Source organism: Pogoniulus pusillus, chromosome 15 (genome assembly GCF_015220805.1).
Source record: "Pogoniulus pusillus isolate bPogPus1 chromosome 15, bPogPus1.pri, whole genome shotgun sequence".
Classification (NCBI taxonomy): Eukaryota; Metazoa; Chordata; class Aves; order Piciformes; family Lybiidae; genus Pogoniulus; species Pogoniulus pusillus.
This window is the reverse complement of record NC_087278.1, coordinates 1909660-1978625: the sequence shown is the minus strand read 5'-3', so window position 1 is coordinate 1978625 and position 68966 is coordinate 1909660. Positions and strand designations below refer to the sequence as shown.

Genomic DNA, 68966 nt, shown 5'->3' with positions numbered 1-68966 from the left:
CCCCCCCCCGCAAGCGGCCAGACCCGCACCGCTGAGCCGCGGGGCTCGCTCCCCCGGCACCTCCAGCCCAAGGCAGAGGGACGAGGCAGCGACATCTCCCCCACGCACACCTCACAACCGCGGAGCAGACCCCTTCTCACCTTCCAGATAGAACACCTTGCAGCCCTCGTCTTTGAGGCGCTTGAGGAGCAGCCCCAGCACCGACTCCCCGCCCGTGTTCTCGTTCCAGTCGCGGCTGTGCTCATCGTACAGCACCACCGTGTCGGTGCCGCAGCGGCGGGCGAAGCGCTCCCGGTCCTCCTCGCTGCTGGAGACGAGGGAACGGAGGGGCAGGTTGCCCTTCTGCAGCCTCCGCAGCATGATGCCGGGGATGGCCACGTTGATGGCCGATTCGATGTGGGACGACTCGTACAACTCCTGGGGTCGACAGTCCATCAGCAGCAGCCTCTCGTTGCCCATCTCCAGCTGCTCGTTCAGCCACGCCACCGATTTACTAATCGCCATTTCCGACGCGAAAGGGACGGGTCTGAACGTATCTAGCATGAGGAAGGACGGGGGGAGCGCAGCCTGCTCTGGAAGCTCCCCTCTCTTCTTTCTTCTCTCTCTCTCTCTCACAGAGGCATTCGGCGGGTGGGCTTCACCCCTCCAACAGCAGCGCTCCGGCAGCAACTCCCCTCCAACAACTTCTTTCCCTCCGCCCTAAGAAAATGAATCACGAAGCCCACCTCCCCCCTTCCCCCCTCCCCTAACCCCGCACCGCCTTCCCCTGTACCGGGCAGCGGTGGAGCTACGGGGAGGGAGAAGCAGCCCCCTGGATATCTGTCTGTCTCCGTGTGCCTGCCTCCTCCTCCTCCTCCTCCTCCTCCTCCTCCTCCTCCTCCTCTTCTCTGGCGTTTTTTTTTCTCAATGAATCCCTGAATGAACCTTTCCTAATCGCCGCTGCAGCTCCAGCCCTTGGGGCTTTTCCTCCTCCTCCTCCTCCTCCCGCAGTGAATGAAATCCAATTAAGGAGCTGCCGCGCCGGGGCTACCCGTGCCTTTAAAGCGCGGAAACAACGCGCTGCAACCACCGGGAGCAGCCAGCCCCTTCGCGCAAAGCCTTCCTCTCCCACCCCCCGCTTCCTCCTGCCCGCCTCGGTGGTGCCGGTGGCGGCGGCGGTGATGGGTCGGTGGCGGCGGTGGCTCCTCAATGGGTACAACCGCGCCACGTCTCAATGGGGACATTCTGCGGTGCAGCCAATGGGGGAGCGCGGAAGGGGCTGTTGCCTGGGCGACGAGCCGGCTGGAACAGGTTTTGTGTTGATGAATCGTTAATGAGTTTGTCATTCACAAAAACGGAAAGGAATTTCCGCTCCGGATAAACCCAGGGCAAACAACGGGGGGGGGGGGGGGGGGGGGGGGGGGAGCGGCTGGGGGGCAGGTGAGGGGGGCGCGGCCCCGGGGCGGAACAAAAGGCAGCTTCTGCCCTCCCGGCAGATTGGGTTCTCCTTGCTTTTTAGAGGGAGGCGATGCTGTTCCATTCCCCCCCCCCCCGCCCCCCCCAGACATCTGCCCCGATTCTGCTGCTTTGGGGGCGGGGGATGGGGGTGGTTGTGTTCCCCCCTTCTTCATTCTGATGCTGAGGGAGACCCTTTCCCTAATTCTGATGTTAGGATGGGGGGGTGTATGTGGTTGTGTGTGTGTCCCCCCCCGGTTTAATTCCGATGCTTAGGGAGCCCCTCTCCCTAATTCTGATGCTAGGATGGGGGTGCTGTGTGTGGTTGTGTGTCCCCCCCCGTTTTAATTCCGATGCTCAGGGAGCCCTTCTCCCTAATTCTGATGCTAGGATGGGGGTGCTGTGTGTGGTTGTGTCTCCCCCCCCCCCCCTCCCCCCCGTTTTAATTCCGATGCTCAGGGAGCCCCTCTAATTCTAATGCTAGGATGGGGGTGCTGTGTGTGGTTGTGTTCGCCCCTTTTAATTCCGATGCTCAGGGAGCCCCTCTCCCTAATTCTGATGCCAGCCTGGGGGTGCTGTGTGTGGTTGTGTTCCCCCCTCCTTAATTCTGAAGCTTCGTGGGGATGATTTGTGTTCCCTGCTCAGTTCTGACGCTTAGGGAGCCCCTCTCCCTAGTTCTGACGGTTTGAGGGAGGATGGTCGTGTCCCCCCTCCCTAATCCCGATTGTTTTTGGGGGGGTGGTTGCGCTACCCCCTCCTTAATTCCGATGACTTGCAGGGGCGGTTGTGTTCCCCCTTCCCTAAATCTGATGGTTAAGGAGGTGGCTGTGTTCTGTGTGCGTCGTGCCCGTCCCCGTCCCACCCCCCAATAATTCGCCAGTGCGTTCGGGGAATGCCGTTTTCGGGGGGGGGGCAGCCCCCCTGTCCTCAACTGATCTCTGCTCGGGTGAAGAGCAAACCCCGAGTTAAACTCTTCCGACAGCCTGCGGGCACTGTTAAAAATGGGGGGGACGGACCCCAGGAAAAGTCATCTCCCAAATCCCCATGCCCAGGTGACGGAAGCGGCCCTCGCCCCCTGCCCCCGCTAAAGCCGGGGGCGACTCATCCCGAAACCCTCAGCAGAGAAGCCGCAGCCCCTCCGCCCCCCCTACCCCTGCCCCCAGGTCACGGCGTCGCGGTCGCCGCCAGCACGGAGCCCGCAGCCCTCCGCGGTGGCTCCGCTCTGCCCGGCTCAGCGGAACCCCTCAGCCCCGGGGAGCCTCCGCACCGGCTCCTCCTGCGGGTGGGGCTCTGCCGTCGGCGTCCAGCGCTTCCCCCCCGCCCTTCCCCCCCCCCCTTCCTCCAACCTCCGGCCCCGGAAGGACGGAAGGGGCCAGTGCGGGCTCCGCCGCACCGGGAGGGCTGCGCTGGGGCCCGGCGGCGCCGCTGCTGTTCCGGGGGTAGCTGGGGCGGGGAGGAATCGCTCCAAGGTGGGGGTCGTGCCAAGGTGGAGAGGTTAGCAGATGGCTGAGGGCCAATCGAGGAGTGAAAATGGATGGGGAGAAGCCCGAGCGAGATGTTAATCCCATCACCGACATCTGGTTGGGGGTAAAATCGTCCCGCGGAGGTTAATCTCGTTTAGGCTGCTGCGGTGCTTCAGGAAGGGTTATTTTTAACCCTCCTCTCCCCCGAGCTGAAGGAGGTTCCGCAGGCAGCCGGTGGCTGGAGAGCAGCGCTGGCACGGGGGGCAGGGGCCGTAGGTGATGCTGCTCTGCTGCGTTCCGCAGCGACAGTTCTCACCCTCGTCTAAATGATGGAGTTGCTCTTATCTACGTCTAGCTACGAGGAGCAGCTTCTTCAGTTCGAGGGTGGCAGAGCACTGGAGCAGGCTGCCCAGAGAGCTGGTGGAGGCTCCATCTCTGCAGACTTTCCAGCCCCTCCTGGATGTGTTCTTGTATGACCTGAGGATTCTACTGGTGACAGCAAGTGGCGATCCTGCCTTGGCAGGGGGGGTTGGAGTGGATGATCTCTAGAGGTCCCCTCCACCCCCTATCACGCTGTGGTTCTGTGACAGCTCACGGTGTGCATAGTGCTCTGTGTTCAGCACTTAAACCATCCCCGATGCTAATTCAAGCTGGCACCTCAGCCGCAGCAGTTCTGAGCAAGGCTGGCACCCAGATGGCATTAGTGAAACCCTCCCCAGCAGGGGGTTTGGGAAGATCCCTGCTTGCTGCCTTCTCCAAAGCCTCTGAGAGTGGAACTGAAGTGTTGGGCAAACCTTGCCCTAGCAGGCTTATGTGGGGCCCAGTGGACACACACCATAAACCTTGTGCCAATGGGCAGTGGAGCAAACTGTCCAACCCTCCTTGCCCAACATGGTCCTGGCTGGCTCAGGAAAGGCTCACAGAATGGCAGGGCTTGGAAGGTGCTCCTGGAGATCATCCAGTCCACCCCCCCTGCCAAAGCAGAATCATCTAGGGCAGGTCACACAGGAACACATCTGAACAGGAGCCAGCAGTGTGCCCAGGTGGCCAAGAGGGCCAATGGCATCCTGGGCTGGCCCAGGAACAGTGTGGCCAGCAGGACCAGGGCAGTCCTTCTGGCTCTCTATTCAGCACTGCTCAGGCCACACCTTGAGTGCTGTGTCCAGTTCTGGGCCCTTCCATTTAAGGAAAATATTGAAGTGATGGAAGGTGTTTGGAGAAGGGCAGCAAGGCTGGGGAGGGGCCTGGAGCACAGCCCTGAGAGGAGAGGCTGAGGGAGCTGGGGGTGTGCAGCCTGCAGAAGAGAAGGCTCAGGAAGTCCTCTCAAACTGAAGTCTTCTTAGACCAAACTACTGCCCACAAGTCACAGAATCACAGAACCAGGCAGGCTGGCAAAGCCCCTCAGGAGCACCAAGCCCAACCTAGAACCCTACTCTACGAGATTCACCTTAAACCATAGCCTTAAGCACCACATCCAAACCACCTTTAAAGACTCTCATCCCATGCTGCTGCCCACAAGTCCTTACAGCCCACAAGCTGCCACTGCCTTTGGTGGCAAAGTCTTTCATGGGAGAACACAGGCAGCCCTCCAGAGCATTCTGGTGGTCTGATGTAAAGCACAAACAATGAATGGAAGTGGATTTCACTGCTCATTCCATGTCCAATCCTTTGGATCTAGAACAATTCTGCCAGTTGGAGGAATAAAACCTCTGAATGACTCCATTTAGGAAATCCTTTTTGACTTGAAGTGCTTTCCTCCAAACACCAAACAGCTGGGTGACCTGGAGCACATATTTAATTATGCCTTGTAATGAAGTCATGTAATTAGCAATTACTTAGGAGTCACACTTTAAAATACTCGACAGCTCCTACAGGCATGCATTTAGTCGAGAGGTTTTGTGCTCTCTTGCAGCACAGGCTGAGGTCCCTCCCGAGCCTGAGCTCTCCAGATCATACAACTGAGCAGGATGGAAGAGAGCTCCAAACTCATCCAGCCCAACCTAGCACCCAGCCCTGCCCAACCAACCAGACCATGGCACTAAGTGCCCCAGCCAGGCTTGGCTTCAACACCTCCAGCCATGGGCACTGCACCACATCCCTGGGCAGCCCATTCCAATGCCAATCACTCTCTCTGACAACAACTTCCTCCCAACAGCCAGCCTCGACCTGCCCTGGCACAGCTTGAGGCTGTGTCCCCTTCTTCTGTCCCTGGCTGCCTGGCAGCAGAGCCCAACCCCACCTGGCTACAGCCTCCCTGCAGGCAGCTGCAGGCAGCAATGAGCTCTGCCCTGAGCCTCCTCTGCTGCAGGCTGCACCCCCCCAGCTCCCTCAGCCTCTCCTCACAGGGCTGTGCTCCAGGCCCCTCCCCAGCCTTGCTGCCCTTCTCCAAACACCTTCCAGCACCTCAGCATCTCTCTGCAATGGAGGAGTCCAGAGCTGGACACAGCACTGCAGGGGTGGCCTGAGCAGTGCTGAGCACAGGGGCACAAGAACCTCCCTTGTGCTGCTGCCCACACTGCTCCTGAGCCAGCCCAGGATGCCATTGGCTCTGCTGCCCACCTGGGCACTGCTGCCTCCTCTGCAGCTCCTCTCTGCCACCACCCCCAGCTCCCTCTCTGCCTGGCTGCTCTCAGCCACTCTGGCCCCAGCCTGCAGTGCTGCTTGGGGTTGTTGTGGCCAAAGTGCATGCAGAACCCTGCCCTTGGCCTTGCTCAATCTCATCCCATTGGCCTCTGCCCACCCATCCAAGCTTCCTCTAGGTCCCTTTCAGATAGGCCTAGAAAGGCCTCTATAAGGTCTGCTTTGGAGACTCCATTTGAATGGGCTGCCCAGGGAGGTGGTGGAGTTGCCATGGCTGGAGGTGTTGAAGCCAAGCCTGGCTGGGGCACTTAGTGCCATGGTCTGGTTGGTTGGGCAGGGCTGGGTGCTAGGTTGGGCTGGCTGAGCTTGGAGCTCTCTTCCAACCCGGACGTTTCTACGACTCCTCGAAGGCTTCTCCAGGCTGCAGCGCTCTAACTCTCGTAGAAGAAGAACACAGAGATGATCTTCTTTTTTTATCCTGCTTTCTTGAGTGAAGTGCAGCTTGATTGACTCAGGGGGAAGCACATCAGAACGAAGCACCCTGAGCTGGTTTGGTGCTGAGCTGGCGCGGAGGAGCGCTCCGTGAGTCAGCGCCGCAGCGTGCGCTGGAGCAGGTCTATTCCGGCGCGGGGGTGTACGCGGAACCCTTACGTAAGTGGCAGGGGTAGAGGAGGACTTTTGACATCTCTGGCAGCTTCAGATGAGTTCTTTTCAGGCAACCACCACCACAACAACAACAAAAAAGACACCCATTGTTGTGCTGTTGCATTAAACACTTGGCTGGGGCTTGGGGGGCAGCTGGGGTTTGGTTTACTTTCTTTTTAAGCATCAGTTGTCAAGGTGTTGTTGCTGAGAACAGAGATGTTTGTGGGTTTTTCTGGGGGGGGGGTTAGGGTTTGGTGGCTTTGTTTTGTTGTTGCTTTTTTCCCTCACAGTTGCAAGGAGATGAACATTTGTGGGGAACGTTTTGCAGCGCGTCAGGGGAGTGTGGAAGTTGTTCTGGCACACGTTTGGAACTCGCTCTGCTAAAAAGCTAATTACTGCCGTGGGATGCAAGGGCTGCTCAGCACTTCCATCAGCACACCCACCCCCCATGCCTTCTACCTTCCTTCCTTTCTAACTACCAACCTACCTGCCTATCCAGCTGTCTGTCTATCCATCCATCTATCCATCTGTCATCTACCTATGTGTCTACCTACCTACCTATCCATCTGTCCATTCATCTATCTATTTATCTATCTATCTATCTATCTATCTATCTATCTATCTATCTATCTATCTATCCATCTGTCCATTCATCTATCTACCCACCTACCCATCTGTCCATTCATCTATCTGTCTATCTATCTATCTATCTATCTATCTATCTATCTATCTATCTATCAATCTATCCATCTGTCCATTCATCCATCTATCTATCCATCTGTCCATTCATCTATCTATCTATCTATCTATCTATCTATCTATCTATCTATCTATCTATCTATCTATCTTTCTTTCTATTTATCTACCTATCCATCTGTCTGCCTATCCATCCATCCATCCATCTATCCATCTGTCATCTACCTATGTATCTGCCTACCTATCCATCTGTCCATTCATCTATCTATCTATCTATCTATCTATCTATCTATCTATCTATCTATCTATCTACCTACCTATCCATCTATCTATCTATCTACCTACCTACCTACCTATCCATCTATCTATCTATCTATCTACCTATCCATCTGTCTGTCTATCTATCTATCTATCTATCTATCTATCTATCTATCTATCTATCTATCTGTCTATCTGTCTATCTATCTGTCTATCTGTCTGTCTGTCTGTCTATCTATCTGTCTATCTATCTACCCATCCATCTGTCTATCCTTCTGTCATCTACCTATGTGTCTACCTACCTATCCATCTGTCCATCCATCCATCTATCTATCCATCTATCTATCTATCTACCTATCCATCTGTCTGTCTATCCATCCATCCATCCATCTGTCCATCTGTCATCTACCTATGTATCTACCTACCTATCCATCTGTCAATCCATCGGTATTGCTCCATCAATCATCTACCTACCTATCCATCGGTCCATTCATCCATCCATCCATCCATCCATCCATCCATCCATCCATCCATCCATCCACCATCTACTTATGTATGTATCTACCTACCCATCCATCCATCAATCAATCCATCTTTCAATCATCTACCTGTGTATCTACCTACATATCCACAGAATCATAGAATCACAGAACCAATCAGGTTGGAAGAGAGCTCCAGGCTCAGCCAGCCCAGCCTAGCACCCAGCCCTGCCCAACCAACCAGACCATGGCACTAAGTGCCCCAGCCAGGCTTGGCTGCAACACCTCTGGGGATGGCAACTCCATCACCTTGTTTGGTAGTCAGAGAGGACAGCTTCAGCCTGGTTGCTCTGACTTAATGATCTCCACATTCTGCCAGCTCAGCCTCTTAGTGTGCAAGGCTGCATTTTATTGCCTCTGACAGCCATAGATCACAGAATGGGTTGGGTTGGAAGAGACCTTCAAGATCATCCAGTCCCAACCCTCCTGCTATGGGTAGGGACACCCAGCCCATGTTGCTCAAGGCCTCATCCATCCTGACCTTGAGCTCCTCTAGGGAGGGGACATCCACAACCTCCCTGGGCAACCTGCCCCAGTATCTCCCCACCCTCACTGGGAAGAATTTCTTCCTAACCTCCAGTCTAATTCCCCCCTCTCCCAGCTCAAAGCCATTGCCCCTCTCCCTGTCACTCCAAGCCCTTGTGAAACAGCAGTTGGAACGTGAAGTCACTGCCATCATCTAATTGCTCCTCCAAAGCTTGGAAGGTTCTGGAGGTCTGCAGTGTAAATCCATGGCCTTGTACCACTCACAGCCTGTTGGACTGAAGGGATTCATTGTTCTGATGTGTGCAAGAGGAGCTGCTGAAATCCAGTGAGCAAAAACAAAGGCACTCTTCAGTGCCTCAGATTTTCTCTCCAGGATTTATGCAAAGTAAATAAAGGAACTAAGTCTTCTGCATGGAGAGCTTGGGATGAGAGTGCTCTTCACTCCAGCCCAGTGCTTTCAGCCAGCACCCAGACTGACTCATGTAGCTAGTCAGAGAGATCTGGAGGCAAACAAGCACCACTTCTTGCATACCAAGAGCTCTCTATGCTCATTGATAACATTACTCTGAGATTCAGACACAGACTAATTATTGTTGTAATAGGTTGAGGGGTTTGGTTCTTTTTTTTTCCACCTCTTTTACTTTTCATGTTGTAAGAGAGCTCCAAGCTCAGCCAGCCCAGCCTAGCACCCAGCCCTGCCCAACCAACCAGACCATGGCACTAAGTGCCCCAGCCAGGCTTGGCTTCAACACCTGCAGCCATGGGCAATGCATCACCTCCCTGGGCAGCCCATTCCAATGCCAATCACTCTCTCTGCCAACAACTTCCTCCTAACATCCAGCCTAGACCTGCCCTGGCACAGCTTCAGACTGTGTCATAGAATCAGGCAGGGTTGGAAGGGAGCACAAGGAGCAGCCAGTGCCAACCCCCTGCCATGCCCAGGGACACCCTACCCTAGAGCAGGCTGCACACAGCCTCAGCCAGCCTGGCCTCAAACACCTCCAGCCATGGGGCCTCAACCACCTCCCTGGGCAACCCATCCCAGCCTCTCACCACTCTCCTGCTCAACAACTTCCTCCTCCCCTCCAGCCTCACTCTCCCCACCTCCAGCTTTGCTCCATTCCCCCCACTCCTGGCACTCCCTCACAGCCTCAAAAGTCCCTCCCCAGCTTTTTTGGAGCCCCCTTCAGATCCTGGCAGGCCACAAGAAGGTCCCCTGGGAGCCTCCTCTGCTCCAGCCTGCACAGCCCCAACTCTTTCAGGCTGTGCTCACAGCAGAGCTGCTGCAGCCTCTGAGCATCCTCCTGGCCCTGCTCTGGACACTCTCCAGCATCTCCACAGCCCTCTTGTCCCAGGGGCTCCAGAGCTGGATGCAGGACTCCAGGTGGGGTCTCAGCAGAGCAGAGTAGAGAGGGAGAATCCCCTCCCTGGCCCTGCTGCCCACACTGCTGCTGCTGCAGCCCAGGCTCTGCTTGGCTTTCTGGGCTGCAAGTGCACACTGCTGGCTCCTGCTGAGCTTCTCCTCCAGCAGCACCCCCAAGTCCCTCTCCTCAGGGCTGCTCTCCAGACACTCACTGCCCAGCCTGGTGTTGTGCTTGGCACTGCCTCGACCCAAGCTGCAGGTCTGACAGTTGCAGTTTCAAAATGGATTCAGAGCATTGGGAGAGGCCTCAGAGACCCTTCAGAGCTGCCCCCCAGTGCTGCTGGCTGCCCAGAAGCAACCTGCTTTACACTCCTGCTGCTGAGCTGAGGAGAACGAACATTTCAAAGCTGCTTTTTATTTGCTTTGGTTTGGGTTTTTTTTTTTAGCTCCCACCTTTTTTCTTCCAGCCAGGACTTCCAGGGGTGGTAGGAATAGCTTTGGTGGAGTGCAGAGCATTGATTCAAAGCACCTGTGCCTCTGAAAGGCAGGATTTGCTCCATTTCTTTATCGCTCAGACAGGAAGCGGCGCTGGGCTTAATGCTATTTATCCAGCTGGACATATCGACTTTGACTCAAGAGATCAAAGCAGCTGGGCTAGGGATTGTGTAACATCTTCCTAAAAGAACTGTCAGGGGTACATTTACCCAAGCCTGACCCTTTTGATTGATGATCATTTTGCATGAGTGTTCAGCAGCGGGAAGCACACAATGGACTCTTTCTGCTACCGGGGGCAGCTTGAGGCAGGGAGATGTTCAAACACATTTCATCACCTCCTGGAGGGGAACAGTACACAAAGGCCTGGAGGTGCACTTCACAGGATGTCAGGGGTTGGAAGGGACCCAAAGAGATCATCGAGTCCAACCCTCCCCTGCCAGAGCAGGACCATACAATCTAGCTCAGGGCACAGAGCAACACATCCAGACTTGGATGGGAGCTTGGCCTCAGCTCCAAGAAGGTGACCTAACACCCTTTAAAAGATGGAGTGAAATGGGAGCCAGGAAGAGGAATAGAAGGATGGAACCACAGAATGGTTTAGGTTGGAAGGGACCTCAAAGCTCAGCCAGTTCCAAGCCACTGCCATAGGCAGGGACACCTCCCACTGGAACAGGTCACTCGAGGCCTCATCCAACCTGGTCCTGAACACCTCCAGGGAGGCTGTGGAGCACAGAAGTGCCATATCTACACCTGCCTTGGTGCCTCTACAACCTCCCTGGGCAGCATCTTCCAATCCCTGAGCACTCTTGGCAACAAACAAATTTCTCCTGAATCTCAAGGGAAGGGAAGGGAAGGGAAGGGAAGGGAAGGGAAGGGAAGGGAAGGGAAGGGAAGGGAAGGGAAGGGAAGGGAAGGGAAGGGAAGGGAAGGGAAGGGAAGGGGAGAAAAGTAAAGAAGAGGAAAGGAAAGGAAAGGAAAGGAAAGGAAAGGAAAGGAAAGGAAAGGAAAGGAAAGGAAAGGAAAGGAAAGGAAAGGAAAGGAAAGGAAAGGAAAGGAAAGGAAAGGAAAGGAAAGGAAAGGAAAGGAAAGGAAAGGAAAGGAAAGGAAAGGAAAGGAAAGGAAAGGAAAGGAAAGGAAAGGAAAGGAAAGGAAAGGAAAGGAAAGGAAAGGAAAGGAAAGGAAAGGAAAGGAAAGGAAAGGAAAGGAAAGGAAAGGAAAGGAAAGGAAAGGAAAGGAAAGGAGAGGAAAAAGTAGGGAAAAGAAAGGAAAAGAAAAGAAAAGAAAAGAAAAGAAAAGAAAAGAAAAGAAAAGAAAAGGGGAGAAGAGAGGAGAAAATAAAAGAAAAAAGGAGGGAAGAGAAGAGAAGAGAAGAGAAGAGAAGAGAAGAGAAGAGAAGAGAAGAGAAGAGAAGAGAAGAGAAGAGAAGAGAAGAGAAGAGAGAAGAGAGGAGAAAAGAAGAGAGAAGAGAGGAGAAAAAAGAAAAGAAAAGAAAAGAAAAGAAAAGAAAAGAAAAGAAAAGAAAAGAAAAGAAAAGAAAAGAAAAGAAAAGAAAAGAAAAGAAAAGAAAAGAAAAGAAAAGAAAAGAAAAGAAAAGAAAAGAAAAGAAAAGAAAAGAAAAGAAAGAAAAGAAAAGAGAAAAGAGGAGAACAGGAGAGGAGAGGAGAGGAGAGGAGAGGAGAGGAGAGGAGAGGAGAGGAGAGGAGAGGAGAGGAGAGGAGAGGAGAGGAGAGGAGAGGAGAGGAGAGGAGAGGAGAGGAGAGGAGAGGAGAGGAGAGGAGAGGAGAGGAGAGGAGAGGAGAGGAGAGAGGAGAGAAGAGAAAATAAAAGAAAAGACACAAGAAAAGAGGAGAAAAGAGGATAAAATCAAATCAAATTAAATCAAATCAAATCTCTGGCACAAGTTTTTCATCCAAGGAGCTGGGAAGTACCTTACAAATAGAATCACAGAATTGCTTGGGTTGGAAAAGACCTCTAAGATCCTCCAGTCCAACCATCAACCCAGCACCACCATGGCCACTAAACCATGACCCCAAGTGCCATGGCCACAGATTTCTTCCAACACCTCCAGCCATGGGCACTCCACCACCTCCCTGGGCAGCCTCTTCCAGTCCCTAACCACTCCTGAAGCAAACAAATTCTTCCTCATCTCCAACCTAACCCTCCCCTGGCACAATTTCAGGTCATTTCCTCTCCTTTTGTCACCTGATGCTAGGGAGCAGAGCCCAACCCTCACCTCCCCGCAACCTCCAGCCCAACCACCAAGCCAAGCCCACCGTGGCCATTAAGCCATGCCCCAAAGTGCCAAGCTTTGATGTCCTTTTGTTTAATGTCTTTTTGTGGCTTCCTTTTTCTCACCTACAAAGCAACAAAGCAACCCTAAGCATCTGAAGCTGGGCTGGAGGACTGAAGGACGATTAAAAGCAGGAGCTGCAGAGGAGCCATCCAGAAACGATTGTTTTGGACAGGACAGGAACTTTGTCTGAAAACAGGATGACCTGCTGCAAAAAAAAAAGAGAAGAGGTGGGGGGGAACCTGCAAAGCCCTGAAGAGCTTCAGGAAAAACAAACAGGCGCCTGAGTGTGCTTTCGAAAAGGGAAAAGGCAAAATAGAGGGAGGAGGGGGGGGGGGGGGAAGAATCCTGCCTGGTGATAGAAAGGGATGTGAGGGTAAACAGGAAGGGAACACTCCACACTGCTCAGCAGCCTGCAGGAGGAGAGGCTGAAAGAGTCCTGAGATGAAAAACCTGATCTGGCAGCTGGAGGCAAAGAGACCTCAGGAGTGCAGAATCCATGCGAAGGACCAGGAGCTCAAAACCCTAAACCAAAGAGGGTAATGAAGGCAGAGAGTCCTCAGGAGTGCAGAATCAATGCAAGGGACTAGGAGCTCAGAACCTTAAACCAAAGAGGGTAATGAAGGCAGAGAGTCCTCAGGAGTGCAGAATCAATGCAAGGGACCAGGAGCTCAGAACCTTAAACCAAAGAGGGTAATGAAGGCAGAGAGTCTTCAGGAGTGCAGAATCAATGCAAGGGACTAGGAGCTCAGAACCTTAAACCAAAGAAGGTAATGAAGGCAGAGAGTCCTCAGGAGTGCAGAATCAATGCAAGGGACTAGGAGCTCAGAACCTTAAACCAAAGAGGGTAATGAAGGCAGAGAGTCCTCAGGAGTGCAGAATCAATGCCCTGGGGTGAAAGGGACCAGGAGCTCAGAACCTTAAACCAAAGAGGGTAATGAAGGCAGAGAGTCCTCAGGAGTGCAGAATCAATGCCCTGGGGTGAAAGGGACCAGGAGCTCAGAACCTTAAACCAAAGAGGGTAATGAAGGCAGAGAGTCCTCAGGAGTGCAGAGTCAATGCAAGGGACCAGGAGCTCAAAACCCTAAACCAAAGAGGGTAATGAAGGCAGAGAGTCCTCAGGAGTGCAGAATCAATGCAAGAGACCAGGAGCTCAGAACCCTAAACCAAAGAAGGTAAGAGGAGAATCTCACTCCACAATACCAATAAGAAATTGAGTTCAGGAGCTCTGGAAACTAAAATTCCAGGACAAGAGGAGAATCTCATCCCTGTACCAGCATGAAAGAGAGACGAGAAACTCAGAACCCTAAACCAAAGAGGGTAAGAGCAGCATCCCACCCCATACTACCAATATGAACCTCAGTCCAGGAGCCCAGGAAACTAAAACCGAGAGGGGGAGGGGGGGAAAGAATCCTGCCTGGTGATAAAAAGGGATGTGAGGGTAAACAGGAAGGGAACACTCCACACTGCTCAGCAGCCTGCAGGAGGAGGGGCTGAGAGGAGTCCTGAGATGAAAACCTGATCTGGCAGCTGGAGGCAAAGAGACCTCGGGAGTGCAGAATCGATGCCCTGAGCTGAAAGGGACCAGGAGCTCAAAAATGTAAGCCAAAGAGGGTAAGAGGAGAATCTCACCCCACAGTACCAACATGAACCTCGGTCCGGGAGCTCAGAAGACTGAGAAAGCAGGACAAGAGGAGAATCCCATCCCTGTACCAGTATGAAGGAGAGACCAGGAGCTCAAAAACCTAAACCAAATAGAGTAAGAGCAGCATCCCAACTCCACAGTACCAATATGAACCCGAGTCCAGGAGCTCAGAAGACAGAAAGCAGGACAAGAGGAGAGTCCCAGCCATCATCTCGTCCAGCCCCTGCCCCATCAGAGCAGGATCACCTGAAGCAGGTCACGTAGGAATGCATCCAAGAGGGCCTTGGAAGTCTTCAGAAGAGACTGCACAACCTCTCTGGGCAGCCTGCCCCAGTGCTCTGCCACCCTCAAGTGAAGAAGTTCATCTGTAGGTGGAACTCCCTCTGCTCACCTTTATGTCCACTACCTCTTGTCCTCTCACTGGGGACCACTGAGAAGAGCCTGGCCCCATCCTCCTGACACCCACCCCTTAGGTGCTTGTGAGCACTGCTCAGATCCCCTCCCAGCCTTCTCTCCTCCAGGCTAACCAGCCCCAGGGCTCTCAGCCTTTCTTCAGCACACAGCTCTTCCAGTCCCTTCAGCATCCTTGTAGCTCTCCACTGGACTCTCTCTAGTAGTTCCCTGTCCCTCTTGAACTGGGCAGCCCAGAACTGGACACAGTATGCCAGAAGTGGCCTTACTAGGGCAGAGTAGAGAGAAAGAAGCAGCTCCTTTGCCCTGCTGGCCACACTCTTCTCAATGTCCCCCAGGATACCTTTGGCCTTCTTGGCCACAAGGTCACACTGCTGCCCCGAGGAGACCTTCTTGTTCACCAGGACTCCCCAGGTCTTTCTCCACAGAGCTGCTTCCCAGCAGGCCAGCCCCTGAAGCCATGCAGCAGAGGAACAGGTGTGTCTTGTTCACTCCAAATCTGCTTGGTAGCCATGGTGGTCACCACTGCAATAAAGCCAAAGTCACCACTCAGGAAGCTTTTCCAACCTTTTTCCTCTTGGTTGAACTTCTACATCATAGCTGCAGGCTAAAGCACACATACCTGGGAACATAAAAGAGCTGCAGAGCTCAGGAGTGCAGATGGCTTGGGAATCCGATGGGAATGAGATAAGGATTGCATTTGCCCCTCCCAAATCCAAAGGGACTATTTGAAGAGAATTTTCCTTGAGGGAAAAACTCTTTCTGAGGGTCTGCTCTGCTCTGGTGAGACCTCAGCTGGGTTACTGTGTCCAGATGTGGGACCCTCAACACAAGAAGGTCCTGGATCTGCTGGAGCAGGTCAAGAGGAGGCCACAAAGATGATCAGAGAGCTGGAGAGGCTCTTCTCTGGGGACAGGCTGAGAGAGCTGGAGCTGTTCAGAGATGAGAAGGGAAGGGGAAGGGGAAGGGGAAAGGGAAAGGGAAAGGGAAAGGGAAGGGGAAGGGGAAGGGGAAAGGCAAAGGGAAGGGGAAGGGGAAAGAGAAAAGGAAAGGGAGGCTCCAGGGAGAGCTTAGAGCTGCATTTCAGTATCTGAAAGGGACCTACAGGCAGACTGGGCAGGGCTGTTCAGAAGGGGCTGTGGGGACAGGCTGAGGGCAATGGTTTGGAACTGGAGCAGGGCAGAGTTAGGTTGGACATCAGGAGGAAGTTCTGCTCAGTGACAGTGGTGAGGCACTCAAAGAGGCTGCCCAGAGCTGTGTTTGAGGCTCCATCCCTGGAGATATTCAATCTGAGACTTGAAGTGGCCCTGGGCAGCCTGATCTGAGAGGAGGTGTCCCTGCTGCCCACAGGGGGAGTTGGCCAAGATGACCTTTGAGAGTCTCTTCAAACTCAATGCAGTCTGTGAATCTGTGATCTGGAAATGTGCTTCCTGAGAGCAAACCGTTGAAGTTGAAATGCTGTGACAAGAGAGCTGGAGAAAAGGAAGATTGATGACTTTGCAGATGAATGCCCAAGGAAAGGAGAAAGTGAGCCGTGGGTTTGCCAGAAGGGCTTTTGTTCCTCTTCCCAGCGTTAAGCAACAGGAATGTGAACCTTTCAAGCTTGGTGGCAAGAGGCAGCTGAGAAAGGAGGGCTCCTTGTATGAATTAAAGATCAGCTCCAGCTAGACTGGTGTTCCTGGCAGGTTCCACCTGCTTCCCACCCCATGCCTTGCTGCCACTCTGTCTGGAGCAGCCTGCTCATAACAATAGCTGCTGGCTGCAAGGTACAGCCTGTGCCGCGCTGCTCACTTCCCCTTCCTCCAGCCTGATTGTTATTGCAGCGCTGGGGAGCAAGAACTGCTCCTGAACACCACTCAGCTGTGAGAAACTGGGGCTGAGGCACTGAGAGCCAGCAACAGAACAAGGGGACACAGCCTCAAGCTGTGCCAGGGCAGGTCTAGGCTGGATGTCAGGAGGAAGTTGTTGTCAGAGAGAGTGATTGGCATTGGAATGGGCTGCCCAGGGAGGTGGTGGAGTGCCCATGGCTGGAGGTGTTGAAGCCAAGCCTGGCTGGGGCACTGAGTGCCATGGTCTGGTTGGTTGGGCAGGGCTGGGTGCTAGGTTGGACTGGCTGAGCTTGGAGCTCTCTTCCAACCTGGCTGATTCTATGATGCCCTTTGAGGGTCTCTTCCAACCTGGTTGATTCTATGATGCCCTTTGAGGGTCTCTTCCAACCTGGTTGATTCTATGATTCTATGACTTGGTGTGGGCTGAGGGAGCTGGGGATGGGTAGTGTGAAACAGAGGAGGCTGAGGAGAGACCTTTATTGCTGTCTGCAGCTACCTGAAGGGACATTGTGCAGAGGCTGCTGCTGGGCTCTGCTCACAGGTAATTTGAGACAGAACAAGGGGGAACGGCCTCAAGATGAGGCTGAGGAGGTTTAGATTGGACATTAGGAGAAAGTTTTTCCTGGAGAGTGGTCAGGGACTGGAATGAGCTGCCCAGGGAGGTGGTGGAGTCCCCCAGCCTGGCTGTGTTTCAGGGTGGTTTGGATGTGGTGCTTAGGGCTGTGGTTTAAGGTGAATCCTGTAGAGCAGGGCTCTAGGTTGGACTTGGTGATCCTGAGGGGCTGTGCCAGCCTGCCTGGGTCTGTGATTCTGTGACACAGAATGACAGAATTAAGATCACTGAATCCAACCTTCAACCCACCACCACCATGGCCACTAAACCATGGCCCCAAGTGCCACATACACATTTCCTGAACCCCTCCAGGGATGGGCACTCCACCACCTCCCTGGGCAGCCTCTTCCAATCCCTGACCACTCTTGCAGCAAACAAATTTTTCCTCATCTCCAAACTCACCCTCCCCTGGCACAATTTCAGGCCATTTCCTCTCCTCCTATCACCTGATCCTAAGGAGCAGAGCCCAACCCCCACTTGACTGCAACCTCCTCTCAGGGAGCTGTAGAAAGCAATGAAGTCTCCCTCAGCCTCCTCTTCTCCAGACTGAAAAGAAGAGGCCTACCTATCCAGCTGCTGAGCAGTGCTGTGCCTGTGGCACCATGGGCATCATCCCACCCCTGCTCTCTCTTCCATCATCCTTTGCTCTTGCTGGAAAGTTTAATAATAACAATGACAGCAGTAAAAAAAATGAGCAATATTTAAATGTTTCAATAATAATACAGTAGTCAATTAAGAGAGAAAGGGAGAAAGGGAGAAAGAAGGAAAGAAAGAAAGAAGGGAAGAAAGATGGAAAGAAAAGAAAAGAAGAGAAAAGAAAAGAAGAGAAAAGAAGAGAAAAGAAAAGAAGAGAAAAGAAGAGAAGAGAAGAGAAGAGAAGAGAAGAGAAGAGAAGAGAAGAGAAGAGAAAAGAAAAGAAAAGAAGAGAAAAGAAGAGAAAAGAAGAGAAAAGAAGAGAAAAGAAGAGAAAAGAAGAGAAAAGAAAAGAAAAGAAAAGAAAAGAAAAGAAAAGAAAAGAAAAGAAAAGAAAAGAAAGAGGGAAAGAGAGAAAGACCGAGAAAGGAAGACAGAAAGAGGGAAAGAAGGAAAGAAAAAGAAAGAGACAGAAAGAAAGAAAAGGAGAAAGAAAAGAAGAGGAAAAGAAAGAAAGAAAGAAAGAAAGAAAGAAAGAAAGAAAGAAAGAAAGAAAGAAAGAAAGAAAGAAAGAAAGAAAGAAAGAAAGAAAGAAAGGAAGAAAGAAAGAAAAAGAGAAAGAAAGGAAAGAAGAAAGAAAGGAAGAAAGGATGGAAGAAAGGAAGGAAGGCAGGAAGGCAGGAAGGAAAGAAGAAAGAAAGGAAGAAAAGATGGAAGAAAACGAATGAACTTGGAGCTGCTTAAGCTGCTTTTGCAACCTGAAAACCACAGAATTATTTCCCTTGGAAGAGACTCTAAGATCACCAAGTCCAAGCTTCAACCCCAGCCCCCCGTGGCCACTAAACCACGTCCCCAGGTGCCCCCTCCCCACACCGGTTCCCCTGGCAGAGCCCGGGATGAAGTGGGAGCTGTCAGCTGCAGGAGGAAGCCCTTCACTGGCTCCCCTTTTGCCATGCCAAAGGCAAACGCGTGGAGGTCTCAGCGCTGGGTTCAGAGCAGGAGGAGGTGAACGAACGGCCCCACAGCACCTGCCCCCAGCCCCCGTTAAACGCAGTCAGTGCACTTCTCTGCTCCTCAGCTTCCCTTTTCCACACCACTGAACACACAACGCTTGAGAGCAGGCTGTGGGAATTTCTACTTCACTGAGCAGGTTCCTTCCTCCTCATCCCTGCAGCTAGCTGAGGCTGCTGCTCCAAACCCTCAGCATCCCCACCCCAAAGCCAGCCCAACCTGCCCTTGCCATCCAGGCAAGGCACTGCACACTGTGCCAGGGGCTGGGAAGCAAAGTGGGGAGCAGCAGGCATGGCCTGGGGGAAAGCAGGAGGATGTCAACCCTTGCAGGCTCCCTGCTGCTGTGCATAGCTTGCCAACCTCCCCAGGCACAGGGCTTCTTGTGCCTGCACTCACCACAGAACTGTGTCACAGCCTCTTCTTTCCCAGGCCAAGCAACCACTGAATCAGAGAATCAACCAGGTTGGAAGAGAGCTCCAAGCTCAACCAGCCCAACCTAGCACCCAGCCCTGGCCAACCAACCAGACCATGGCACTGAGTGCCCCAGTGAGGCTTCTTTTTCATCTGAGGACACTTCTGGCTGTGGCTCCTGTTGAGTGAAGGTTAACAGGGAGAATGCCTCTTTCTATTAGAATAACTGAGCAATCAGAAATGGCTGAGAGGGTTTTACAGACATCACTGCACCTTCAGAGGTAAAAAAACAGCTCAGGTGGTTAAAGAGGATCCCTTAGAGACCTTCAAGACTCATCTGGATCACAGAATTAACCAGGTTGGAAAAGACCTCTGGGATCATTGAGTCCAGACTGTCACCCAACCCTTCTAATTAACTAACCCGTGGCACTGAGTGCCCCAGCCAGGCTTGGCTTCAACACCTCCAGCCATGGGCACTCCACCACCTCCCTGGGCAGCCCATTCCAATGCCAATCACTCTCTCTGACAATAACTTCCTCCTAACATCCAGCCTAGACCTGCCCTGCCACAACTTGAGGCTGTGTCCCCTTGTTCTGTCCCTGGCTGCCTGGCAGCAGAGCCCAACCCCACCTGGCTACAGCCTCCCTTCAGGTATCTGTAGACAGCAATGAGGGCTGGAGCTGCTCTGCTGTGAGGAGAGACTGAGGCAGTTGGGGCTGTGCAGTCTGGAGAGGAGAAGGCTCCCAGGAGACCTTCTTGTGGCCTTTTGGTATCTGAAGTAGGCTACAAGAAAGCTGGGGAGGGACTTTTTAGGCTGTCAGAGAGTGACAGGATTATGGGGGGGGGGATGGAACAAAGCTGGAAATGGGGAGATTCGGCCTGGATGTTGGGAAGAAGTTGTTCAGCAGGAGAGTGGTGAGAGGCTGGCAGGGGTTGCCCAGGGAGGTGGTGGAAGCCTGATCCCTGGAGGTGTTTGAGGCCAGGCTGGCTGAGGCTGTGTGCAGCCTGCTCTAGTGTGAGGTGTCCCTGGGCATGGCAGGGGGCTTGGAACTGGCTGCTCCTTGTGGTCCCTTCCAACCCTGACTGATTCTGTGATTCTGTGACTCTCTGACTCTGTGATTCTCTGCCTGGGTTCTGCCTGCTGCCCCTGTTGGCTGTGTGGCCACGGAGGCTGCGCTGCTTCCATCACATGAAGCAACCCACCAGAGAGCTCTGCGAGGAGGCACAGCATGTGCAGGCTGCCTGACACAGCTCAGGGCTTGGCAGGCACAGTGTTTATGTAACTAACCTCCACCTGATGCTTTTGGGAAACTCCACCCGTGAGCCATCCAGAAAACTTCCTGATGTGCCCAAGAGGGCTGCAGCCAACGGCGCTGATTGTGGGCGGCAGAGGAGTTGTTCAGAGGAAAGGGATGGGAGGCAAAAAGAGAGAGAAAACACAGGGGAGAGAGAAGGAAAGAACTGAGAGCAGCCCTGAGGAGAGGGACTTGGGGGTGCTGCTGGAGGAGAAGCTCAAGAGGAGCCAGCAGTGTGCACTTGCAGCCCAGAGAGCCAAGCAGAGCCTGGGCTGCAGCAGCAGCAGTGTGGCCAGCAGGGCCAGGGAGGGGATTCTCCTCCTCTGCTCTGCTCTGCTGAGACCCCACCTGGAGTCCTGCATCCAGCTCTGGAGCCCCTGGGACAAGAGGGCTGTGGAGATGCTGGAGAGTGTCCAGAGCAGGGCCAGGAGGATGATCAAGGGCTGGAGCTGCTCTGCTGTGAGAAGAGACTGAAAGAGTTGGGGCAGTGCAGGCTGGAGAGGAGAAGTCTCCCAGGGGACCTTCTTGTGGCCTTCCAGGATCTGAAGGGGGCTACAAGAAAGCTGGGGAGGGACTTTTGAGGCTGTGAGGGAGTGACAGGACTGGGGGGAGTGGAATGAAGCTGGAAATGGGGAGATTCAGCCTGGAAGTGAGGAAGAAGTTGTTGAGCATGAGAGTGGTGAGAGGCTGGAATGGGTTGCCCAGGTAGGTGGTAGAGGCCCCATGGCTGGAGGTGTTTAAGGCCAGGCTGGCTGAGAGTCTGGATGGCAGGTCCAGAGAAGGGCAACAAAGCTGAGGAAGGGTCTGGAGAACAGGGTTGGGGAGGAGCAGCTGACAGAGCTGGGGGTGTTCAGCTTGGATGAGGCTGAGAGGAGACCTCATTGCTCTCTACAGCTCCCTGAAAGGAGGCTGCAGTGAGATGGGGGTTGGGCTCTGCTCCCTAGCATCAGGTGATGGAAGGAGAGGAAATGGCCTGAAATTGTGCCAGGGGAGGGTTAGGTTGGAGATGAGGAAGAATTTGTTTGCTGTAAGAGTGGTCATGGATTGGAAAAGGCTGCCCAGGGAGGTGGTGGAGTCCCCTTGCCTGGAGGTGTTGAAGAAACCTGTGGCCATGGCACTTGAGGCCATGGTTTAGTGGCCATGGTGGGGTTGGGTTGATGGTTGGACTGGATGACCTTGGATTTATTTTCATAGGATCATAGAATCAATCAGGTTGGAAGAGACCTCCAAGCTCATCCAGCCCAACCTAGCACCCAGCCCTGCCCAACCAACCAGACCATGGCACTAAGTGCCCCAGCCAGGCTTGGCTGCAACACCTCCAGGGATGGTGCCTCCACCACCTCCCTGGGCAGCCCATTCCAATGCCAATCACTCTCTCTGTGATTCCCAACCCAAACACTTCTTTGACTCCTTGATGACCCAACCAGGGAACAGTGAATGCTCAGAACAAGCCAGGCAGAGCCAAGGTGTGTTTCTCCCAAGACCTTTCCCCTCTAATTAAAATTAATCATAATAAAGAAGAGGAAGTCAGGAAGAATCCCAGGTTCAGTTCCAGAGCCATCCTGGAGCCACTGGAGGCTGGAGAGCTGCCAGGCAAGCTGGCAGGAAATCAGGCAGCCTTGTGATGGAAAACCTGCCTGTGTTTCATCGGAAGTTCATCCAAACACAGAAGCTGCTGCAAAACATTTTGCTGACGACAAATTGGCCTTCTCTGACCAAAAACCTGGGCTGCTGGAACCCTCCCAGGCAGTGCTGCTGATGCCATCAGCCTTCCTTCAGAAAGGGATTGAAAAAGCAGAAGAATCTGGGGGTGTGGTGGCTAAAGTGAACTGATACAACTTGCCTGAGACAGCGACGGCCACGAAGACCTCAGAGGAGGCTGGAGCCAGATGGGGGGGGTTGGACTCTTCTCACAGGCAGCAAGAGGAAAACAGCCTCAAGTTGTGCCAGGGGAGGTTTAGGTTGGATATGAGGCAAAAATTCTTCACCTAAAAGAGTTCTCAAGCCTTGGAAGAGGTTGCCAAGGGGAGTGGTAGATTCACCACTACCCCCAAAGGGATTTAAAAGACACAAGGATGGAAACTTGTCTCATGCCAGCATCTCCTCCTGAGGAGTACCCAAAGAGCTATAGGATAAGGTTTGCATACAAACTGGGAGCTAAGTCCCACATGCTCTTTACCTGAGTGGCAGAGCAAGAATCATAGAGTCAGAGAATCAGAGAATGACAGAACCAGAGAATTAGAGAATCACAGAATCAGAGAATCATAGAGTCAGAGAATCAGAGAATGACAGAACCAGAGAATCAGAGAATCATAGAGTCAGAGAATCAGAGAATCATAGAGTCAGAGAATCACAGAGGCAGAGAATCAGAGAATCACAGAATCATAGAATCAAAGAATCATAGAATCAAAGAATCAGAGAATCAGAGAACCACAAAGGCAGAGAATCAGAGAATCAGAGAACCATGGAGTCATAGAATCAGAGAATCACAGGATGAGCCAGGCTGGAAGAGAGCTCCAAGCTCAGCCAGCCCAACGTAGCACCCAGCCCTGCCCAACCAACCAGACCATGGCACTAAGTGCCCCAGCCAGGCTTGGCTGCAACACCTCCAGGGAAGAAGAAGTTCTAGGCTTTCATTCAGTGAAGTAAGGAGCAAAGCAGCCACTGAATCCAGGCCCTCCAGGTACAGTCCCTGCTTTAAACCAGCCAGAATCAACTGGGTTCACTTCTGAGCCCCTCACTTCAAGAAGGACAGTGTGAGGCTGGAGTGTGTTCAGAGGAGGGCAACCAAGCTGGGGAAGGGTCTGGAGAACAGGGCTGGGGAGGTGTGGTTGAGAGACCTGTGGCTGTTGAATCTGGAGAAGAGGAGGCTAAGGGCAGATCTCATTGCTCTCTACAGCTCCCTGAGAGGAGTCTGCAGTGAGGTGGGGGTTGGATTCTGCTCCCTAATCTCAGGTGACAGGAGAAGAGGATGTGGCCTGAAATTGTGCCAGGGGAGGGTAAGGTTGGAGATGAGGAAGAATTTGTTTGCTGCAAGAGTGGTCAGGGATTGGAAGAGGCTGCTCAGGGAGGTGGTGGAGTCCTCATCCCTGGAGGGGTTCAGGAAATGTGACCATGGCACTTGGAGCCATGGCTTAGTGGCCACGGTGGGGCTGGGTTGATGGTTGGACTGGATGATCTTGGATTTCTTTTCCAATCCAAACAGTTCTGGGGTTCTATTTGGTTTCCCTGTCCCTCTGAAAGAAAAGAGCCACAGCTGCTCTTCCCACCTCATTTCTTTGCCCCCCCACCCCCCAGTTCTGTGCACACAGCGCAGAAGATGAAGACATTTTCTCAGCCTGTAACTTCAATCATGTGAGAAGTCCTTCTGCTTTCAGCCAGAGACTTCCTATTGAGTCAGCAAAGTCCTTCTGGCTGTGTGTGATCTGAAGATGACTAATGCCCCTGGCTGTGTCTGCTCTGGTGGGTAGGTACACTGGCAGGATGTCCTGCAGCCCTGGCCCCCAGCACACGCCCTGCCTGCATCCTGGCTCGGGGCTGGGACAAGACTGGCGTCACCCTGAGCTCTGCTTGGACTTGGGAAGCATTCTCTGTGCCCAGAGCCAGCAAGAAGTGTGCTGTACTTTGGGAGAGTCCAGAGCTGGGGTGACTGTGGGGGTGTCTGCAGGAGCATCTCCTCTGCTGCATGCAGGACCCAAGCTCCAGCCGCTGTGCTTGGGCCACAACAACCCCATGCAACACAGCAGGCTTGGGGCAGAGTGGCTGGAAAGCTGCCCAGCAGCAAAGGACTCAGGGTGCTGGTTGACAGCCAGCTGAAGATGAGCCAGCAGTGTGCCCAGGTGGCAGCATCCTGGCCTGGATCAGCAATGGTGTGGTCAGCAGGAGTAGGGAAGTGATCCTGCCTCTGTACTGGGCACTGCTGATGCCACACCTCGAGTATTGGGTTCAGTTCTGGGCCCCTCACTCCCAGAAGGACACTGAGGTGTGTAGGAAATGCTCTTTGGGTGACTTTTCTACACCAGGTAGCTGCAAGTAGCCCACTCCCACTGCAGAGAAGGGAAATGCTAGAACCATAGAATGGGTTGGGTTGGAAAGAACCTTAAAGATCATCCAGAGCAGTGATTGTGGCCCTGGACTGGGCACTGGTGAGGCTGCACCTCAAATCCTGGGTTCAGGTTTGGGCCACTCACTTCCAGAAGGACACTGAGGTGCAAGAGCATGTCCAGAGAGGGGCAACAAATCTGGTGAGGGGCCTGGAGAACAAGGCTGGGGAGGAGCAGGTGAGGGAGGTGGGGGTTGGGCTCAGCTCACATGCAAGAGTGATGGAGCTTCAAAGGTGTGCCAAAGGGGTTTAGGTTGGACATTAGGGACAATTCCTTCACAGAAATTGGAACTGAGTGACCTTCAAGGTCCCTTCCAACCCAAACCATCCTGTGATGGGCTGGGCTTAGCTTCTCCTCTGTGAGCCTCTCAAGAACCTGCCTGCCCTGGGAAGAAAATGTCGTGAGCGTAGCCAGATGCCACTCAGCTTCTCAGTAGGGCAGTTGAGTGCAGGCAAAGCAGAGCAGGTTGTCTGCAACCCCACCGAGTGGCTTCCATCGGCGCTGCTGACTCCCTGCAGCTTCACTGCCCAAACACTGGGAGCCTTTGTGCAGCCCCTGCGGCCACGCAGCAGGGACCTCGCCTATAAATAGTTGCGCTCTTGAAAGGCAGGGAGAGGTTCATTAGGGAAGCTGTGACAGCCTCGTTTCAGCCAGGCCTGACAGAGCACCACTCCAACTGACCCAAGAGCTTCAGCAGATCACAGAATCCAGCAGGCTGGCAGACAGCTCCAAGCTCAGCCAGCCCAACCTAGCACCCAGCCCTGCCCAACCAACCAGACCATGGCACTAAGTGCCCAAGCCAGGCTTGGCTGCAACACCTCCAGCCATGGGCACTCCACCACCTCCCTGGGCAGCCCATTCCAATGCCAATCACTCTCTCTGTGAAGAAGTATCATCGAATCACAGAATCAGGCAGGGTTGGAAGGCACCACAAGGAGCAGCCAGTGCCAACCCCCTGCCATGGCCAGGGACACCCTACCCTAGAGCAGGCTGCACACAGCCTCAGCCAGCCTGGCCTCAAACACCTCCAGCCATGGGGCCTCAACCACCTCCCTGGGCAACCCCTGCCAGGCTCTCACCACTCTCCTGCTCAGCAACTTCCTGCTCGGGAGGAATATGTTCTGCAACAGGTAATAAATGCAGCTCATTACCCAGTGAGTCGTTGGAAATCCTCTTTCTTTTCCCTGCTGGATTCAGGAGGTCTTGTGGCAGGGCTGAGGAGTGTGCTCAGCACATCCTGCCAGCTGCACCTGTTCTTGGAGGCCAGCCAGAACAAATGCAACCCTTCCAGGTTGCAAAGGGAAGGACTTGTGTGCACTTCTCCCAATTAACAGCTGCCTTTTGGCAAGTCATTAACCCATTTTCCTCACAAAGAAAGGGCTCCCATTGTGTTATGCATCCCAAGCGTGCAAAAAAAGCAGTCCCTGAGGGGGCACCCTGACAAAAACACACTGTGCCTGCAGCCCAAGGCAGCATACATATTCATGAAGTGCTGGGGGCAAAGGGTGCAGGAGCTCTGCTCTCTACAAAGCCTCCCAAGGTAAACAGCTTACATCAAGATGGGTCCCTGCCCAGTTCTGCCCCCCCACCCCCAGCCAGTTCAAGAGGGACAGAAAACTGCTGGGGAGAATCCAGCACAGAGCCACAGAGATGCTGCAGGGAATGGCACAGCTCTGTTAGGAGCAGAGCCTGAGGGAGCTGGGGCTGTGTGCTGGGAGAGGAGGAGCTGAGAGGTGACCTCAGCAATGGCTCTCAATGTGTGCAGGCTGTCTTAAAGCCCCTGCCAGGCTGGATTAAAGCCACTATCAGGCTGGGTTAAAGCCCCTGCCAGGCTGGGTTAAAACCTGTCCCAGGCTGGATTAAAGACCCTACCAGGCTGGGTTAAAACCCTTTGCAGGCTGGGTTAAATCACCTGCCAGTCTGGGTTAAAATCCCCTGCCAGGCTGGATTAAAGCCCCTGTCAGGATGGATTAAAGCCACTACCAGGCTGGGTTAAAGCTCCTGCCAGGCTGGGTTAAAGCTCCTGCTAGGCTGGGTTAAAGCAACTATCAGGCTGGGTTAAAGCCACTACCAGGCTGGGTTAAAGCCACTACCAGGCTGGGTTAAAGCTCCTGCCAGGCTGGGTTAAAGCCACTATCAGGCTGGGTTAAAGCTCCTGCCAGGCTGGGTTAAAGCTCCTGCCAGGCTGGGTTAAAGCCCCTGCCAGGCTGGGTTAAAGCCACTACCAGGCTGGGTTAAAGCCACTACCAGGCTGGGTTAAAGCTCCTACCAGGCTGGGTTAAAGCCACTACCAGGCTGGGTTAAAGCCCCTGCCAGGCTGGGTTAAAGCCACTACCAGGCTGGGTTAAAGCCACTACCAGGCTGGGTTAAAGCTCCTACCAGGCTGGGTTAAAGCAACTATCAGGCTGGGTTAAAGCCACTACCAGGCTGGGTTAAAGCCACTACCAGGCTGGGTTAAAGCTCCTGCCAGGCTGGGTTAAAGCCACTACCAGGCTGGGTTAAAGCCCCTGCCAGGCTGGGTTAAAGCCACTACCAGGCTGGGTTAAAGCCACTACCAGGCTGGGTTAAAGCTCCTACCAGGCTGGGTTAAAGCAACTATCAGGCTGGGTTAAAGCCACTACCAGGCTGGGTTAAAGCCACTACCAGGCTGGGTTAAAGCTCCTGCCAGGCTGGGTTAAAGCCACTATCAGGCTGGGTTAAAGCTCCTGCCAGGCTGGGTTAAAGCTCCTGCCAGGCTGGGTTAAAGCCCCTACCAGGCTGGGTTAAAGCTCCTACCAGGCTGGGTTAAAGCCACTATCAGGCTGGGTTAAAGCTCCTGCCAGGCTGGGTTAAAGCCACTATCAGGCTGGGTTAAAGCTCCTGCCAGGCTGGGTTAAAGCTCCTGCCAGGCTGGGTTAAAGCCACTACCAGGCTGGGTTAAAGCCACTACCAGGCTGGGTTAAAGCTCCTACCAGGCTGGGTTAAAGCCCCTACCAGGCTGGGTTAAAGCCACTACCAGGCTGGGTTAAAGCTCCTACCAGGCTGGGTTAAAGCCACTATCAGGCTGGGTTAAAGCTCCTGCCAGGCTGGGTTAAAGCCACTATCAGGCTGGGTTAAAGCTCCTGCCAGGCTGGGTTAAAGCCCCTACCAGGCTGGGTTAAAGCCCCTGCCAGGCTGGGTTAAAGCCACTACCAGGCTGGGTTAAAGCTCCTACCAGGCTGGGTTAAAGCCACTACCAGGCTGGGTTAAAGCCACTACCAGGCTGGGTTAAAGCCCCTGCCAGGCTGGGTTAAAGCCACTATCAGGCTGGGTTAAAGCCCCTGCCAGGCTCTAAGGGAATGGTTCCAGATATTACTCCTTTCATTCACTTTATTAACTCCATAAGCAGAACCTCTGCTTGCTACCCACAGTTAAAAACTATCACCTCGTGGTTTTCACTCACTTCCCATTGCACTAACCTGTTAAAAAGGGAGCATTTCATTTTTCCCCTTACAGCACAACACAATTAAATAACCTTTACTAGTTCTTGGTGGAAATGCAGGTCCTTTTTCCTCTTTTATTCTTCCTCTCTTCCCTGAAGTAAGATTTTTTGCTGGTTTTCTAAGCACTCTTTCAATTTATCTTCAGTCAAAGTCAAACGTTGCTCCAGGATTGAAACAGTCTGCATGGAGAAGAGAGGAAGTTCAGTTTCTTTCTGTGTTACACAGACACCACTCACATAAATAAAAAAGGGGGGAGAAGTCCTGGTCAATCTCTTTAGTGATGATCTGGAGCAGGGGATTGAGTCCAGCAGCAGTGAGTTTGCAGATGACACCAAGCTAGGAGCAGTGTGGAGCTGTTGGAGGGTAGCAGAGCCCTGCAGAGGGACCTGGCCAGGCTGCATGGGTGGGCAGAGGCCAAGGGGATGAGATTGAACAAGGCCAAGGGCAGGGTTCTGCACTTTGGCCACAACAACCCCAAGCAGCACTGCAGGCTGGGGACAGAGTGGCTGAGAGCAGCCAGGCAGAGAGGGAGCTGGGGGTGGTGGCAGAGAGGAGCTGCAGAGGAGGCAGCAGTGCCCAGGTGGGTAGCAGAGCCAATGGCATCCTGGGCTGGCTCAGGAGCAGTGTGGGCAGCAGGAGCAGGGAGGTTCTTCTGCCCCTGTGCTCAGCACTGCTCAGGCCACCCCTGCAGTGCTGTGTCCAGTTCTGGGCTCCTGAATTCAGGAGAGATGTTGAGGTGCTGGAAGGTGTTTGGAGAAGGGCAGCAAGGCTGGGGAGGGGCCTGGAGCACAGCCCTGTGAGGAGAGGCTGAGGGAGCTGGGGGGGTGCAGCCTGCAGCAGAGGAGGCTCAGGGCAGAGCTCATTGCTGCCTGCAGCTGCCTGCAGGGAGGCTGTAGCCAGGTGGGGTTGGGCTCTGCTGCCAGGCAGCCAGCAACAGAACAAGGGGACACAGCCTGAAGCTGTGCCAGGGCAGGTCTAGGCTGGATGTTGTTAGGAAGTTCCTGCCAGAGAGAGTGATTGGCATTGGAATGGGCTGCCCAGGGAGGTGGTGGAGTGGCTGTGCCTAGAGGTGTTGCAGCCAAGCCTGGCTGGGGCACTTAGTGCCATGGTCTGGTTGGTTGGGCAGGGCTGGGTGCTAGGTTGGGCTGGATTAGCTTGGAGCTCTCTGCAAACCTGCTCGATTCTATGGTTCTATGATGCCCTTTGAGGGTTTCTTCCAACCTGCCTGATTCTGTTCTGTTCTATGAGAAAAAAGAGGTTTATTTTCACAGGGGAAAAAAAAAAAGCATTATAGGTCCTAAAATAGCTTTTCCTTAGCTATTCCACAACTGCCTTTTAAATAGCTTTGTATCTATGGAGATTGTCTGAAGGTTTGGAAATTGTTTTCACCAAGGGCTTTCTCCTTGGGCAAATAAAGAGAAATAAATATGAGCACAGCTAAATTGCTCTGAAATGCTACACAGAAGCTGCATCAAGATTTCAAAGAGGAATCCAGACACCTCTGATGACCTCAAATGATGGCTTCCAAAGATCACAGAATGGGCTGGGTTGGAGGGGACCTGCAAAATTCCAACCCTCTCTGCACTAATTGAGGCTGCATCTGGAGTACTGTGTCCAGTTCTGCCCCCTCTAGTTCAAGAAGGGCCTCAGAGAATTGCTGGAGAGAGTCCAGCACAGAGCCACAGAGATGCTGCAGGGAATGGAGCAGCTCTGTTAGGAGCAGAGCCTGAGGGAGCTGGGGCTGTGTGCTGGGAGAGGAGCAGCTGAGAGGTGACCTCAGCAGTGGTTATCAATGTGTGCAGGTGAGTGCCAGGAGCTGCAGCCAGGCTCTGCTGGGTGATGCCAGTGCCAGGAGCTGCAGCCAGGCTCTGCTGGGTGATGCCAGTGCCAGCACAAGGGGCACTGGGTGGGAGCTGAGGCAGAGGAAGTTGCATGGGAACATGAGGAGGATTTTTCCCCTGTGAGGGTGCCAGAGCCCTGGCACAGGCTGCCCAGGGGGGCTGTGGAGTCTCCCTCTCTGCAGATATCCCAACCTCCCCTGGCTGTGTTGCTGTGTGACTTGCTCTGGGTGCTCCTGCTCTGGCAGGGGGCTTGGACTGGCTGAGCTTTGGAGCTCCCTTCCAGCCCCTGACCTTCTCTGAGTCTGTGCTTCATCAGGGACATCCTCCACTAGATCAGGTTGCCCAGAGCCCTGTCAAGCCTCACCTTGTATATCTCCAGGCCTGGGGCTACAACCACCTCCCTGGACAACCTGTTGCAGTGTTCCAACTACCCTGATGGTGCAGAACTTGTTCCTTCTCTAAGAAGCTTCTAAAGCATCCCCAATGTAAGGAAGTGAGAAATAAATCAGTTCAGCAAATGAAAAGGTGTTCTGTAAAGGAACCATCACAGAATGAGAGAATTGTTTGGCTTGGAAAAGACCTCCAAGATCACTGAGTTCAGTCATCAACCCAACCCCACCATGGCCACTAAACCATGGCCCCAAGTGCCACAGCCACACCTTTCCTGAACACCTCCAGGGATGGGCACTCCACCACCTCCCTGGGCAGCCTCTTCCAGTCCCTGACCACTCTTGCAGCAAATAAATTCTTCCTCATCTCCAACCTAACCCTCCCCTGGCACAATTTCAGGCCATTTCCTCTCCTCCTGTCACCCAAGACTAGGCAGCAGAGCCCAACCCCACCTGACAGCAACCTCCTTTCAGGGAGCTGTAGAGAGCAATGAGGTCTCCTCTACACAAAACCTACTCAGAACAACCTCACACACTTGAACTTTGTGACTCATCAACCTGCTCCCTGCTTTGATTTGCCCACTGCCAGCATTAGCAGTCCCCACTGGACATCTCAGCCCTCACCTCATACTTACCAGAGTTAAAATGTCCAACTGCTCCACAATGTGCTCCAAAGCTTTGCCCAAGGAGGGGGAGATGTCTGTTTGCTTGTCCACATCTTGCACAGTTGATTTGCTCTCATCCTCTGACTCCCTTTTGGAACTTGCTGCCAAGTCTGAAGGAGGACACTGCAGATCTTCACTGCTGACATCATCCTTGAATGCAGAATTCATGGAATGCTTTGAGTGGAAGGGACCTTAAAAGGTCATCCAGTCTAAGCCCACTGCAGTCAGGAGAGACACCTACAACTCCATCAGGCTGCCCAGAGCCCAGTCCTGACCTGGAATGTTTTCAGGGATGAGGCTTCTACCACTTCTCTGGGCAGCTCCTGGACAGCATTGGAATGGGCAGCAACAGAAGGGGACACAGCCTGAAGCTGTGCCAGGGCAGGTCTAGGCTGGATGTTGTTAGGAAGTTGTTGTCAGAGAGAGTGATTGGCATTGGAATGGGCTGCCCAGGGAGGTGGTGGAGTCACTGTGCCTGGAGGTGTTGAATCCAAGGCTGGCTGGGGCACTTAGTGCCATGGTCTGGTTGGTTGGGCAGGGCTGGGTGCTAGGTTGGGCTGGATGAGCTTGGAGCTCTCTTCCAGCCCGCCTGCTTCTATGATTCTATGTTGATTGGCCAGGGCTGGGTGCTAGGTTGAGCTTGGAGCTCTCTTCCAGCCTGCTGGATTCTATGATTCTAAGCTCCTTGCTGGTGACAAAGCTGCACCTGCAGAATGCCCACAGAAAGGCTCCCACAGTGAAAGCCTCTTTTGTTAGCTGAGACCTAACAGCTTTGACTGCTAGGAAAGAAAATATCAAGAGGTGATAAGAAACTGAGAGTGTAGTAGAGTCCAAAATTAAACCCAGCAGAGCCAACACAATTGCTTGAAGGCTGTGCCAAAGAGCCAGATGCTACTACTGGGGGGGGGGGGGGGGGGGAAATGTGCTCAATATTTCACAGCTTGGAACTGAAATCCCCTGATGATAGCCAGGGGGGTTAAAAAACCTAAACTCTAAACATTTTACTGTGTAAGAGAGGAAGATTTGTCCCCAGCAGCTGATCAAGGCTTTTTGGTAATCAAATGATACACCTGTGATGGAGAGAGAAGAAAGGCTGGACAAGGACATCAAGAGTTTAAGACACTGAGAGGCTGGAGCATGTCCAGAGAAGGGCAACAAAGCTGAGGAAGGAGGGCTGGGGAGAAGCAGCTGAGGGAGCTGTGGGGGGGTTTAGTCTGGAGAAGAGGAGGCTGAGGGAGACCTCATTGCTCCCTGCAGCTCCCTGAGAGGAGGCTGCAGTGAGGTGGGAGTTGGGCTCTGCTCCCTAGGATCAGGTGATGGAAGGAGAGGAAATGGCCTGAAATTGGGCCAGGGGAAGGTTAGGTTGGAGATCAGGAAGCATTTGTTTGCTGTAAGAGTGGTCAGGGACTGGAAGAGGCTGCCCAGGGAGGTGGTGGAAATCACAGAATGGGCTGGGCTGGAAGTGATCTCTGAAGGTTGAGTCCACCCCCCCCTGCAGTCAGCAGGGACATCCTCCACTAGATCAGGTTGCCCAGAACCCTGTTGAGCCTCACCTTGAATATCTCTAGGGAAAGGGTCTCAATTACTTCCCTGGGCAACCTGTTTCAGTGCTCCACCACCCTCATAGTAAAGAACTTGTTCCTATCATCCAATCTAACTCTGCTCTTCTCTAGTCTGAAGCCACTGCTCCTCATCCTATCACTGCAGGTCCTTGCAAACAGTCTCTCTCCATCCCTCTTGCAGCCTCCTCCAGGTACTGGAGCCCATCCTCCATCCCTCCTGTAGCCTCATGGTACCACAGTCCCCATCCCTGGAGGTGTTCAAGCAATGTGTGGCCATGGCACCCTGGGACATGGCTTAATGGCCATGGTGGGGTTGTGTTGATGGCTAGACTGGATCTTGGAGGTCTTTTCCAACCCAAACACTTCTCTGATTCCATCAACCCTGTCTGAAAGAGTCAGGCACCATCAGCCCATCTGAGCATTCCCCTGCTGTGTTTAAGGATGGTTTGGATGTGGTGCTTAGGGCTGTGGTTTAAGGTGAGTCTTGTAGAGCAGGGTTCTAGGTTGGACTTGGGGATAAACCTGGCTGTGTTTCAGGATGGTTTGGATGTGGTGTTTAAGGCTATGGTTTAAGGTGAATCTTGCAGAGTAGGGGTTTAGGTTGGACTTGGTGATAACCCTGGTTGTATTTCAGGGTGGTTTGGATGTGGTGCTCAGGGCTGTGGTTAAAGGTGAATCTTGTATTAGGGCTCTAGATTGGGCTTGAGGATAGCCCTGGCTGTGTTTCAGGGTGGTTTGGATGTGGTGCTTAGGGCTATGGTTGAAGGTGAATGTTGTAGAGTAGGGTTCCAGGTTGGACTTGGTGATCCTGAAGGGCTTTGCCAACCTGTTGTGTGATTCTGATTCTCGATGCTTTGCATCATGCAAGCTCGGAATTAAGAGTCCTCTGAGCACTAAGGTGTGCCAAGCTGGTGTCCCTGCATGAAAAAACAAAAAGGCTGAAAAGAGAGCCAGGGAGATACTGGATGCTAACTTCACTAACCTTGATTAAGCTAAACGAGTCAGAATGGCAGTGAGACCAGCAGTAAATCCTCACCCAGGTCGGCAGGAAGCTCACTCCAGACTGACAGCCCAAGCGACAGAAAGCCTTTTCTGCCCTTGCTCTGGCAGTAATTTCCTGTGTGAAAGGCTGGCTGCTGGCTGCTGCATTCCTCGGGGGACAGGCTCTGCTCAGAGGATGTTACTCTTCCCCAGGAAGAGGAAGGAAGCAGTTTGTTGGTGGCTGTGTGGGCTGGCAGCCCAGGCGGGCATTTTCAGCGTGCCGCACGATCAGCTGTGAGAACTCAGGAGCCAGCTTTAGGATCCCAGCCCAAGAGGATGGGGCAGGGCTGGAAAAACACTGCTGGGACAGCCAAGGTCAGAGTGGACACTTAGGGCAGCTCAGGAAGCTGAGACAGAAATCAAACCTGCAGCTTCCAGCCCTCTCATGCCCAGAAATGTGCTGATTTGCTGAAGGAACAGCACAGGCACAGATCGACCTGAAAAGCATCCACAGGTTCAGAGAATGCTTTGGGTTGGAAGAGACCCTAAAGATCATCCAGCTCCAAGCCCCCTGCCATGGGCAGGGACTTCCCTTGCTCAAGGATTCTCTGAACCTTGTCAGGCACTGAGCTCAGGCCCCATGCAACATGGCCTTGACCACCTCCAGGGAGGGAGCATCCACAGCCTCCCTGGGCAACCTGTGCCAGTGTCTCACCACCCCCAACCTGTGCCAGTGTCTCACCACCCTCAACCTGTGCCAGTGTCTCACCACCCTCACTGCAAACAACTTCTTCCTAATCTTCAGTCTCAGCCTGCCCTCTGTCAGTGCAGAGCCATTGTCCCTCACCTCATCACTACAAGTCCTTGTGAACAGTCCCTCCACAACTGTCTCATAGCCCACTCCAGGTACTGGAAGGCTACTCTAAGGTCTCCCCAGAGCCTTCCACTCAGATGTGCTGCTCACTGTGGTATCCCTTAAGCAAAAAAGGAGCACCTTCCATCCTAACCAGTCACACAACTCTTGGTCCTTTAAGACAATCACAGAATCAAGCAGGTTGGCAGAGAGCTCCAAGCTCACCCAGACCAACCTAGCACCCAGCCCTGCCCAACCAACCAGACCATGGCACTAAGTACCCCAACCAGGCTTGGCTTCAACACCTCCAGTCACAGAGACTCCACCACCTCCCTGGGCAGCCCATTCCAATGCCAATCACTCTCTCTGACAACAACTTCCTCCTAACATCCAGCCTAGACCTCCTCTGGCACAGCTGGAGGCTGTGTCCCCTTGTTCTGTTGCTGGCTGCCTGGCAGCAGAGCCCAACCCCACCTGGCTACAGCCTCCCTGCAGGGAGCTGCAGGCAGCAATGAGCTCTGCCCTGAGCCTCCTCTGCTGCAGGCTGCACACCCCCAGCTCCCTCAACCTCTCCTCACAGGGCTCTGCTCCAGGCCCCTCCCCAGCCTTGCTGCCCTTCTCCAAACACCTTCCAGCACCTCAACGTCTCTCTGCAATGGAGGAGCCCAGAACTGGACACAGCACTCAAGGGGTGACCTGAGCAGTGCTGAGCACAGGGGCAGAAGAACCTCCCTTGTGCTGCTGCCCACACTGCTCCTGAGCCAGCCCAGGATGCCATTGGCTCTGCTGCCCACCTGGGCTCACTGCTGCCTCCTCTGCAGCTCCTCTCTGCCAGCACCCCCAGCTCCCTCTCTGCCTGGCTGCTCTCCAGCCATTCTGTACTGCAACTACTTTGTGGCAGCCCTACTGTAAATGAACAATAAGCCCTGGGCTTGTTTTCAATGTCAAGTGGCACTGGAAGAGAAAGAACAGCAAACATCTCCCAGCCAGCGCTGCCGCTGCGACTTCCAGATTACAGCTCACACTGCTTTGCTTCCTCCAAATCCTGTTTACAGGAGCAAGGTCAGGTGATGGAACATTTCACAGCCTCCACAGTGATTTATTTTTTTGCTGCTGTCAGTAAGGAAAAAAAAAAACCCCAAACCCAAGCCAACAAACCCCACAAACCTACCCAAGACATCATCAACTTTCCTGTGTTCCCAGCAGCAGCTTATCAGGAAGCGGAGGTGAGCGATGGATTTCCTTACAGCCTGGCAAATAAAACCCAACCTCCCTCTCAGCTGAGAAGTGAAAAAGCACTGCATGAAACAAGAGCAAAAAGAAGTCCCAAAGGGAAAAAAAAAGGTTCCCAGATTGAGGTTTGGGTTTTTTTTTTTTTCCTCCCTTTTTCAGTGGTTGTGAAAATAAAGGAGATGTTGAACTGCTTGATGCAGGAGGCAGAAGGGGTGGGAGAGCAGCAAAGCCTTGCTGTGAGGTAGGAAGGAAGGAGAAATGAGCAGCAGCAGCAGCAGGACAATTCCAGGAGCTGAAGAAGGGGTTCTCAGTGGGATGAACATTTCCCCCTTATCTCCTGGGGTAGGTATTTGGGAGTCTGGCTGCTTGCCATTAGGAATTCTGGTGGGGATTCAGGTGGTTTTGACTGGATTTCCAGCCTCCCTGGAGATCTAACCTCTACTGCCTCAGCTTATTCCTGTGATGAGTTTCACAGCCTGCAGTGGGTTGGAGGGGACCCTCAAAAGTCATCCTGTCCAACCCTCCTGCACTCAGCAAGGACACCTCCAATTACAGTAGGCTGCAGAGTCTGATCTTGAATGTATCCATGGATGGAGCCTGAGCTACATCCCTGGGCAACCTGTTCCAGTGTTTCACCACTCCCACTGTGCAGAACATCCTCCTGATGTCCAACCTAAATCTCCCCTGCTCCAGTCTCAAACCTTGTCCTATCACCACAGACCCTTCTAAACAGTCCCTCCCCAGCCTTCCTTTAGGTCCCCTCCAAAGCAGCTCTGAGGTCTCCCTGGAGCCTTCTCTTCTCCAGGCTGAACACCCCCAACTCTCTCAGCCTGTCCACAGAACCCCAGAACATTTCTGGTTGGAAGAAACCTTCAAGATCCCCAGTCCAACCTCTGACCCAGCACCATAAGGTCACCATTAAACCATGTCCCTGAGCACCAGGTCCACACCTCCCTTGAGAATGGTGACTCCACCACTGCCCTGGGCAACCCCTTCAGAGCAGAAACATTTCACAGACCCACAGACCCATGCAGGCTGGCAAAGCCCCTCAGGAGCACCAAGTCCATCTTAGAACCCTACTCTGCAAGATTCACCTTCAACCATAGCCCTGAGCACCACATCCAAACCACCCTGAAACACAGCCAGGCTGGGGCACTCCACCACCTCCCTGGGCAGCTCATTCCACTCCCTGACCACTCTCAACATAGAATCACAGAATCAGGCAGGGTTGGAAGGGACCACAAGGAGCAGCCAGTTCCAACCCCCCTGCCATGCCCAGGGACACCCTACCCTAGAGCAGGCTGCACACAGCCTCAGCCAGCCTGGCCTCAAACACCTCCAGCACACTGCTGGCTCACATTCAGCTGTCTGGGCACACCCCTGGCTCACACTCAGCTGCCTGGGCACACTCCTGGCTCACACTCAGCTGCCTGGGCACACTCCTGGCTCACACTCAGCCGCCTGGGCACTCTGCTGGCTCACACTCAGCTGCCTGGGTACTCTGCTGGCTCACACTGAGCTGCCTGGGCACACTGCTGGCTCACACTGAGCTGCCTAGGCACACTGCTGGCTCACACTCAGCTGCCTGTGCACACTGCTGGCTCACACTCAGCTGCCTGGGTACTCTGCTGGCTCACACTCAGCTGTCTGTGCACACTGCTGGCTCACACTGAGCTGCCTGGGCACACTGCTGGCTCACACTGAGCTGCCTGGGCATACTGCTGGCTCTCACTCAGCTGCCTGGGCACTCTGCTGGCTCACACTCAGCTGCCTGGGTACACTGCTGGCTTATATACAGCTCCCTAATTTCCTAATACCCCTCAAAGGAGAGGTTCTCCTTCTGCTCCCCTTGGCAGCCCACACCTATCTATCTATCTATCTATCTATCTATCTATCTATCTATCTATCTATCTATCTATCTATCAATCTATCTCTCTCTCTCTCTCTTTATTAACCCTTCAGCCACACAAACTCTTGTCATGGTTAAAGTCGCTCAGGGTACAATTTATGCCTTTCTAGGGAGAGATTCAAAGCTGAAAAGAGAAATCCTCCTTTCCCCCTCCTTGCAGAAGAGGGGGGTTTTGTAGATTCCATACCAGGAGAGCATATTCCTCCTCCTACGACACCACCGTTCGAGCGCTGCCTTCCTTTTCCTCCCACATGCCATACCAGTGTCATGTGAAAAGCTGATCCAAGGAGGATCTAATCCTATGATTCTGTCTTAAAAAAAAAAAGAACAACCAACCACAAATGAAAGAACCACCACTTTTTTTTTTCCCTAACCCCCTCTCAGAGAACTCAAAGCCTTAAAAGGAGAAAGGGAACAAGCTGAGGGAGCTGGCGCTGTTCAACACGGAGGAGAGAAGGCTTTGGGGAGACCTTAGAGCAGCCTTTCAGTACCTGAAGTGGGCTAAAAGAAAGCCAGAAAGGGACTTTTCCACAAGGGCTTCTAGTGATAAGATGAGTGGGAATGGTTTTGAGCTGGAAGAGGGGAGATTGAGACTGGAGATTAGGAAGAAATTCTTTGCAGTGAACTGGCACAGGTTGTCCAGGGAGGTTGTGGATGTCCCCTCCCTGGAGGTGTCCAAGGCCAGGTTGGATGAGGTCTTATAAAATCATCCAGGTTGGAAGAGACCTCCAAGCTCATCCAGCCCAGCCTAGCACCCAGCCCTGTCCAATCAACCAGACCATGGCACTAAGTGCCCCAGCCAGGCTTGGCTTTGAACACTTGCAGGGATGGCAACACCACCACTTGAGCAAGCTGCTCAACACATTTCTGGCTGCTCAGCCTGGAGATAAGGAAGAAATTCTTTGCAGTGAGGGTGGTGAGACACTGGAACAGGTTGCCCAGGGAGGTTGTGATGCCTCCCTGGAGGTATTCAAGGTTGGATGAGGCATTGAGCAAGCTGCACCAGTGTGAGGTGTCCCTGCCCACGGTAGTGAGGTTGGAACTGGATGATCTTGAAGGTCCTTTCCAACCCAATCCACTCTATGATTCCATAAACTTCTCCAGTTTAATTGCTCCATAAGACTGAGCCAAGAAGGCCAACAGCATCCTGGCCTGCACCAGGAGTAGTGTGGCTAGGTCTAGGGATGTGACTGTTCCCCAGCAGTCAGCAGTGGTGAGGCCACTCCTTGATACTAGGTTGTTTGGAGCCACTCACTACAAGAAGTGTAGGGTAAGAGGCCTCAAGCTGTGCCAGGGGAGCTTCAGGTTGGATATTAGGTCATGGAAGAGTTGGGGCTGTTCAGGCTGGAGAAGAGAAGGCTCCAAGAAGAACTCAGAGCAAGCTTCCAGTACCTGAAGAGGGCTACGGGAGAACTGGGAAGGGACTTTTGATAAGGGCTGGCAGTGATAGGACAAAAGGCAATGGTTTGAAGCTGGAAGAGTGGAGATTTAGACTGGAGATGAGGAAGAAATTCTCTGCAGTGAAGGTGGTGAGACACTGGCACAGGTTGCCCAGGGAGGTTGTGGATGTCTCCTTCCTGAAGGTGTTCAAGGCCAGGTTGGATGAGGCTTTGAGCAACCTGGGCTAGAGAGTGGTGTCCCTGCCCATGGCAGAGGGGTTGGAATTGGATGACCTTCAAGGTCCCTTCCAACCCAAACCATTCTATGATTCACTTTGGGAATTTCATCTTTAGGTTTCCCATAGTTTGTAAAGCTACAAGAACAGTATGAGAGCAAGGCCCAAATTTGAACAGTTATAATTAGTCTGGGCTTCTAATTAGAGTTTCTGCTTAGTATGTTGTTAAAATTACTGCTAACTTTAATCTCCCACTGCCAGCAACCTGAAAGCTTTGCTCTTACACCATCTCCTGGTTAGACTGGGGAACTGAGCAAGAAAGCTTCAAGGGACAAGTTAGGGTTCATGGAATCATAGAAGGGACTTTAAAGATTCAACCCCCCTACCATGGGCAGGGTCACCTCACACTAGAGCAAGTCGCTCAATGCCTCATCTAACCTTGAATACCTCCAGCGAGGCATCACAACCTCCCTGGGCAACCTGTGCCAGTGTCTCACCACCCTCAACCTGTGCCACTGTCTCACCACCCTCAACCTGTGCCAGTGTCTCACCACCCTCACTGCAAAGAATTTCTTCCTCACCTCCAGTCTGAGCAGGCAGAAGTGTGTTAAAATCTGTGTTACTGAGACAGATCACATTTCTTAGTTTAAACTATTGCAGAGGCTTCACAGAACGTTAGGGGCTGGAAGGGATCTCTTGAGACCATCCAGTCCAACCCCCTGCCAGAGCAGGAGCCCTTTTCTTCTTGCTTTGCTTTTTGGTACAGTCCACTTCTCATTCTGATTGCTTTTCTTAGCTCCCTTCTCCATCTCCCTCCTTTCCTCTCCATCTTCCTCTTTCCCCCATTTTTCTCCTTTCCTCTTCATATTCCTCTTTCCCCCCATCTTCCTCTTTTTCTCTCCATCTCCTTCCTTTCCACCCATCTTCCTCTTTCCCCCATCCTCCTCTTTCCCCCATCTTCCTCTTTTCCTGTCCATCTTCCTCTTTCCCCCATCTTTCTCCTTCCCATCTTCCTCCTTTCCTGTCCGTCTTCCTCTTTCCCCCATCTTTCTCCTTCCCCCATCTTCTTCCTTTCCTCTCCATCTCCTTTCTTTGCTCTCATCTCCTTCCTTTCCATCCTCCTCTTTACCCTGATATTCGTCCTTTCCTCTCCACCTCCTTCCTTTCTTCTCCATCTTCCTCTTCCCCCCTCCATATTCCTGTTTTCCTCTTCACCTCCTTCCTTTCTTCTCCACCTTCCTCTTTCCCCATCTTCCTCTTTTCCTCTCCATCTCCTTCCTTTCTTCTCCATCTTCTTCCTTTCTTCTCCATCTTCCTCTTTTCCCATCTCCCTCCTTTCCCCTCCATCTCCTTCCTTTCCACTCCATCTTCCTCTTTCCCCCCATCTTCCTCCTTTCCTCTCCACCTCCTTCCCTTCCTCTCCATCTTCCTCCTCTCCTTTCCATCTATTTCCTCTCCCTTCCCACCTAAAGGCAACTCACCTGAGCACTGAAAGACGAAGAGGCTCTGATCTCTATGACAGGTGGTTCAAGTGTTTGTGTGTTGGTCACATCAAATGCAGGGTTGACCTATTCAAAACACAATTAGTGCATTGCTGTTTCAGCAGCAGCAGAGCTACAGCAGTGAAATAAAGAGGACTCTTTGCTACATTAAAGCATTCATTCACTGCATGAATTCACCACATCAGTTCTCTGCATTCACTACATGAATTCACTGAGGATTTCATTCACTAAGGACTGGAAACAGCCTTTAAAAGTTGTGAAAATAAAGAATCATAGAATCAAGCAGGTTGGAAGAGAGCTCCAAGCTCAGCCAGCCCAACCTAGCACCCAGCCCTGCCCAACCAACCAGACCATGGCATTAAGTGCCTCATCCAGGCTTGGCTTCAACACCTCCAGGCACAGCCACTCCACCACCTCCCTGGGCAGCCCATTCCAATGCCAATCACTCTCCCTGGCCAAGGACTTCCTCCTAACATCCAGCCTAGACCTGCCCTGGCACAGCTTGGAAAAGTCTGGGTTGCAAAGGCCCTTCAAGATCATCCAGTTCCAACCCCCCTGCCATAGGCAGGGACACCCAGCCCAGGTTGCTCAAGGCTTCATCCAACCTGGCCTTGAACACCTTCAGGAGGGAGCATTCAAGACCTTCCTGGGCAACCTGTGCCAGTGTCTCACCATCTTCATTGGAGAGGATTTCTTCTTCATCTCCAGCCCAGTCTGAGTCTAGCTATATCCAATCTGGAAAAGAGATCTCCCCACCTTTCCAACCTGGTTGATTCTATGATTCTATAACACATTGGTGGTGTAACAAAAAGCTAAGAATCCACTAAAAAAATCAATAACCAATAAAAGAAAGAAGGAAGGTTGAAATTCCTCACAAAACATATCCTGGGAAAGTGATGGAACTCACTCTCCAACCATCCAAAGAGAACTTTAGCTTCCAGTGTAGCTGAACACTGAGCTTTATTGGAGTCTTCAACTCAAACAAGTCACATCCTCTTATTTCTACTTCTATTCTGCCACCTAGAGTAAACTTGGATCCTCTTCAGCTAGGAGAATACAACAAATGGCACTGAACACATTCATGATGAAGCTAAAAAGTAGCTTTTCACACTCTACACATCTTAACAGGTTCAAAACTCAGTGCTGTGTTTTGAAAGGAAACTCATTTCTGCCTTCCATCTGCTTTCAAAAGGCCTCCAGTATGTGAAAAGTTAATGAGAGATGAAAAGTCAGTGATAGGCACAGCAAATTCAGCAGCAGATCTTAGTAAATGGAATTAATTCTGCTCTGAATGTTTGTTTTAATTAATACCACACTAAAATTTCAGCAGGGGATCAAAGATGCTATTTGCAAAGTAAAATGTACCAAAAGAGGACAAAACTTCCTTAGGACAAATGACAAAGCTCTGAAGTCCTTTTCACTGCTTATGGAGCCAGAAGCCTTTAAATTGCTATAAATGTTGCAGCCATGGAAAACATCCAAAAATATTAGGTCAGGAGACTGATAATTTCTTGACATTGAGCCATCAAATTTCCTTGATGTGTGCTTTCAGTATTGGTAATGAGGTGTTTCTCCACTTAGCAAGCATTTTGCAGGGCTTCTCAAAGCAGCAAGACACCCAAAAGGAAACTAAGCCAACTCCAAAAATGTCCTAACACAGTCCCAAAAACTACAACCCAAAAAAGCCCCTCAGAGCAACCCAAAAAGACCACCAAAAGCAACCAAAAAAAACCCCAAAGCTACCCAAAAAAGACCCCCAAAGCAACCCAAAAAGCTCCCCAAAACTACCCAGAATACCCCCAAAGCTACCCAAAAAAGACCCCCAAAGCAACTAAAAAAATTCCCCCAAAGCAACCCAAAGTGACCTCCAAAGCTATCCAAAATATCCCCAAAGCAACCCAAAAAAGACCCCCAAAACTACCCAAAATACTCCCCAAATCTACCCAAAAAAGACCCCCAAAGCTACCCAAAATATCTCCACAAAACAACCCAAAAAAGACCCCCAAAACTACCCAAAATACTCCCCAAATCTACCCAAAAAAGACCCCCAAAGCTACCCAAAATATCTCCACAAAACAACCCAAAAAAGACCCCCAAAGCTACCCAAAATATCCCCCAAAGCAACCCAAAAAAGTCCTCCAAAGCAACCCAAAAAAGATACAACCAACTCTCAACCCAACCAAAAACCCACCCAGCCAACCAAACTCTCACCCATGGAGCCAACCAAACTCTCACCCATGGAGCCAACCAAACCCTCACCCAGAGAGCCAACCAAACCCTCACCCACAGAGCCAACCAAACCCTCACCCAGAGCCAACCAAACCCTCACCCAGAGAGCCAACCAAACCCTCACCCACAGAGCCAACCAAACCCTCACCCATGAAGCCAACCAAATCCTCACCCAGAGCCAACCAAACCCTCACCCATGAAGCCAACAAACCCTCACCCAGAGCCAACCAAACCCTCACCCACGGAGCCAACCAAACCCTCACCCAGAGCCAACCAAACCCTCACCCACGGAGCCAACCAAACCTTCACCCAGAGCCAACCAAACCCTCACCCACAGAGCCAACCAAACCTTCACCCAGAGCCAACCAAACCCTCACCCAGAGCCAACCAAACCCTCACCCACGGAGCCAACCAAACCCTCACCCAGAGCCAACCAAACCCTCACCCATGGAGCCAACCAAACCCTCACCCACAGAGCCAACCAAACCCTCACCCAGAGCCAACCAAACCCTCACCCACAGAGCCAACCAAACCCTCACCCAGAGCCAACCAAACCCTCACCCACGGAGCCAACCAAACCCTTACCCCATCAAGCCAACCAAACCCTCACCCACGGAGCCAACCAAACCCTCACCCACAGAGCCAACCAAACCCTCACCCAGAGAGCCAACCAAACCCTCACCCCATCAAGCCAACCAAACCCTCACCCACAGAGCCAACCAAACCCTCACCCACGGAGCCAACCAAACCCTCACCCACAGAGCCAACCAAACCCTCACCCAGAGCCAACCAAACCCTCACCCATGGAGCCAACCAAACCCTTACCCACAGAGCCAACCAAACCCTCACCCATGGAGCCAACCAAACCCTCACCCATGGAGCCAACCAAACCCTCACCCACACAGCCAACCAAACCCTCACCCACACAGCCAACCAAACCCTCACCCAGAGCCAACCAAACCCTCACCCATGGAGCCAACCAAACCCTCACCCACACAGCCAACCAAACCCTTACCCCATCAAGCCAACCAAACCCTTACCCCATCAAGCCAACCAAACCCTCACCCACAGAGCCAACCAAACCCTCACCCACAGAGCCAACCAACCATCACCCCAAACCACCACTGCCCAATCAAAACCCCACCAGACAATCATACAAGTTGCCTGCACTCACCTGAAGTGCCTCAACTCTTCCATCATGGAGATGTGGTGCCCTCGGGTAAACATCAAGAAGATGAGGAGGTTCTTCAGGCTGTGTTCTTCTCAAGTGATGTTTAAGAACTTCTTTGTAATCAAAGGAATCAAAGTTTGTTTTCCACAGAAACACCTGCAAGAAGCCACCACAAAACTACCTGAAGCTTAATCAGTGCCCCAAAACTAACTATTCAGTGAAGTCTTTTCACTGCAGCTCCATGGAGAAGGACCTTGGAGTCCTGCTGGACAAGAAGCCCTCCATGGCACAGCAATGCAGAGGGGGTTGGCCTGGATGACCTTCAGAGGTCCCTTCCAAGGTTGACATCATCTTTGTAGAGGAACAACCCCAAGCACCAGTACAGGTAAAGGAGTGACCTGCTGGGAAGCAGCTCCATGGAGAAGGACCTTGGAGTCCTGCTGGACAAGAAGCTCTCCATGGCACAGCAATGTGCCCTTGTAGCCAAGAAGGCCAAAGGTATCCTGAGGGGCATTCAGAAGAGTGTGGCCAGCAAGGCAAGGGAGGTTCTCCTGCCCTTCTATTTTGCCCTGGTGAGAGCACATCTGGAGTGTTGTGTCCAGTTCTGGGCTCCCCAGTTCAAGAGGGACAGGGAAGCACCGGGGAGAGGCCAACAGGACGCTGATGGGACTGGAAGCTGTGTGTGATGAGGGAAGGCTGAGAGCCCTGGGGCTGCTGAGTCTGGAGGAGAGAAGGCTGGGAGGGGATCTGGATCAATGGTTACAAATACCTCAAGGGTAGGTGTCAAGAAGGGGCCAGGACCTTTTCAGTGGTGCCCTGTGATAGGACAAGGAGCAATGGACACAAACTGGAACCCAGGGAGTTCCACTTCCCCATGAGGAAAAGCTACTTGGCTGTGAGGGTGCTGGAGTCCTGCAGCAGGCTGCCCAGACAGGTTGTGGAGTCTCCTTCTCTGGAGACTTTCCAAACCCACCTGGATGTGTTGCTGTGTGCCCTGCCCTGGGTGACCCTGCTTTGGCAGGGAGGTTGGACTGGATGATCTCCAGAGGTCCCTTCCAGCCCCTACCAATCCATCATTCTATGCCTAGTACTAGATCACAACATCAGAATTAGCCTGCTGGTGCTGGAGCAGAGGTGTCCAGCAGGGTGAGAGAAGTGATCCTCCTCTTCTCTCTCCTCTGAGAAACTCCTCCACTGAGGAATAAACTAACTACAGCTAAAGAATCCTGCACAGGTCATTAGCACACAACTATGAGAAGTTGAATCAAGAGCCCTCTCCCAGCAGAAGGGTCAGGAGGAAAAGGGAAAGAAGTTCAGCTGATAAAAACAGCCTTTGAGAAGCAAATAAACCTCATTGCTGGACCTCCTGTGACTGTCTTAATTAAATATTGACCGAAGAAAGCACTTCCTGATGAAGTGGCCAAGTCAGCCTGCAGGGTTCTGCACTCATGCCATGATCTGCAGGAGCCACCAGCTCTACAGCAGAGAGACAGAGCAGGAGAAGGGCAAAAGCATTGAATCAGAGAATGGTAGAGGCTGGAAGGGACCTCTTGAGATTACATCAAAGATCACATTCGGTGCTTCTGTGCTCCACAACCTCCCTGGAGGTGTTCAAGACCAGGCTGGATGAGGCCTTCAGCAACCTGTTCTAGCAGGAGGTGTCCCTGCCTATGACAGGGGAATGGAACTGGCTGAGCTTTGAGGTCTCTTCCAACCTAAACCATTCTATGATTCCAGGACAGGTTGGATGTCAGCACACTGCAATTAGCACACCACAGTGACAGAACCAGATTGAATTCCCATCCACTGGAACCAAAATCAAGACAATTAAAGAAACAATAACCACAGACCTTGGCATCTGCTCCACCTGAGGCAAATTTTTCACCACCTTTGGAAAAAGCCACACAGAGTACAGGGCCCTGAAAGAGAAAACAGGTTTGGACAGAGTGAAGTTGTGCTGCTGCTGCAATAGCTGTGCTGTGAGGCAGAGGGAAAAGCACTTCTGTGGATGATCTTTGAGGTCCCTTCCAATCTGTCCCATTCTATGATTCTGTGGTTCAGAAGTCTCAGGAGATTTATGAAGTTTAATATCAGACAATTAAAGTGCAGGGAAGATTTTGCAGAGCAACTTGACTGAATCATAGAATCACAGAATCCAGCAGGTTGGAAGAGAGCTCCAAGCTCATCCAGTCCAACCTAGCACCCAGCCCTGCCCAACCAACCAGACCATGGCACTAAGTGCCCCAGCCAGGCTTGGCTGCAACACCTCCAGGCACAGCAACTCCACCACCTCCCTGGGCAGCCCATTCCAATGCCAATCACTCTCTCTGCCAGCAACTTCCTCCTGGCATCCAGCCTGAACCTGCCCTGACACAGCTTGAGGCTGTGTCCCCTTCTTCTGTCCCTGGCTGCCTGGCAGCAGAGCCCAACCCCACCTGGCTACAGCCTCCCTGCAGACAGCTGCAGGCAGCAATGAGCTCTGCCCTGAGCCTCCTCTGCTGCAGGCTGCACCCCCCCAGCTCCCTCAGCCTCTCCTCACAGGGCTGTGCTCCAGACCCCTCCCCAGCCTTGCTGCCCTTCTCTGGGCACCTTCCAGCACCTCAACATCTCTCTGCAATGGAGGAGCCCAGAACTGGACACAGCACTCCAGGGGTGGCCTGAAGAGCTGCTGCTGCACGTTAGCAAGATGCTGAATGCCAATGTCCAACCTCCTGGATCAGGAACAGTGTGGCCAGAAGGACCAGGGAAGTGATCATGCTCCTGTTCTGGGCACTCAAAAGCCTGAGTTCAGTTTTGGGCCTCTCACTCCAAGAACACACTGAGGGATGAGCATGGTCAGAGAAGGGTAAAGCTGGGGAAGGGTTTGGAGAACAGGGCTGGAGAGGAGCAGCTGAGGGAGCTGGCAGTGTTCAGCCTGGAGTAGAGGAGGCTGAGAGAGACCTCATTGCTCCCTACAGCTCTCTGAAGGGAGGTTGCAGTCAGGTGGGGGTTGGGCTCTGCTCCTCAGTCTCAGGTGACAGAAGGAGAGGAAATGGCCTGAATTTGTGCCAGGGGAGGGTTAGTTTGGAGAGGAGTTAAAATTTGTGTGCTGCAAGAGTGGTCAGAATTGGAAGAGGCTGCCAGGGAGGTGGTGGAGGCACCAAGAAAGGTGTGGATATGGCACTGTGGAATATGGTTCAGTGGCCATGGTGGTGCTGGGTTGATGCTTGGACTTGGTGGTCTTAGAGGGCTTCTCCAACCCAAGCAGTTCTATGACTCTATGAGCACATCTTGCCACGAGGGCACAGACACAACACTTTGCTCTCCACTCAGGCTTATCTGCAAGGCACAAGACAATGCCATGAGTGTCACTTGTCCAAGCAACCTGGCTCAGTGGGAAGTGTCCCTGCCTATGGCAGGGGAGTTGGAACTGAATGACCTTTAAGGTCCCTTCCAACCCAAACCACTCAATGAATCTGTTAGGCTGTGGCCAGCCTGATCTAAGGCAGGGTATCCCTGGCCATGGCAGGGAGGCTGGAACTGGCTGATCCTTGTGGTCCCTTCCAACCCTGACTGCTTCTCTGCTTCTGTGATTCTGTGAAGTCAACTTAAGCAGGATCCTTGTACATACCTTGTGTCCATGGACAGTGTAAATGAGTCTCCCTTCTAAAACATCCAAAATCTTCATGGTCCCATCAGTAGAAGCAGTGATGAGGTAGTTCCCAGAAGGATGGAATGCCACACAATTAACCCCTGCTGTGTGAACTAATCGATAAGAGAAAAGCACATTCACAAGACAGTAAACATCATTCTAACAGGACATGGACACTTGATGTCTTCCCTTTTTCTCCCAAAGTACAACCCTTTAGGGGCAAACCAACCCAAGCAGCCTCTCCACATTATTTGTCTTAGTTCTGCTCTAAAAAAAAAACCCAACCCAGTCAAAAATAGAGTAAAGAATCATAGAATCAGTCAGGGTTGGAAGGGACCACAAGGATCAGCCTGTTCCACCTTCCCTGCCATGCCCAGGGACACCCTACTCTAGATCAGGCTGGCCAGAGGCAGCCTGGAATCCTCAGGACTCAGACTGGACAAAAAAGTCACTTGCAAAATGCCAATCTGAGCTGGTTTGCCACCACCCCCAGGAAAGAATGAAATGGGCAATGGGATGGGGGGCACCCTCAGCCAAGTTTGGCAGATGCCACCAAGCTGTGTGGTGTGGTTGACATGCTGGAGGGAAGAGAGGGCATCCAGAGGGACCTTGAAAGCCTTGAGAGGTGGTTCCAAGCCAGCCTCATGAAGTTCAACAGAACTGGACTCAGCACTCAAGCTGTGGCCTGAGCAGTGCTGAGCACAGGGGCACAAGAACCTCCCTTGTCCTGCTGCCCACACTGCTCCTGAGCCAGCCCAGGATGCCATTGGCTCTGCTGCCCACCTGGGCACTGCTGCCTCCTCTGCAGCTCCTCTCTGCCAGCACCCCCAGCTCCCTCTCTGCCTGCCTGCTCTCAGCCACTCTGGCCCCAGCCTGTGTCTGTACCTTTGTAGTGCTGCAGGAGCTTCTTCATTCGCATATCCCAGAGCTTCACTGTGTGGTTGGAACCTGCACAGGCTATACAGGTGCCACTGGGGTTGAAATCCACATAATTGGTAAACCTAAACAGGGTTAAAAAGAAGGGATTATGTCTTTCCATCGACATGTTGAGGTGTAACCTGCCCTGGGAGACCCTGCTTTGGAGCTGAAGATCTCCAGAGGTCCCTTCCAATCCCTACCATGCTGCATTCCAATTGATTGAAACAAGGTATTGCAAACAACTGAAATAAGCATAAAGCCACAGGATGTGCAAAACTGGCACAGGTTGCCCAGGGAGACTGTGGCTGCTCCCTCCCTGGAGGTGTTCAATGCTAGGTTGGATGAAGCCTTGAGCGACCTGTTCTAGTGGGAGGTGTCCCTGCCTATGGCAGGAGGTGGGAACTGGCTGAGCTTTGAGGTCCCTTCCAACCTAAACCATTCTGGGACTCCATAAATCAGACTCTATAGTTTGGCTTTCTGCTCAATTGTCATCATTTTATTTGTTATTAATTGCCCTGGCTTGAACTTGCAGTTCCTGTTGCTGAGTCCAAATTGCTGTGAGGAAGTGCTGCAGAGTTTGGAAGAAACAGGTGGAAGAATTGTGCCTCAGAGCAGAACATTCACAGAATCATAGAACCATAGAACCATAGAATCCAGCATGTTGGAAGAGAGCTCCAAGCTCACCCAGCCCAACCTAGCACCCAGCCCTGCCCAACCAACCAGACCATGGCACTAAGTGCCCCAGCCAGGCTTGGCTGCAACACCTCCAGGCACAGAGACTCCACCACCTCCCTGGGCAGCCCATTCCAATGCCAATCACTCTCTCTGGCAGGAACTTCCTCCTAACATCCAGCCTAGACCTCCCCTGGCACAGCTTCAGGCTGTGTCCCCTTCTTCTGGTGCTGGCTGCCTGGCAGCAGAGCCCAACCCCACCTGGCTACAGCCTCCCTGCAGGCAGCTGCAGGCAGCAATGAGCTCTGCCCTGAGCCTCCTCTGCTGCAGGCTGCACCCCCCCAGCTCCCTCAGCCTCTCCTCACAGGGCTGTGCTCCAGGCCCCTCCCCAGCCTTGCTGCCCTGCTCCAAACACCTTCCAGCACCTCAACATCTCTCTGCAATGGAGGAGCCCAGAACTGGACACAGCACTGCAGGGGTGGCCTGAGCAGTGCTGAGCACAGGGGCACAAGAATCTCCCTTGTCCTGCTGCCCACACTGCTCCTGAGCCAGCCCAGGATGCCATTGGCTCTGCTGCCCACCTGGGCACTGCTGCCTCCTCTGCAGCTCCTCTCTCCCAGCACCCCCAGGTCCAGACAAACAGTTTGCTGTGAGCACAGACTGAAAGAGTTGGGGCTGTGCAGGCTGGAGCAGAGGAGGCTCCCAGGTGACCTTCCAGGATCTGAAGGGGGCTACAAAAAAGCTGGGGAGGGACTTTTGAGGCTGTGAGGGAGTGGCAGGAGTGGGGGGAATGGAGCAAAGCTGGAGGTGGGGAGAGTGAGGCTGGAGGTGAGGAGGAAGTTGTTGAGCAGGAGAGTGGTGAGAGGCTGGAATGAGTTGCCCAGGGAGGTGGTTGAGGCCCCATGGCTGGAGGTGTTTGAGGCCAGGCTGGCTGAGGCTGTGTGCAGCCTGCTCTAGGGTAGGGTGTCCCTGGGCATGGCAGGGGGGTTGGGACTGGCTGCTCCTTGTGGTCCCTTCCAACCCTGACTGCTTCTATGATTCTATGATCCTCATTTCTTGCCTCTTGGAAAACAGGAACAAGTTCTTTGCCATAAGGGTAGTGGAACACTGGAACAGGTTGCCCAGGGAGAGAGTTGAAGCCCAATCCTTGGAGATATTGAAGGTTAGGCTTGAGAAGGCTCTAGGCAACCTGATCTAGTGGGGGATGTTCCTGCTGACTGCAGAGGAGCTTGAAATGAATGAGCTTTGCAGGTCACTTCCAACCCAGATCACTCTGTGAGGCTGTGAATTAGGTGAGTAAATTACCAAACCTCTTCAGGAAAAAGATGAAATGAATGATTTTAGTAGCCATGGGTGGTAGAAGGTTGCTCTACTTTCACCTCTAACATGGTTAATGCCACTAAACATGACATTAATTGACATGAACAGGTTTTTTTCTCCTGGTAACACTTACCCTCCATAATCTAAGAAGTTATCAATACAGGTTTTATTTCTTGTATCCCAGATCCTAACAGATTTATCTTCACTGCAAGATGCTATCAGCCTTCCATCAGGTGAGAACCTGCAACATACAAACACAGCAATGACTACACTGATATCACCTAGATAGGGCATTAGAGGCATAAGCAGCAAAGCACCAGAGCCAAGAATGGCAGTTTAGAATTGAGATGGGTCACATTCAAAGGAAAGGTTGGACCAGATGATGGTTGGGATCCCTTCCAACCTGGCATCCTGTGATTCTCTCACATCTGAAACTTTTCATAGGCATAGAACCATAGAATCAAGCAGGTTGGAAGAGAGATCCAAGTTCATCCAGCACAACCTAGCACCCAGCCCTGCCCAACCAACCAGACCATGGCACTAAGTGCCCCAGCCAGCCTTGGCTCAAACACCTCCAGCCATGGGCACTCCACCACCTCCCTGGGCAGCCCATTCCAATGCCAATCACTCTCTCTGGCAACAACTTCCTCCTAACATCCAGCCTAGACCTGCCCTGGCACAGCTTGAGCCTGGGTCCCCTTGTTCTGTTGCTGCTTGCCTGGCAGCAGAGCCCAACCCCACCTGGCTACAGCCTCCCTGCAGGCAGCTGCAGGCAGCAATGAGCTCTGCCCTGAGCCTCCTCTGCTGCAGGCTGCACCCCCCCAGCTCCCTCAGCCTCTCCTCACAGGGCTGTGCTCCAGGCCCCTCCCCAGCCTTGCTGCCCTTCTCCAAACACCTTCCAGCACCTCAGCATCTCTCTGCAATGGAGGAGCCCAGAGCTGGACACAGCACTGCAGGGGTGGCCTGAGCAGTGCTGAGCACAGGGGCACAAGAACCTCCCTTGTCCTGCTGCCCACACTGCTCCTCAGCCAGCCCAGGATGCCACTGGCTCTGCTACCCACCTGGGCACTGCTGCCTCCTCTGCAGCTCCTCTCTGCCAGCACCCCCAGCTCCCTCTCTGCCTGGCTGCTCTCAGCCACTCTGGCCCCAGCCTGCAGTGCTGCTTGGGGTTGCTGTGGCCAAAGTGCAGAACCCTGCCCTTGGCCTTGTTCAGTCTCATCCCCTTGGCCTCTGCCCACCCATGCAGCCTGGCCAGGTCCCTCTGCAGGGCATAAAAAGAAAAACTCCTCCCTGCCACTCCTCTCCCTTTTTGCAGCCAGCTACAGTTAAAAACAGAGCAATAAGCAAGAGAAAGATGCATGGGGAGAAAAGCAGCCTCAGATTTGGCATCTTCAGGTGTGAAAGAGATTATCATAGAAGACCCCAGGCAAAAAGACAAAGAGGATAGAATAGAATCATGGAGTTTTTTGTACTGGAAAAGCCTTCCAAGATCATCCAGTCCAACTACCAACCCAATCCTACCATGGCCACTAAACCATGTCCCCATGGCCACAGGTTTCTTGAGCACCTCCAGGCATGGGGACTCCACCACCTCCCTGGGCAGCCTTTTCTAGTCCCTGTCCACTCTTGCAGCAGGAACTTTTCTTAGCAGGAACATGATTTGTTTCCAGAATCTTGAGCTCCATTTTAACCTGCATTAGATTCTCTCCTGTGAGCTCTCTTCTCCCTAGCATCAGGTGACAGAACAAAAGGCAGTGGCCTCAAGCTGCACCAGGGGAGGTTCAGGATGGATATTAAGACTCATTTCTGCACTGAAAGCGTAGTCAGGCCCTGGAACAGCCTGCCCAGGGAGGTGATGGAGTCAGCATCCCTGGAGAGGATTAAAAGCCACACAAGATGTGGTGCTTGGGGATATGGCTTAGGGGTAGAATGGGTAGAGATAATGCTTGGACTCCATGATCTTGAAAGTCTTTTCCAACCTAAATGACTCCATCAAACTGTCAGTCAAGCAATCATAGAATCAGTCAGGGTTGGAAGGGACCACAAGGATCATCTAATCATGATTACTCCTAGGCCAGCAGAGGAAAACTGTCTGTAACTTCTCCAATCCTTATCCTTTTTCATCCTGACAACACAAAGACTCTCAAACACTGTCCCCAAACCCTCCACAGAGCATTTCCTACAGCTTTTCTTTCTTTCTTTCCCTTTCAGCAAGCAGTGCAGGGCTCTGCACTCCACCAGTGTTAAGTTTCTTTCTCAGGAGGTTTCAGCCAGGCCTCTCTTAGCTGCAGATTTTTTCCATGGATAGGGAGGGAATAAATAAAATCAGAGAACAATCTTTTCTTGTCTGCCTTTAAATGCTGCCTGAAGCTTCACTTGCACTCCAAAGGCCACTTCTTTTGAGCTCCTTTTTGACTCAGGACCAGTCTTTTATTGCCACCACCGTTCCAAAAATAGCTGGGGAAGCCCCTACTGTGCATAACAAATCCAGAAACAAGGGAAGGCTGTGAAAGAAGTGAATGCAGCTCAAGGAGGGGGGTGGAAAATGAAGACACAAGCCTGAGGAAAATCAGAAGACTGACTTTAAACACAGCAGATCCAATCTGTCCTTTTGCTTCAAAGGATTAAAAGCCAGCAAGAGACTGAAGGTGCACACTCAGGAACACAAAGCAAGCTTTCAGAACCTAAGGTGGTTCAACGAGTCCTGCACCTGGGGAGGAACAGCCTCATGCACCAGTGCAGGTTAGCTGCTGGAAAGCAGCCTCCTGGAAAGACTTTAGAGGCCTGGTGGGCTACAAGAAGCTCTCCACGGGACAGTAATGTGAACTTGTGGGCTACAAGGGCAATGGTACCCTGGGGAGCTTTAAAAGTGGGGCCAGCAGACTGAGGGAGGTTCTCCTCCTGCCTCTCTATTCTGCATTGGTGAGGCCATATCTGGAGTGTTGTGTCCAGTTCTGGGCTCCTCAGTTCAAGAGGGACAGGGAGATACTGGAGAGAGTCTGACAGAGGCTGTGAGGATGCCAAAGGGATTGGAATCTCTGTGTGATGAGGAAGGGCTGAGAGCCCTGGGGGTGGTTAGTTCGGAGATGGCTGAAAGGGGACCTGAGCAATGCTTACAAACACCTTAAGGGTGGGTAACAAGCAGAAGGGGCCAGGCTCTTCTCAGTGCTGTCCTGTGGCAGTGCAAGTGGCAGTGGATACAAACTGGAACACACAAAGTTCCTCTTCAACAGGAGGAGGAGCTTCTTTGTGTGAGGGTGCTGGAGCCCTGCAGCAGGCTGCCCAGAGAGGCTGTGGAGTCTCCTTCACTGGAGACTTTCAGGACCCATTTGGACACATTCCTGTCTGGCCCTGCCCTAGCAGATCCTGCTTTGTCAGGGGAGTTAAACAGGATCATCTCTAGAGGTCCCCTCCAACCCCTACCATTCTGTGATTCCATGAACTAGGAAGCACATAGGAAAATCAGTGTGTGCAAGGCTGACTCTAACTTCATTCTTAGTGGTAGATATTTGATGAGCTTGGAGGTCTCTTCCAACCTCATTGATTCTATGAGTCTATATTCATAGATTCTGCTTTATTAGCTCTAACCCAGGTGTGATAGGGAGACTGGATCCCTCCCCCAGCAGAGTAAATTCACCACAACTCAGGATGTGGAAAAACACCCTAAAAAGAAATTAGGCCCTGGGGGTCTGGGGGGATGCAAAACTCCACAGGAGCCTGCAGGGTGAATGCAGCCCAGACACAACCCTGTGCTGGGCTGCAGCGAGAGCAGTGTGGGCACAGGGCAAGGGAGGGGATTCTGCCCCTTGGCTCTGCTCTCCTCCCACCCCACCTGCACTCCTGGGGGCAGCTCTGGAGCCCCCAGCACAAGCAGGACATGGAAGTGTTGGAGGCAGTGCAGAGGAGGCCACCAAGATGCTGAGAGGGCTGCAGCAGCTCTGCTCTGAGCACAGGCTGAGAGAGTTTGGGCTCTGCAGCCTGGAGAGGAGAAGGCTTCCAGGAGAGCTTGGAGTGGCCTTGCAGGATGTGAAGGGGGCTGCAGGAGGGCTGGGGAGGGACTATCGACAAGGTCTGGTAATGAGAGGAGGAGGAGGAATGGGTTTGAAGTGTCAGAGGGGAGATTGAAAGTGGATGTTAGGAAGAAGTTGTTTGTAGCGAGGGTGGTGAGACACTGGCACAGGTTGTCCAGGGAGGTTGAGGAGCACAGAATCACACAGATCAAAGATCACATTCTGTGATTCTGAGCTCCACAACCTCCTTAGAAGTGTTCAGGACCAGGCTGGGTGAGGCCTTGAGTGAGCTGTTCTAGTGGTAGGTGTCCCTGCCTATGGTAGAGAGTTGGAACTGGCTGAGCTTTGAGGTCCCTTCCAACCTAAACCATTCTATGATTCTAGTCTCCTTACACTGTTATAGAATGATAAACTACACAAGAACATAACAACCTTAAAGAAGCTGGGATGGAGTCAAGCAGCAGTGAAGCAGCAAATCAGCAGCCAAAACCGCAGCAGGGGAAGATAGCAGCAGGCACAACAGAAGCAGCAAAGGAGAAAGATACAAGCTGTGGGAGAGTGGAAGTTCTTCACAGAGAGTGACAAGCATTGGAATGGGCTGCCCAGGGAGGTGGTGCAGTCCACATCCCCAGAGGTGTTCCAGAAAAGCCTGGCTGGGGCACTTAGTGCCATGGTCTGGTTGATTGGCCAGGGCTGGGTGCTAGGTTAGACTCGATGGGGCACTTAGTGCCATGGTCTGGTTGACTGACTAGGGCTGGGTGCCAGGTTGGACTGGATGGGGCACTCAGTGCCATGGTCTGGTTGATTGGCCAGGGCTGGGTGCTAGGTTGCACTGGATGGGGCACTCAGTGCCATGGTCTGGTTGATTGGCTAGGGCTGGGTGCTAGGTTGGGCTGGATGAGCTTGGAGCTCTCTTCCAGCCTGGTTAATTCTATGATTCCATAAAGCTTTTGATGCTCCAATGAAAATTTACTCACCTATTGCTGCCCTCTGAGGACCTATCCCTGCAGTGTTCACCTCTCTGCTCACAGCCTCCAATACTCCTCCGCTTCTAAGTTTCTCTCTTCCCCATTTTTTTTAATGTCTGAGCTAGAAATCTAGCTCAAAACCTGCCCCACCCTGGGCAATAAACCCCCTCTGAGAGACTTTCTGCCTGTTTAGGAAGTGAGTAAGGCCAACACCTACTTGGCACAGCGAACCCAGTGAGTGTGCTGGAAGAGGGAGAAGGCAAGGCGCTGGCTGCGGACGCTCCAGACCTTTATTGACTTATCATTGGATGCAGAAACCAGAAAGTGACCATCATGGGAGAAGCTCACACAGCCAACAGCTGCTGTGTGACCTTTCAGGACTGAGGATTCTCCATGGCTAAGAGGAAGAGAAAAATGACAACAACAATCAGTCAGAATAAAACGTAACCAAAAAAGTCAAATGGATAAACAAAGGCACAGAGCAATTCCCCCCCCTAAAGCTGTCTCGATGTGGTCCTGTGTGAGCTGCCCTAAGTGCTTCTGCTTTGGCAGGGGCATTGGGCTGGATGGTCTCCAGAGGAACCTACCACTCTGGTTTAGGTTGGAAGAGACCTCAAAGATCATCCAGTTCCAACCCTCCCCGCCATGGGCAGGGACACCTCCCACTAGAACAGGTCGCTCAAGGCCTCAGCCAACCTGGTACTGAAGACCTTCAGGGAGGTGGTGGAGCACAGAAGCACCCAATGTGATCTTTGATCACATTGGGTGCTTCTGTGCTCCACCACCTCCCTGGGAGACCTGTGCCAGTGTCTCACCAACCTCAGCCTGTGCCAGTGTCTCACCACTCTCAACCTGTGCCAGTCTCTCACCACCCTCCCTGCAAGCAACTTCTTCCTCACATCCACTTTCAATCTCCCCTCTGCCACTTCAAACCCATTCCTCCTCCTCCTCTCATTACCAGACCTTGTCAATAGTCCCTCCCCAGGCCTCCTGCAGCCCCCTTCAGATCCTGCAAGGCCACTCCAAGCTCTCCTGGAAGCCTTCTCTTCTCCAGGCTGCACAGCCCCAACTCTCTCAGCCTGTGCTCAGAGCAGAGCTGCTGCAGCCCTCTCAGCATCTTGGTGGCCTCCTCTGCACTGCCTCCAAAAGTTGCTGGTGTTGAGGACTCCAGAGCTACCCCCAGGACTGCAGGTGGGGTCTGAGGATAGCAGAGCCAAGAGGCAGAATCCCCTCCCTTGCCCTGCTGCCCACACTGCTCTTGCTGCAGCCCAGCACAGGGTTGTGTCTGGGCTGCACTCACAGTGCAGGCTCCTGTTGAGCTTTTCATCACTCCATACCCCCAGGTCCTGTTCCTCAGGGCTGCTCTCCAGCCATCCATGCACCTTTTCAATCTCTCTTGGGAGAGACACAAACACTGCACAGGGATGAGGTTCCCAGCCAGCATCCCCCACTCACATGCAAGGAACCCAGAGCCTGACAGTGCGGTCTCGAGAAGCCGAAGCCAGCAGCTGCCCATCTGGGGAGAACTGGACACTGCTCACTGCTTCCTCATGGCCTACAAATCTGTAGGCTCTGGACTGTGCCTTCAGCTTCCACACCATAAGAAGGCCATCCAAGGAGGAGGTAGCTGGCAAGAAAGAAGAGATATCATCAGTCAGAGGTAATGATTGTCTGGCTTTGGGTTCATCGGTGACCTTACTCTGCCAATCTCAGTGTGATAAAGTCACAGGTGAGAGTCACAACACAAATGCCTGACAGTGTTTTCTACTTGGGAATTGAACCTTCTGTCAAGGCACCCAGTCTGGAATTCTGAGCACAGTGAACAAACTCAGAGAATGGTAGAGTTGGCAGGGGGATGACACTTGAAGTTTTTCCCTTCCAGAGCAAGGTCATCTACACAAGGTCACAGAGGAACACATCCAGGCTGGTTTTAAGTGTCTCCAGAGATGGAGACTCAACCACCTCTCTACTGCTCCAGCACCCTTCAATTCAACAAGTTCCTCCTTCTTATGTTCAAGTTTGGCCCATAACCCCTTGTCCTGCCACTGGGCACCACTGAACAAAGCCTGGTCCTGACCTCCTGACCTCCACCTTTTAACCATTGATCAGCACTGATGAGATCCTCCCCTCCAGTCAGAGCTTTTGAGTCTGAAACCCTGCAAATTCTCTGTCTTTGCTCACCAGAGATATGCTGCAGTCCCCTCAGCAGCTTTGTAGCCTCTGCTGTACCCTCTCCCGGTCCTTCTTGAGCCAGGAAGCCCAGAACTGGACACAATACTCCAAACACAGCTTCAGCAGGGCAGAGCAGGGGAGGAAAGAGAGCCCAGAGGAGATTTCTGAAGAACTTGAACTATCACTTCTCAGTTGAAGCTCTGGGCAGGTGAGAGGAATGAAGAGAGCCAGCATACCACCAACATTGAATCAGCATCCTGAAGTTTATTTGCCCAGAAGAAACCCCAAAGCCCTCCTCTATTTATTCAGTGTTAAAGTTTACATTCAATTTCTTTTAAGTCACTTCAAGTCAGTAGTTTAAAATATATACAACATTCCCTACCTTTGCAAACTCAGGACAGGGGAAAACAAACCCAACACCTGTCAGAGCTTCAGATTTTCCAGACATCTGCACATCCTGAGCACCAACTGGCTGGGAATATTGCTTTAGGATTGCTGCAACTCAGTTCAAAACTAAAGGAATTAGAAGTGGAAAGGGTTTTGCTTTCTTTCCTTCCCTTTGTCCTTCTCTAGCTGTGACTCCTCCCCATCTCCCAACCTTTTTATTCCCATTGGGATCCAAACTAAAGAAATTGGAAATAGGAAAAGGATTTTTGCTTCCTCTTCTTCTTTCTCCTTCTCTAGCTCTGCCTCCTCCCCATCTCCCAACCTTTTTTATTCCCACTGGGATCCCAACTAAAAGGAACTGGAAACAGAGAGGATTTTTTCCCTTGTTTCTCCTTCTCTAGCTCTGCCTCCTACTCATGTCCCAACTATTTTATTCCCATTGGGAGCCAAACTAAAGAAACTGGAAATAGGAAAAGGATTTTTGCTTCCTCTTCTTCTTTCTCCTTCTCTAGCTCTGACTCTTTCCCATCTCTCAACCTTTTTTATTCCCACTGGGATCCCAACTAAAAGGAACTGGAAACAGAGAGGATTTTTTTCCCCTTGTTTCTCCTTCTCTAGCTCTGTCTCCTCCCCATCTCCCCACTTCTTTATTCCCACTGGGATACAAACCAAAGGAATGGGGAAATGGAAAGGGTTTTTTTCTTTCTCCTCTAGCTCTGCCTCCTTCCCTTCTCCCAACCTTTTTTTTCCCTTCACATTGGGAAGAATTATTTCAATGTCCTTTATTCCAATGTTATTTATTTCCTTAGGGCCAGGTTATTTCCTTTTACCTTTTAAGTAACCACAAAACTAGACTGGGGAGGGAGGGAAACAGAGGAGGCTCACACAAAGAGAGAGCTTTAAAGAGAGGCTCACTTATTGCTTCAATAGATAAGGAACACTTTCAATGTCAGTTTTAACACAAAGGTAGTTTGGGTTTTGTTTTCCCATGAAAGGTAGGGTTGGGGTTGGGTTTTTTTTTTGCCTAAAAAAGGTGAAGTGTATCAAAGTTGCATAGTCTACATTTTAATCTCCCTCACCCAAGGAAGAATTGCACAGACAACTTATGCTCTGCCATGCAGGAGAAACCAGCTCTTTTTGCTGTCATTTCTATTGACTGCAATAACCTACAGTAAGCTTTTCACACACCCAAACCTCCCCCTTTTTCTAGAATTTATTGCCTTGATATGGCTGCCTTTGAAAACTTGATAAATGGATTCTGTCTTCTAATTCCTTGCTGCAGAGTGGAATGGAATTTTTCAGCACTGTCTCCCTTATACAGCAAAGAAATTCCCTTGTAAAGAGAGGAGGGAAAAAAAGAAAGCCATAAATCAGCTTCAGGGGAAAGGAAGGTTAAAATGAACCCCAAACAAATTAGATTCATAGAATGGTTTAGGTTGGAAGGGACCTTGAAGATCATCTCTCCTAGCACTGGCAGGCAGTAAGTTAGAGATTTAAACTCACCCATGCCACACAGTGGCAAACATTTGTAGAGTGATTCAATGCCACATCCGCAGCTCCACAATTGTTTTATGTCCTTGTTTCCCTTCTACAACTGCCTCCTTCCATGCAAACTTGACGACTCAAGAGCAAGTCTCCATTCAGTCTTGCTTTTTGGCAAGTCTTCACTTATTTCAAGGCTCATTTGCTCCCTTGGGCTGCCCAGGGAAGTGATGCTGTCCCCGGAGGTGTTCAAGCCAAGCCTGGATGAGGCACTTGGTACCATGGTCCGGTTGACTGGCCAGGGCTGGGTGCTAGGTTGGGCTGGATGAGCTTGGAGCTCTCTTCCAACCTGTTTGATTTTATGATTCTAAAACCCACAAGTCCCAAGAGAAGATTCTTTTTTTCCCCAGCACATCCACTGCCTGCCACCACACTCAAAACTCATCAGTGCCATGTCTCAACCACCAAGAGTCTTCAAAACTCAGCATAAGATACAGAGAGCATTTTAAAGTTGTTCTATGAAGCACCTCATCAATCCCCCTTGTCTTCCAGCAAGCTGCTCTTTGCCTTTTCAACTCCTTACTTTTCAACTTCCCAACCTTGCCTGAGGTGTCTCATGGTACCATCATAAGTAGACAGAGGCAGCTTATGCTGCATGATTTCAAATGTCTACCTAGGGCCAATGTGTGCCAAATTGTTGCCAAAAATGCATCATGCAAAACAAACCAGGCCACGTTTTCCTCTCTACTTCCTCTCCCCTGCAAATGGAAAGATGGTAGAGGTGACACAAGTTGTGGCCCTATGATGCTCAGCTTAGCATGGAAAAACCTCACACAGAGGCAACAGACATGAAATTTGGAGCTAAAAATAGCAGCAGCAGCTCAGGCAGTCCTCAGCTTTGCTTCCTCCTCTATCACTTTTAAACAGAATCCTTATTTGCAGCCATGCCCATTTCTATGGTACTGCCAAATGCCCTTGGTTGCACTGTCACCACGTTTCTGACTCACCCTCAGGAGAGAAGGTTTCCAGACAGCCACAAACATTGCAGAGCAGCTCCAAGACCCAGCTACAAAATCCCCTTCCTCTTCTTCAATGCATCATAACTGCTGCCACCTTGAACCACCCCTTGGACTCTGGAGATGCAAGGCTTAAGATTCACCTTTCTGCATCGCCCTTGACCCTAGCACACAGTACTGTAGCATCACTTGGGGGGTTAGGTACAGATCTCCTAATCACCTGTGACATAAGTCAGTTCACTTCATCCAAGAACCCAAATTTCTACTGCTCCAGGCACATTTTCCTCCCTCCTTCTGACAGTCCTTTGCTCCCTTCCCTTCTTATTCCAGGTCCTTTGCTCCCCTCCCTCCTTCCTTCTGCCAGTCCTTTGCTCCCCTCCCTTCTTACTTCAGGTCCTTTGTTCCCCTCCCTTCTTATTGCCAGTCTTCTGCTCCCCTCCCTCCTTCCGCCAGTCCTTTGCTCCCCTCCCTCCTTCCAAGTCCTTTGCTCCCCTCCCTCCTTCCAAGTCCTTTGCTCCCTCCCCTTCTTACTTCAGGTCCTTTGCTTCCCTCCTTCCTTACTGCCAGTCCTCTGCTCCCCTCCCTCCTTCCTTCTGCCAATCCTTTGCTCCCTTTCTTCTTACTTCAGTTTCTTTTCTCCCTTTCCATCTTACTTCAGGTCCTTTGCTCCCCTCCTTTCTTACTGCCAGTCCTTTGCTTTCCTCCTTACTTCAAGCCCTTCTTTTTTCCTTTTTTTCCTTCTCTAACTCAAAATTCTTTACTTTCATATGAGATTATCCTGCAGGTTTCATATGTGTAGTAATTATTTAAAGGAGAGGAGTAAACCAAAGAGTAATCCCTCCTCAGTCCACTCAAAAGCCTTTGCTTTACCCTAACAATCAGGACAGCAACCAAGTGTATGAAAATAACAGATCCAAGTTGTACAAAAATAAAAGAGGCCTCAGATCAATATGTAACATTTTAGCAACTAACCCCCCAGCTGCTTCCCACACAGTCAATGTTTTACAACACCCCCCAGCAGTTACTCCTCCTTTCCCAAGTTCACCACAGCAGATGCAGTTTCTACGCCACTACAGGCGCATCCAAAAGACACTCGGTCGGATGTCACCATCTGTTCCCGCAGGTGGAAGCCTCGGAGCTCCCAGCCCCACGCAAGGCTGCTCCTGCAGCCAGCAGTGATTTATTTCTCAAACTTCCAAATCTGATTTCTATCTCCGGGCTGACAAGTCCTCATCTGCACGTCGGCACGCCCCGCCGCCGTACGGTAAGCGGTCAGGCACTTCCCCGAGCGAGGGTGATAAATGGTCCCATCCTCTTTGAAATGCCAGATAATGACTTCTGGGAGAGGAGATCCATCTTTTGGGCAGCTCCTCATACCTATGAAGTCTTCGTTCTCGGGGACTTCGGCGCACAGCTCGGTTACGGAGTTAAATCGAATCTCCTTGTTCGAGGTGTACTCAAAAAATTGATTGCCTCCTTGACCGTGACAGCCAAAAAGAGAGAGGTGAGCCCCGGTGGGATGATGCTCTGGCAAGACGTAGTCCAGGCACTCGGAAGTTATCCCCGCACTGCGGATAGCCCCGTGCCAACCGGGACGATCCTCTGGGACGTGTAGCTCAGCGAAGATGTTCTTCAGGTACCAGCTAAAACTCCTGCATTGCAACCTTTCCCTTAGGAGCTTCCTTTGGGAAATATCCCCGTAGTTCTCCTTCCTCGCAGAAGGGTTCCTGTTGTAGAAGTGCTCTTTGTACTCATCCATCCAGACCTCGGCCGCCCGCGCCGTGTTCTGCAGGAAGTTGGGCCTGGCGTAGGGCGCACGCTTGGGGAAGACGTGGCCCACATGGGAGCAAGGATGGATCTCCAACATGCCCCCGCACTGCCAAACCCTAAAGGACAGCTCCAAGTTCTCCCCTCCCCACACGTCCATCCCCGTGTCGTAAGTCCCGAGGTACTCGAAGTACTTCTTGCTGACGGCAAACAAGCCCCCGGCCATGGTCGGGGATCGGATGGGGTCGGTTTCAGCCCTGCGCCGGAGGCGTTCGTGTTTGGGCACCGAGTGCCACTGGAAGGTCAGGCGCCAGTCGAAGCCCCCGATCATAGGCTCCGCCGTCTGCATGTAGTACTCGAACGTCTTCCAGTCGATGGTGTCGATGACAGGGCAAACGATAACGCTCTGGTTCTCAGCGATCCTCTCCAGCAGCGGCTCCAGCCAGCCCGGGACGCACTCGCAGTGACAGTCGAGAAAGGTGAGGACGTCCCCGGTGGCGAAGGTGGCACCGATCAGGCGTGCGCGGACCAGCCCCTCTCGCTTGTTGGTCCTTATCAAGCGAACCCTTTTCAGGCCGCTGATGTATTTCTCCAGATCAGCCTTCAAATAGACCTTGTCGCTCAAGTCATCCACCAGGATGATCTCCTTGAGCAGCACCGAAGGGGACGTCTCCAGAACGCTGTGCACGGTCCTCAGCAAGGTCGACCAAGCTTCGTTGTAGAAAGCGATGACAACGGAGGTGGTGGGCAGCCTCCTGTAGTCGTAGGACTTGGCTTTACAGCTGCTCAGGCGGTTGTCTTCGATGTGCCGGTGGAGAGAGATCCTGTCACTCAAATAAATGTTAATGGCATACTTCTCGATGAGTTCTTCTTCCTGCTTCTTCTCCTCGGGGCTCAGCTGCAGGCGAGAGGCTTTGCCCCATTCTCCTGGGGCAGAAGGATCGGGAGGGGACTTGGTATAAACCGGACGGGCCAAGTCCAAGGCTGCTTCTGCTCTGCCAGAGAAGTGCCTGTCCCATTTCCCCTTGGTGATGCTCTCCCCTGCGAGGGAGGCACCCAAGGAAGAAACTGACAGCTCCACCACGAAGTAAGCGACGGTCACGAAGCCGAGAAACACGCAGCTTTTGCGGATCCACGTCCATCTTCTCGCCAGACGGATCCTCATCGCAGGCGGTTAAAAGCCTCCCCCGTGCGCTGCTGCTGGACCCCTCTCGCCTCCCCCAAACTCCCGGCTGCGGGTTCGGGCGGCCGGCCGAGTCCTCAGCCCGTCCCTCGGCGGCGGGGCCGGGGGTTTCCAGGTTTGCAGGGTGAGCAGAGCGGCAGCACGGAGGCAGCCTCCGGCCCCGGCGTTCCCCTCACTTACTTCCTCCTCCTCCTCCTCCTCCTCTCCGGTGGCGGGACAAACCCCTCCTCCCGCCGCGTGGTTTGCTCAAAAAGTTGTCGCTTAAGAAAGGGGCAGAGACTGCTCGGCCCGCCCGGCCGGCGCGGGAGCCCGCCCCGCCTCCGCGCCCGGACCTGCGCCCGGACCCGCCCGCTGCTGCCGGAGCGACGCTGGGAGGCAACGAACCCGCCCCGCCCGGAAAGCAAACGGAGGCCGGCCCGGCCCCCGCCGCGGGCCCCCTGCACTCACCCAGCCCCGCGGCATCTGCGTTGAACGCGACACCCGTCACCGCCGCTCGGTGGCCCCGGAAAGACCGGATCAAGACGGGGTCCTCCTGGGGGAAAGAGCACGCAGATGGCAGGGTCCGGCTGAGGGCAGCCCGCCATCCCCTGATCCCTTTCAGGAGCCGTTACCGGCTCGCAGGCAGCGTAAGCGCGGCGAAAGCGTGCCCCGCACCGGCAGGAGCTGCGCAGAGCTTGGCGCCGGGCGACATCCGCCGGCCGCGGTGGCAGCTGGCAAGTCGGCAGCTGCATCTCACTGGAGGGCTGCCCGGCGCTGGGGCCGAGCCCTTACCGGCGCCGAGGCCACAGGCGGAGCGGGACCAAGCCCGCGACTCTTACCAGCGCGGAGGCCATGGGCGGAGCGCGGCGGCTAACGGCGCCGCCGAAGGGCTGGGACGAGCCCCGGCCGAGCCCCCGTGCGCGGCCAGGCGCGTCCGGCCGAGCCCCGGATTCATCCGCGGCGCCAGCAGCGCGTCCGTCCCAGCCGCACGCCCATTGGCGCCCGGCGCCGCCTGCAGGCGGGGCCGTGCCGCAGCCCTATCGGTGCGGTAGGTGCTCGATTCGCCCTTAAAGGGGCCGAGCCGCGGCGCCGCCGCGTTGCCGGGCGACTGCCCGAGCTGGAGACGCCAGCACCGGCCAGGCCGAGCGAGTTAAAAGGCTCTTAAAAATCGTAGGAGTGCTGAGGGTGGGAGAGACCTTTGACACCATCAGGTCCAACCGCTGGCCTGGAGCTCACAGCGCTACCACTGCCCCTGAAGCACGTCCCGCAGCACCGCATCCGCGATGGTGAATCCCTGCAGGGATGGCGACTCCACCACCTCCCTGGGCAGCCTGCTCCGGTGCCTCAGAACTCTTCCCGTGGAGAAAGTTTTCCTCGTACCCCACCTGAAGCTCCCCTGGTACAAGTGGAGGCTGTTTCCTCTTGCCCTGTCACTTGTTCACAGAATCGCAGGAGGGACTGAGTTGGCAGTGACCTCCGAAGGTCATCTAATCCAATCCCCTCTGCAGTGAGCAGGGGCATGGTTGCCTGTGACAAGAGTCCGGGCCCCACCTCCATGTCCAAGCAAGCAGCTGCAATGAGGTCTGCCCCCAGCCGCCTCCTTTCCAGGCTAACCACCCCCAGCTCCCTCAGCCCTGTCCTCCACACTCCTTTGCAGCTTGGTTGCCCTTCTCTGGACACTCTCCAGCCCCTCAATGTCCTTCTTGGAGTGAGAGGCCCAGAACTGAACCTGGGATGCAAGGGGCAGCCTCAGCAGTGCCCAGCACAGAGGGACAGTCGCATCCCTTCACCACTCCTGCTGCCCACACCACTGCTGACCCAGGATGCTGGAGGCCTTCTTGGCCACCTGGGCACAGGCTGGCTCACGTCCAGCAGCTGCCAACCAGCAGCTCCAAGGTCCTTCTCCACCCAGCAGCTCTGCAGAGTTCTGCACTTTGGCCACAACAGCCCCAAGCAGCACTGCAGGCTGGGGCCAGAGTGGCTGAGAGCAGCCAGGCAGAGAGGGAGCTGGGGGTGGTGGCAGAGAGGAGCTGCAGAGGAGGCAGCAGTGCCCAGGTGGGCAGCAGAGCCAATGGCATCCTGGGCTGGCTCAGGAGCAGTGTGGGCAGCAGGACAAGGGAGGTTCTTGTGCCCCTGTGCTCAGCACTGCTCAGGCCACCCCTGCAGTGCTGTGTCCAGTTCTGGGCTCCTCCACTGCAGAGAGCTGTTGAGGTGCTGGAAGGTGTTTGGAGAAGGGCAGCAAGGCTGGGGAGGGGCCTGGAGCACAGCCCTGTGAGGAGAGGCTGAGGGAGCTGGGGGGGTGCAGCCTGCAGCAGAGGAGGCTCAGGGCAGAGCTGATTGCTGCCTGCAGCTGCCTGCAGGGAGGCTGTAGCCAGGTGGGGTTGGGCTCTGCTGCCAGGCACCCAGCTGCAGAAGAAGGGGACACAGCCTGAAGCTGTGCCAGGGCAGGTCTAGGCTGGATGTTGTTAGGAAGTTCCTGGCAGAGAGAGTGATTGGCATTGGAATGGGCTGCCCAGGGAGGTGGTGGAGTGGCCGTGCCTGGAGGTGTTGCAGCCAAGCCTGGCTGGGGCACTTAGTGCCATGGTCTGGTTGGTTGGGCAGGGCTGGGTGCTAGGTTGGGCTGCATGAGCTTGGAGCTCGCTTCCAACCTGCTTGACTCCATGATTCTAAGGAGATCTCCCTTGTCCCACCCTAGCTGGAAAACATCTCCCATGTGCCAGTCTGGTTGGATGCTCTCTCCAGGAGGCTTTGGGGTTTGATTTGTTTGATTTCCCACCTGGCTGTTAGCCAAAGCTCTCCTTGGTTGGATTTGGTGGCATTTGTTTGTTTTTCACTCCTCCTCCTCCCACCCCCGCAGCACCTGAGGCCAATTGCAGTCTCCTCCCACCCCAGCTGTGGCCACTTTGCCCTCCCTGCTCAGTGCCTTTTATAAGCAGTGCAGGAGGAGCCCAGCCCTAAGCTGGGCCCATTGTGGGCCAAGGGATCCTCCACCTGGCACCCCAGGTGAGTGCGCACGGGTGAGCACCGGGTGCGTGGTGGAGGGTTTCAAAGGCTGGGGGGCCTGGCTGGCCCCCTGGCTAGCTAGGGCCACCTTAGGGCTGGGCTACTGACCCACTGCAACATCCACCATAGCTCACGGGTGCTAAGTCTGTGTTATTATTGAGGCTGAGGTTTCTCTAGCAGTTTGGATCCTCAAAGGTTTTGCTCTGGGTTCTGCGGTGGCTGCTTGGAGCTGTCTTCCAACCTGGTCAATTCTATGGTTCTGTGATGCCCTTTGAGGCTCTCTTTCATCCTGATTGATTCCGTGATGCCCTTTGAGGGTCCCTTCCAACCTTTTTGATTCTATGATGCCCTTTGAGAGTCCCTTCCAACCTGTTTGATTCTGTGATGCCCTTTGAGAGTCCCTTCCAACCTGGTTGATTCTATGATGCCCTTTGAGGCTCTCTTTCATCCTGATTGATTCTGTGATGCCCTTTGAGGGTCCCTTCCAACCTGTTTGATTCTGTAATGCCCTTTGAGGGTCTCTCTCAACCTGGTTGATTCTATGATGCCCTTTGAAGGTCTCTCTCAACCTGTTTGATTCTGTGATGCCCTTTGAGGGTCTCTCTCAACCTGTTTGATTCTATGATGCCCTTTGAGGGTCTCTCTCAACCTGGTTGATTCTATGATGCCCTTTGAGGGTCTCTCTCAACCTGTTTGATTCTATGATGCCCTTTGAGAGTCCCTTCCAACCTGTTTGATTCTGTGATGCCCTTTGAGAGTCCCTTCCAACCTGGTTGATTCCGTGATGCCCTTTGAGGGTCCCTTCCAACCTTTTTGATTCTATGATGCCCTTTGAGAGTCCCTTCCAACCTGTTTGATTCTATGATGCCCTTTGAAGGTCTCTCTCAACCTGTTTGATTCTATGATGCCCTTTGAGGGTCTCTCTCAACCTGTTTGATTCTATGATGCCCTTTGAGAGTCCCTTCCAACCTGTTTGATTCTGTGATGCCCTTTGAGAGTCCCTTCCAACCTGGTTGATTCTATGATGCCCTTTGAAGGTCTCTCTCAACCTGTTTGATTCTATGATGCCCTTTGAGGGTCTCTCTCAACCTGTTTGATTCTATGATGCCCTTTGAGGGTCTCTCTCAACCTGTTTGATTCTATGATGCCCTTTGAGGGTCTCTCTCAACCTGGTTGATTCTGTGATGCCCTTTGAGAGTCCCTTCCAACCTGGTTGATTCTGTGATGCCCTTTGAGAGTCCCTTCCAACCTGGTTGATTCTGTGATGCCCTTTGAGAGTCCCTTCCAACCTGGTTGATTCTGTGATGCCCTTTGAGAGTCCCTTCCAACCTGGTTGATTCTGTGATGCCCTTTGAGAGTCCCTTCCAACCTGGTTGATTCTGTGATGCCCTTTGAGGGTCCCTTTCATCCTGATCGATTCTGTGATGCCCTTTGAGGGTCTCTTTCATCCTGATCGGTTCTATGATGCCCTTTGTGGGTCTCATCCAAGGCAGTGCAACCTACGAAGGGGGAGAGGAAAGCAAACTGCCCACTCCCAGGACTAAAGAGTCACTAACTCTGTAAGAAACCATGGCTGCAATTTTATTTTAACAAAAGGGCAGATTTATTCATGTTTACAAACAAGTTTCAAAAACAAAAAGGAGAACATGGATGCTACCCCTCCCCTCCCCCAAACCCCCTCCCTTCCCTCCCCACTCCCCAGCTAACAACCTCTCAAAAATGCCAACGGCCCTCATGCTGCAGGAAGGATTTCTATAGCTTAGAAAAGAAAAACAAAACAAAAACCAAACCAAAAGGAAAACAAATCCCCTCCCACCCCCCCAAAAAAAACCAAAACAAACCAAAAATGACTGTGAAGAGTAATAAAAGCCTAAAATAAAATCACAGTTCCACTCACAGTTGCACCAAGACAGCACTAAAAACTAACCTGTTCAGACCAAAAGTAAAACCAAAAGCAAAGGACTGAGATTTGGATGGGTTGGACTGAAATTTGTTATTTCTTATTTCTTTCTTTGGGGTTTCTGTTGTGGCTTTTTTTTTTTTGGTTGTGAGGTTTTTATTTTGTAGATTTTTTTTGTTTTGGTTTTTTTTTTTTGTCTGTTTTGTTTTTTTTTCGTCTATTTGTTTTGGGTTTTTTTTTTGTCTATTTGTTTTGGGGTTTTTTTTTTTTAGTCTATTTGTTTTGTTTTTTTTTTTTTAGTCTATTTGTTTTTGGGTTTTTTTTTTAGTCTATTTGTTTTGGGTTTTTTTTTTAGTCTATTTGTTTTGGGTTTTTTTTTTTTAGTCTATTTGTTTTGGGTGTTTTTTTTTAGTCTATTTGTTTTGGGTTTTTTTTTTAGTCTATTTGTTTTGGGTTTTTTTTTTTTAGTCTATTTGTTTTGGGTTTTTTTTTTAGTCTATTTGTTTTGGGTTTTTTTTTTAGTCTATTTGTTTTGGGTTTTTTTTTTAGTCTATTTGTTTTGGGTTTTTTTTTAGTCTATTTGTTTTGGGTTTTTTTTTTAGTCTATTTGTTTTGGGGTTTTTCTTTTTAGTCTATTTGTTTTGGTTTTTTTTTTTTAGTCTATTTGTTTTGGTTTTTTTTTTTAGTCTATTTGTTTTGGTTTTTTTTTTAGTCTATTTGTTTTGGGTTTTTTTTTTTAGTCTATTTGTTTTGGGTTTTTTTTTAGTCTATTTGTTTTGGTTTTTTTTTTAATCTATTTGTTTTGGGTTTTTTTTTAAATCTATTTGTTTTGTTTTTTTAATCTATTTGTTTTGGGTTTTTTTTAATCTATTTGTTTTGGGGTGGTTTTTTTTTTAATCTATTTGTTTTGGGGTGGTTTTTTTTTTAATCTATTTGTTTTGGGGTGG

General features: G+C 52.4%; 3 protein-coding genes across 8 annotated transcripts in view; all 3 read right to left on the bottom strand.

Annotated features, from left to right (window-relative positions):
- DUSP6 (dual specificity phosphatase 6) overlaps positions 1 to 745 on the bottom strand; it is an 8863-nt gene extending 8118 nt beyond the window's left edge. Inside the window, exon 1 of the mRNA XM_064154936.1 lies at positions 141 to 745. Coding sequence (XP_064011006.1) covers positions 141 to 543 — 403 coding nt within the window. The 5' untranslated portion in view covers positions 544 to 745. The remainder of the gene's footprint in view (positions 1 to 140) is intronic.
- Positions 746 to 27534: 26789 nt separating this feature from the next.
- POC1B (POC1 centriolar protein B) lies at positions 27535 to 64006 on the bottom strand. 6 transcript variants are annotated; one of them, XM_064154932.1, is made up of 12 exons: positions 63956 to 64006; positions 63585 to 63669; positions 56586 to 56757; positions 55348 to 55527; positions 50286 to 50393; positions 48128 to 48243; positions 47222 to 47355; positions 45462 to 45530; positions 43615 to 43767; positions 40191 to 40277; positions 30527 to 30706; positions 27535 to 27840 (listed from the first exon to the last, which is right to left on the bottom strand). In XM_064154932.1, exons 1-12 carry the CDS (start codon positions 63968 to 63970, stop codon positions 27736 to 27738), a joined length of 1404 nt encoding a protein of 467 aa, XP_064011002.1. In that variant the 5' UTR covers positions 63971 to 64006; the 3' UTR covers positions 27535 to 27735. The 6 variants fall into 6 exon arrangements, 5 of the variants coding, with proteins under 5 accessions (XP_064011002.1, XP_064011004.1, XP_064011003.1 ...); XM_064154934.1 differs by lacking the exon at positions 63956 to 64006 and adding an exon at positions 63909 to 63926; XM_064154933.1 differs by lacking the exons at positions 63585 to 63669; positions 63956 to 64006 and adding an exon at positions 63318 to 63334.
- GALNT4 (polypeptide N-acetylgalactosaminyltransferase 4) lies at positions 61034 to 63296 on the bottom strand. Its single transcript, XM_064154929.1, has one exon. The coding sequence runs from the start codon at positions 63117 to 63119 to the stop codon at positions 61368 to 61370; it is 1752 nt and encodes a 583-aa protein (XP_064010999.1). The 5' UTR covers positions 63120 to 63296; the 3' UTR covers positions 61034 to 61367.
- Positions 64007 to 68966: the final 4960 nt, after the last annotated feature.

What these genes read in the sequence shown, in the direction of transcription:
- POC1B (XM_064154932.1), bottom strand. An exon ending in ACACTGTCCATGGACACAAG is followed by an intron (nt 45,531 to 47,221) that starts GTATGTACAAGG and finishes TTTCTCTTTCAG; the next exon opens with GGCCCTGTACTCTGTGTGGC. An exon ending in AGTTGGACATTTTAACTCTG is followed by an intron (nt 27,841 to 30,526) that starts GTAAGTATGAGG and finishes TTCTCCATGCAG; the next exon opens with ACTGTTTCAATCCTGGAGCA.
- GALNT4 (XM_064154929.1), bottom strand. Translation starts at nt 63,119, where the DNA reads ATGAGGATCCGTCTGGCGAGAAGATGGACGTGGATCCGCAAAAGCTGC.